At 50.0% G+C, this 70,826-nt stretch overlaps 4 protein-coding genes across 4 annotated transcripts; 1 reads left to right on the forward strand and 3 right to left on the reverse strand.

Annotated features, from left to right (window-relative positions):
• Nucleotides 1-4,061: 4,061 nt before the first annotated feature.
• LOC311202976 (tektin-3-like) lies at nt 4,062-8,677 on the reverse strand (the record flags this gene model as incomplete). Its single annotated transcript, XM_084277613.1, has 7 exons — nt 4,062-4,308; nt 4,486-4,640; nt 4,889-5,111; nt 6,239-6,382; nt 6,533-6,603; nt 7,534-7,617; nt 8,120-8,677. 7 exons carry the CDS (start codon nt 8,675-8,677, stop codon nt 4,062-4,064), a joined length of 1,482 nt encoding a protein of 493 aa, XP_084133739.1.
• A 15,169-nt stretch (nt 8,678-23,846) lies between these two features.
• Nucleotides 23,847-28,128, reverse strand: LOC311202977 (ATPase family AAA domain-containing protein 2-like; the record flags this gene model as incomplete). The annotated part of the gene is made up of 7 exons (XM_084277614.1): nt 23,847-24,205; nt 24,643-24,733; nt 25,212-25,371; nt 25,713-25,801; nt 26,071-26,245; nt 27,646-27,761; nt 28,000-28,128. 7 exons carry the CDS (start codon nt 28,126-28,128, stop codon nt 23,847-23,849), a joined length of 1,119 nt encoding a protein of 372 aa, XP_084133740.1.
• Nucleotides 28,129-34,524: 6,396 nt separating this feature from the next.
• On the forward strand, nt 34,525-35,192 carry LOC311202978 (dnaJ homolog subfamily C member 9-like; the record flags this gene model as incomplete). The annotated part of the gene is given in 2 exon segments (XM_084277615.1): nt 34,525-34,909; nt 34,912-35,192. Coding segments are annotated over 2 exon segments (666 nt in total).
• A 26,570-nt stretch (nt 35,193-61,762) lies between these two features.
• Nucleotides 61,763-62,671, reverse strand: LOC311202981 (olfactory receptor 14C36-like; the record flags this gene model as incomplete). Its single annotated transcript, XM_084277619.1, has 1 exon — nt 61,763-62,671. Exon 1 carries the CDS (start codon nt 62,516-62,518, stop codon nt 61,763-61,765), a length of 756 nt encoding a protein of 251 aa, XP_084133745.1. The 5' UTR covers nt 62,519-62,671.
• Between the last annotated feature and the right edge of the window lie 8,155 nt (nt 62,672-70,826).

Here is a 70,826-nt window from a genome sequence, read left to right on the forward strand (position 1 = left end):
CTGTGGATGTGGTCTACCTGGACTTCAGTGACACCTTCATCACTGTCTCCCACAGCATCCTGCTGGAAGAACTAGCTGCCCATGGATTAGATGTGTATACTCTGTGCTGGGTTAGAAACTGGCTGTACAGCCAGACCCAAACAGTTGTGGTGAAGGGAGTTAAATCCAGTTGGCAGCAGGTCACACATGGTGTTCCCCAGGGCTCAGTGCTGGGGCCAGTTCTCTTTAGTATCTTCATTAATGATCTGGCTGAGGGGATCAATTGGACCCTCAGTAAATTTGCAGATGGCATCAAAGTGTGTGAGTGTTGATCTGCTGGAAGGCAGGAAGGCTCTGCAGGGTGACTTGGACAGGCTGAAAAAAGGTCCTCCAGGGGAAATTCCTTTGAAATCTAAGGAACCACTAAGGACCCAACTAAAATCCAAGTAGTTGTAGAAGTCTTGAGTTTTATAATGAATGTTACTTGAAGAACCATGCTTGTAAGGGCTTTCTGGATGTTAATGAGCCCCATGGTGTCTTTTCTTCTGAGTCCACAGACCTCAGGCACCAAGAGGACAGTGAAGGAATGTCTCCAGAAGTTGAAGTCAGGAGTAATGCCCAAAGCACCTTGAAGCATTAACAGGCCCCACTGGGAGCCATTGCTGGCAGAACCTCTCCATGGGCTCAACAGAATAGACAACTATAGACAAACCCAGGCAAAGCACAGGCAGCTCTGATGCTGAGGACACCCTGGCTTGGTCTGATGAAACAGAAATGCGAAGTGCTGACCCCCAGCCCCTGGGCAGGGAGATCCTGACCCTCACCTGTGTCTCAGGGCTCTTCCATGGGATGTGGGGAGTGTGACACCAAGGGAAGCATAGGGTTATTACACATGGTGGCCTCTCTTTAGGTGGGTGCAAGGAGGCAATGATGCTTTATGGCCATGAGGACAATGTGTCTCCTCTGAAGCCTCTGTGGCAGGGACATCAGCTATAGCCAAGGGGTTAAGACCTCATTTCTATCAGACCATTTCAGCCTGCCCAGCACCCATGGCCATCTGCACCACAGCCCATCCCACACTTCCCCTTGCCTTGTCTAGTTCACCTACAGACTGCAGGCAACCACACCCCGTTCCCCACTTTGATTTCACTCCCTGATGTCCCTGCCTGTACTGCTGTCTTTCCCTCCTCACCAGCTGATGCTGGAAACACAAAGCTGCCAACTCATCCACACTTCCTCTGAGTGACTTCTAGCACCACAGCACTACCCTTAGAGTGACATTTCTTTATCCTCATGTCCACTCTGACCTTCAAAGTCACAGTTTTACATGGACTTTCTTATGTTCTTTCCACACAGAACGAAGTGGGCTTTCCCTCAGCCTCTATTCCCCAGGCTAAAGATGCCCTGGGTCTCTCAAAGCTGCAGATTTGCTGTTGTGCTGGAACCTGTTGTGGTTTCGCTCCAGCCAAGCACCACACAGGTGTTCCCTCTCTAAGAGGATGTGTTTGGAAATTGAGGAAGGGGAAAGGGAGGGAAAAGGAAACCAAAACAACCCAATCCTTTTGAATTGGGATAAGAACAGTTTACTGGGACAGCAGAGAGAGAGAAACAACAGTAGGACTTTGTAGCAAAATATACAAAACTGGTGATGCACAATGCAGCTTCTTGCTGAACCGCACAGCTCAGACCTCACAGCTCAGAGCTGTCCTGAAACTAGACAGTGCCCAAAGCCACGTGTCCTGGAGGGGTAGCCTCTTCCTCCCACCAGCCTCTCGTCATCTGCTGAGCATGATGTAATTGACATGGAAGACCCACTTTGACCATGTTGGATCACCTGTCCTGGCTGTGTTCCTTCCCAGCTCCCTGGGTGCCCACCACCCTTTCGTTAGCAGAGCAGCATGAACAACTGAAAGGTCCTTGAATGGTTGCACACAGTGAAATCATCCCTGTGTTATCAGCACTGTTGTCACCTGAACTCCCAAACACAGCATTCCACCCGCTGCTAGAAAGAAACCAGGCCACCTTTGTAGACACCAAGTGCAACACAACAGTGGGCTCACTCCTGTGGTCATACAGTAAGGATGATCCCATTGGTCAGTTATGTTCAACTGGGACTGCTCTGTCCTCTTCTAGGTACTTGTGCACTCCCAGTTGACTCATTTCTGGATCAGAATTAGAAAAAAGGCCTTGATGCTGTGCAAGCCCTGCTCAGCAGGGAACTGGCATGCTAATATAGAGTTTTTTGCTTATCAATCCAAACCACAGGATTATAGTGACACCAATATGAAAATTAATTCCATTCCAGCCAAAATCAGACCAGGAATAGAAGATCTGCAGAAGAGCTGGCAGGTGTGCTTGCCAAACCCCTTTCCATCATCTATCAGCAATCCTGGCAGACTGGGGAAGTTCCACTCAACTGGAGACTGACAGATGTTACACCCATAGACAAGAAGGGTCGAGGGGAGGATCCAGGGATCTACAGGCCTGTCAGTCTGACCTCAGTCCCAGGGAAGATCATGAAGAGGGTCATCCTGGGAGCTGTCATGCAGCTCATGCGTGATGGCCAGGGGATCAGGCCCAGTCAACATGGGGTTACAAAAGCTAAACCCTGTCAAACTAACCTGATCACCTTCCATGACATGGACGAGGGGAAGGCTGTGGATGTGTCTGCCTGGACTTCAGTAAAGCCTTTGACAGGGTTTCTCACAGCATTCTGACTGAGAAACTGGCTGCCACTGGCCTGGACAGGTGGCCCCTCAGCTGGGTTAAAAACTGGCTGGATGGCCGGGCCCAAAGGGTGAATGGAACCAAATCCAGCTGGAGGCCAGTCACGAGTGGCACCCCCAGGGCTCAGTCCTGGGTCCAGTCTTGTTCAACGTATTTATCACTGACCTGGATGAAGGGATTGAATGCTCCCTCAGTGAGTTTGTAGATGACACTAAGCTGGGAGGAAGTGTTGATCTGCCTGAGGGTAGGGAGGCTCTTCAGAGGGATCTGAACAGACTGGACCGATGGGCTGAGACCAACGGGATGAAGTTTAACAAGGCCAAGTGTAGAGTGCTGCACATGGGACAGAACAACCCCATGCAACGCTACAGGCTGGGGGAGGTTGGCTGGAGAGCTGTCAGGCAGAGAAGGACCTGGGGGTGTTGGGTGACACCAGGCTGAATATGAGCCAGCAGTGTGCCCGGGCGGCCAAGAAAGCCAATGGCATCTTGGCTTGTATCAAAAACAGTGTGGCCAGTAGGTCTGGGGAGGTGATTGTGCCCCTGTGCTCGGCATTGGTGAGGCCACACCTTGAGTACTGTGTGCAGTTCTGGGCTCCCCGCCATGAAAAGGACACTGAGGTCCTTGAGCAAGTGCAGAGAAGGGCAACCAGGCTGGGGAAGGGGCTGGAGGGCAAATCATATCAGGAACGGCTGAGGGAGCTGGGGATGTTTAGATTGGAGAAGAGGAGGCTGAGGGGAGACCTTATCACCACCTACAACTACCTGAAGGGAGGTGTCCCTTCAGCCAGGTGACAGAACATAGAACAAGGGGCAATGGCATGAAGCTGTGCCAGGGCAGGGTCAGATTGGATATTGGAACAGGCTGCCCAGGGAGGGGGTTGAGTCACCTTCCCTGGATGTGTTCAAAAAAAGGGTGGATGAGGTACTTAGGGATCTGGTTTAGCATAGGATGGGAATGGTTGGACTCAATGATCTTCAAAGGTCTCTTCCAACCTTGTGATTCTGGGATTCTGTGTTTCTTCTGCTGCAGCATTAAAATCCATTAGGGATGGCAACAGCTAAGTACTCTCACAACTAGCTTGACTTCCCTTGGTGGTTATTCCACATCAGACTTACCCCTAAAATCGCAGCCTGAAAGGGTAGGGATCAACACCTGTGGCTGCATTTGCTCTTAGTCACTGATGGGGTATTTTCAGCTCCTTTCTGGCCCACTGGGAAAGAGCAGTGGAAAGGGAAAAAATAAAGGGGAAAACAAATACTCCTGGTAGACTGTGTAACACAAAAAGTCTAATCATTTATTGTCAAACCATCTCCAGAAAACTGGGAAGGCATTTGAACCAAACTGGGAATATCTCAGGTGCTGTGAGTGCAGCTGAGCCCAGCCTGAACATACCCCAGCAGCCGCACGGTGCTGGGACAGGTCTTGCGCATCGCCAGGCACTTCTCCTGGTCAATGAAGAGGGAGTTGGATTTCACCACCAGGTCGTGCTCCAAGACAGACTTGTTATGAACCAGCCTTTGCAGCACGTCCTCGCTGTCTCTCAGCCGCTGCTGAAGGCTCTGGATTGTCTCATCAAGTTCACAGACCTCGTTGACAAGGCTGGAAAACAACAAAACACCCTGTTAACAGTCCCCTCAGAGGGATGAACAGGCCCAGGGGTTGGGAGTCAACTGTCTTTGAGCGCCTTCACATAGCCTCATGCCCATGTCAGGCTTCCAGGAGGTGTGAGGTTCAGGGTTGCCTCACAGGCTGCTGCTGGGCGCTCTGGGCACTTACCGGAGCTGGGCAGGGTCCCAGCACAGCTCCATCTTTGGTCTGCGGATGCGTTTGTCCAGCCGGGTCTGAGCCACTTTCAAGGGAAACCCTTTGTCCCGAATGGCTTTTTGAATGGCTTCGATGCTCCTCTCCAGGTGGAAGATTTCCTGCAGTGTCTGCCAGGAGAGAGACACGTGTGCATCAGTTAAAAACTATATTCTCAAGTGACCACATCATTTCCCTTTCCCTCTGTCTGCAATAAACCCCCAGTTGGATACATGGGCTCAGACTCCTGTCGCTCGGCCACAAACAGAGGCACAGATCCATCAGCTGTGTCTCTTGAGGGAAAAGCCTCTCTCTGCCCTTGCTGTCACAGCAGAGGTTTCCGAGCAGTGTCCCAGCCAAAGGGAGAGCTTCAGGCTACCTTGCTCAGCTGGGCCTGAATCTTCCTCTTGGCATCAGCCGTCTCTGCGATGCGGTGGGTGAAGGCGCAGTTCACGCAGTGGAACTGCTGTCGCATCTCATTGTCTGTCCCCACCAGCAGGTTCTCAATGCTGTCCCGCAGCTGGGCAGAGGCTGCCCGTTCGCTCTGGGAGCGCAGGATGTTCTTGTCTGTGAACTTGGCCCATGACTCCGGCACTGAGATCCTGGCAGACAGTGGAGAGGAAAGGAGAGGTCCCTGCTAAGCCCGTGCTGCTGAGGGCACAGACCCTGCCAGGGAGCAGCAGGGACTGAAAGTAGGGTAAATCATTTGGCCATGGGGAAGGGAGACATCTGGACACCACTGGATTGATAACGCTTATCAAACCATGACATAGTCATAGAGAAAACTGGGACACTTACAAAAGCTCGGACAAGCCAAATTCCCCCAGGAAAACAGAGATTTTCATCAGACCTCAGCTTGATACTAAACCAAGTGAGCACTAGATAATAGTCAATTCCCTGTCTGTATTCATGAGGAAGTTCACGCCTGTGCAGCAGCCCAGAACAAGGTCAGCAAAAGACTTCAGAGACCACAGAAGGTCCACTTCAAACATGCTGATCTGCCACACATTTTACCCCCCTCTGAATTTTAGCATCAATCCTTTGCAATTCATTTGCCTGGCTAAATATGTCCAAGCTCTACTACAAATATTCAAACATCAGAAAAATGGAATCAATCTCTGCCCCTCCACAAACCGCATGCGCCTGCATGAGCGGATTTACTCCTCAGCCCTTTGCCACTCTGGGCATTTCTCTGCAAGGGCTGGTTCAGGTCACCGTTCCTTTACTGCCACGCCCAAGCTGAATTCCTGGCCCCCAAAAGCAGCTGAACTCTATCCTAGGACCATGATCTCTTTATCTTCTGTGTCATTTTGGCTCCCTGCCAGGCCCTCTGCATGCAGGGGTGAACCCCCCAGACTCGACATCAATGACAAGCACTCAGGCAAGCACTGAGACATCTTGGAAACAGACATCATATGTGTGTTTGCATGAGCTGTGCAGAGGTGCTGGGCTGCATTCGTTTCCAGGCTGATCTCTGAGCCCTGACAGAATGCTGACCTGGGTGGGAGTCGGTTTTGCCCGCCCGATGTTCGGCGTCCCGCTCCAAGCCAGGAGTTGCTCTCCCTTTATGGGGAGCGGAGCCAAAGGTCCCCTCTGAGGCGGGGGTCTCCCAGCGGGATGGACGTGCCATGAGGAGACACACGTGCTTACAGCGAGCTGGGGAAGAGCAGCTCCCTGCCAGGGACAGGCACCGCGCATGCTGGGGACGGGAAGCCCGGCGGGCACTCACGTGGCATCCACGCGCTCGACCCCTCGGAAGTAGCTGATGCCGGTAGAGCTGTTCCTCAGCTGGTGGCACTGCTCGTCGATGCGGTGAGCTGCCTGCTTGTTGGCCAGGTCTCTCTCCACATCGTGCTGGGCCAGCCTGTTGGACCTTCAACACACAAACAGCCACCGTCACAGGGGATGGAGGGGTGCAACGCTTTCCTCCCCACGCTGCTTCCCTGCAGCACCCCTTGGGCAGCTCATAACAAAGGCAAGTGCCTTTCGGCCCCACAGCAGGGGATAAGGAGCTCCTCCTTACGCCAGCTGGGCTTCTGCCTGCTCCAGGTGTCGTCGCATCCTCTCTTGGCATGACCTGATGATGTCCAGTTCCTGGGCAGAGGCAAAACACCAGCCCATCAGCATCTGGGCTCAATTGCCCTGCGCACGCTCATCCCCATTCCCCATCAGCATTTGCCCTGTTGGCTTCCAAAATGCTTTCCTCCCCAGGAGAAACCTGATCCATGTGGGACAAGAGCAGGTGGCCTTGACTTTGGTGCCAGTCCCCACCATTTCTCACAACATTCAGCTCCACCAAAGGCAAGCATCTCTTGCTTTCAGCTCCCTTCAGCACACATCTCTCCCATTTCTGATGCCCCAGGTGGTTCGTACTCAAACCCAGTCATTTTCCAGCCCTCCTGCCTGCAGGAGCCAGCTGAAAAGGACACCCAGAATGGGTCCCAAATACTGAAAAGCCAAACAGCCGTTATGGACGTGGCAGCTCAGATCATTTTCCCAAAATACCTTTTCATCTTTTCATAGTTTAAAGCCCAACTGATAAGAAAAACTGTTCCAAGGGAGTGGTGGCTTCACACTCCCAGGGCTACAATTCCCTTCCCAGTTCCACAATGCCTTTGCAGTGACTGTATTTTGCCATTCCCTGCGTTAGGATCCCATCTGTCCTGCCAGCTCTTGCCCTGCTTGCAAGAGCTTACAGCAGGCTATACAAAGGCAGGCAGAGGGGGGCATGGTTTTAGGATTGCGGTTAAATACATTGCCTAAGCAAACAGAGCAGCAGTCCTGCTGCGGCCTCCTTGTCAATGGCATTGATGAAGATATTAATTAATGCTGGTCCCAGTACAGACCCCTGGGGGACACCACTTTTCACACATCTCCCTCTGGACATCCAGCCATTGACAACTCCTCTCTGGATGTGACCATCCCGCCTCACCAGGAGCCAGTGAGGGAACAGGGCTGCAAAAGCCTCTTAGAGCAGCTTAGGTACAAGTCCCTGGAACGCCTGATCTGCGTTGCCAGACTTACCACAAAGAGCTGTTTCTCCACATCATCACAGACCAGGTCGATGCCCATCCGCTTCTCCCGATGAAGCAGACACTCCTGCGTGACCTGTTGGGGACACACCGTCACTGCTGGCTGCAGGGACAGGCTTCCAGATAGGGATGGTCCCCACATCAATTAAAGGAAGAAAGGTGGGCACAGAGGTGACAGCAGGGGAGAAAAGGGCCCAGGGCATCAGCAGCGAGTTGCTGAGCTGCCATGGCAGCATTGCAGCACCACGAGGGAGCACATGTGGCCCTGGTGCCAGCCCAGCTCAGGGTCAGGCTCGACTCTGACCTCGCCAGGGCCTCATAGGAAGACCTGGGCTTTTGTCTTCTGACCTGGGGCTTTGGGTAGAGCGCTTCTGAAAACATTGGCTGCACCAAGTGCTGCTCTGATGTGCTCAGAGTGTGCTGACAGGGGATGCAGCAGGTATCAAGGCATTTCTTTGTTACCAGCTTTTGTAACTCAGCTGTTCCAGAGCTGCAGTGAAGCTTACTGAGACATTTGAACAGCTGCAGATGTGTCGGCAGCAGGCTACAGCTTGCAGCCCCCGGGACAGAACGCTTACCTGGAGAGGGGCCTCCGTGTTGGCCAAGGCTCTCTCCAGCCGGCCCTTCATGTCTGCCAGAGCGTTGGTCTCCTCGATCATCTTCTCCTGCTCGTGGCGCAGCTCTGACTTCCAAAATATGATGTCATTGACACGCTGTCCCAGTGTTTTGGTGGTTTCTCCCTGGGTTTTCCGTGTCTGCTGGTATTTATCTTGCATCAAGCGGGAGCTGTCAGCTGTCAGACACTCTGCAGCGTGCCGGACAGTCTCTGACCTGTTGTAGTTGGTCAGGTTGGACCTGTACCAATCACCAGGAGTGTATCTGGTGAAGAGGGCTGTTTGGTGGGAGATGGGAGGAAGTGCCTCTCGGGGGGTTAGCCTCTGAGAGCTTTTGGAAGAGGGACCCACAGTGGGTTTGGCCACTCTGGGCATCCAGGGGGAGCTGAAGCTGTTAGGCAAGGGGGAGGAAGGGAAGCGATTCTGAAGGCTGGAGGCTGTGCTGATAGGAGGCAGAAAGTTGCGGGGTGTTGATCTTGGGTGGGTGTATGTAGTCCTCAAGGGAGAGCCGAGCAGCTCCATTCTGGGGTTTTGGAGTGCTCGTGGAGATGCTGAACTCGCTGCTGCACTGCCGAGCTCTGTGGCAGCACTGCCAGGGGCCCGGTGCCCTCAGTGACACAGGAGCAGTGGGCCGTTGCCACGGGCGCAGGGTGCTCAGCAACCCGATTGTTCCCTGGAACACTCCCTGCAGCTGCCAGGGCAACAGGATGCAGCCATTGTGCAACCCAGGGCTCTCCACTGGCAACCCAGTGAGACCCCTGGGCAAGAAAATACCTTCCTGTGACATCCTAGTTCCTCTCCTGCACCACTTCTTGCCCTCGCTGGGCAAGCAGGTACAGCTGTTGGGCAGCTGTTAGTGATATGGTTTAGTCTTTGGTTGTCTTGTAAGGAGCAGGCAGTTGTACTCATGAAGCCTTATGGGGCCCTTCCGACTGCAGAGATTCTCTGATAGGAACCCAGTGCCCTCAATGGGCAACCCACTGCAGATTCCATGTAACCTAAAGCCTTTTCTGGGCCACTTCATCCTTTCCCTGGACAATCCCCAGTGCCCTTAATGGGCAACCCAGTACAGCATCCCAGTGCAAGCCCTGGGCAAACCAGGATCCTCACTGGGCAACCTGTTTGCCAGCACTGCTGGCCCTGGGCCAGCCCGTGGCCAAGCAGAGACCTCGCTGGGCACTACACCAGGGTGTTGGTGCCAGCACCACAGGTGAGGAGGTTCCCAGCATCCCCAAGAGCTCCACCATGGCACAGCCTTGTGCAGCACCATGGCATCATGCCCCAGTAACCCAGGGACATCAGGAATGGTTCCTGGGGAGGGCCCTTTCCCAGTTATTCTAGGCTTTACGTGGAGAAAAGGCACCCTGTCCCGCCACTCCTGCTTTCCATGGACACACACACACAGAGTTGCCCTGCTTAGGAAAGCCATGCCTCTGTTGCCAAAGCTCTGACATAAACTGTAACTCAATCTGTTTCATGTGTACAAAGTTTAACATGTTTTGATTTCACTTGAACCACGTCTTCTCCACATGCTGCAAGGGGATCGATCTCTCTCTCTCCAGTGCCTGGAGTACCTCCTGCCCCTGTCCTTCACTGGCCTTGGTGTCTGCACAGTTTCTCACATCTCACTCTCTTCTCTGTTGGCAAAAAGCAGCTGCTTGCGCTGTTTTCCCTCTTAAATATGATTTACAGAGGCTCGGGATATGACTCGTGTGCTGGGCCTTGATCAGCGTCAGGTCTGGCCCTCAGTCAGCTGGTGTTGACTCTGTCGGGCCTAGGGCAAGCTTCTAGCTGCTGCTTGCAGAAGCCACCCCTGCAGCCCTCCCTCCTCTGCCAGAAACTTGCCACACTAAACCAAAACACACAGTTTGTCCCCAAGCAGCGACCATTTGAGCTCAGACACAAAACAACCTGCAGGCAGAGGCATTTTGCCACCAGAGAAGGGACCGAGAAGAAGCAACCAGCTGCGCAGACACCAAGGCCAGGCCCGAAGTTCACTGGGTGTATTAGTTGTGGTAGTTGTAATAAACCTTGTATAAGCAATTTGTTAATCAAACCAGTAGGCAGTTAAACTATGTTAACCTCTGTAACTGAGCTGTTATGAATCACAGTTGATGTGAGGGTACAGGATCACGATATACAGGTAGTGTAGTTATGCAGTGTAGTTATGGGAAGCAGCTCTGGGAACTAACGGCTTGGGAAGGACAAGAGAGTCTGTGTCTTTTCCTTTCTTTTTCATAACAAAGGACTTACTTGTGACAGTCTCACACTATCTCTGGGAACAAGGATTCGAGGGCGGGATGGCATCCACCACCGATACATCGTTTATCTCCTTGTTACAGAAAAACTGACTCTCAAGGACATAAAGTAGCTGTGTCAGTTTGGTGAGGCTGTGCTGCTGAGACGGTTTCTTTAAGCAGCAGTTAGAGTTTTCTGCCAGACTAAACTATAAACAATGAGCAATTCAAGGCCAAAGTTGCTGCCTGAGAGACAGTCGAGCGCCTCTGAGAATCACATAGAGGAGAAAACAACCCAAAAGCAGCTGCATTTTGCCACTGGAGAAAGGAGTGAGAAGATGTAACGAGCTGTGCAGACACCAAGGCCGGGAAAGGGCAGGGGAGGAGGCAGCCCTGGTGCCGGAGAGAAAGATGCCCCTGCAGCCCCTGGAGAAACCCATGGAAAAGGCCGAGCCCCCACCTGCAGACTGTGGAGGGGCTCCATGCTGGATGGAGCAGGTGGAGACACAGAGATGCTGTGACCCTACATTGTAACAAGCCCCTGCCAGCACTTGCAGCCATGAGGAGAAACAGAGACACAGAGACAAGTGAGAGAGAGATTTGCACTGAACAGGTTTGCTGGGGGAGGCTGGTGACCCCACAGAGGACTGGGACTGAGAGACATTGTGATTGATGACTGCACCCATAGCAGTGACCCACGCCAGGGCAGCAGGTGAATAGGTAAAGCCCTGGGGAAAGGATTCACGTTGGAGGAGTTCACAGAGGACGATCTCCTGTGGGTGAGACCCCACGGTGCAGCAGGGGGAGGGTGTGGAATGAATGCCCTCCCCCCTGTCTGAGAAGGAAACCAACTTGCAAGGGACTGACTGAAGCCCCCATCTCCCAGTCCCTGCCCCCCTGTGCTGCAGTTGGGGGAAGAAGGGAGTGAAATGATGACTAGAGTGAAGTCTGCTAAGAATGCAGTGGTGGGGGGAAAGTGTTTTAAGATCTGGTTGCGTTTGTTTTAAGATCTGGTTGTGCTCCCAACGCTGGTTTCTTCACTGTTCTTTGTAGTGTAGTGTAATAAAGTAGGTAGTTTCTCTCTTCTTCACTTTGTGTTGAGTCTGTTTTGCCCATGTCATTGCTGACAGAATGATCTCTCCCTGTCCTTATTTTGTCTCCTGAACCTCTTAATATGTATTTTTTCCCCTGTCCAACTAAGAAGGGGAGTAACAGACTGACTTTGGAGGGCGTCTGGCCTCCAGCCAGGGCTAAACCACCACACTAATACACACCTGGAGGCATTCCCTGAGGACTAGTGCAGCTGCACTGCAGTTTTTGGGGGGGTAAAACGTGAGGTAGATTTGAGGTTATTCTGTCCCTACAGAGGTCTGGATTTGCAGCAGGTGGCTTTTTGTTGTTTGGGTTTTTTTTTTATCAAATACTTTCTGACTCAGAGAAAGTGGAAATCGCCTTCAGGCTAATAGAACCAGTTGTTTTTTCTTTGCACGCTGAGGTTTAGCTCCAACTGCACTTTATTAAATGCACTTTGTAGATAGAACCTCTTCATTTGTTATGTCACAGTTAACTGGGGTTAGTACCAGGCTGACATCTGGCAGACAGCTGATTTTTCATGCACAGAACTGGGAAATAGTGGAAACCAGCAGGTGCTTTTTATTTATTACTTTTTCATTTTAGCTCTTCTAAAGGCGTACAGGAGGAAAGAGAAACAAGGAACTTCTGCTGTTATTCAGTGTTAGCTGTGTTTTTGGTGCTTTGCCTCTAAAAAGAGCAGTCTCAGATTAGTATTATCCTAAAATAATTCAATTTAAAGGAGCAGCAGAATGCTGGATCTACTTTTACTGCATGACTAGCGTTTTTGAGAGTAGCTCATAGAAAATCATAAACATCAGGGGAATCAGGATAGATTATTTTGTCAGTCTGGCTGCCTGAACATCCAGCCTGGAGGTTTTTACACAGCCTGTAACTGGAAGTTCTTAAAGAGCTGTGGCATCCTGGGAGGGTCTGAAGAGGAGGAATGCTGACGTCCTTGTTTGGCAGAGTCTCTGGATCCCATAAGGCAACAGAGCCCAGAGTTCCAGAACTGAACCACAGGCAGAATGAGCTCCGTGCACTGAACTACAGGGACTGAGGGTGTTCCAGAAGCGAAAGGTGCTGAAGCTGGATGTGCAAGACTCTTTTGATGGAATGATAGGTGTATTTTGTAAAGGGAGCAGCAGAGACTTTTATGGAACATCCTGTATGGTTCTCTGTGGAACTCACAGTAGAAGCAGTGCCGTAGGATACTGGTGCATCACATGGAATTGAAATATATGCAAGCAGACTGATAGATCTTCACAAGTATTGTCTGTCAGTGAAGAATCATGGTGGAAGGGCAATTTTCCTACCAACCTTTTCCAGGTGACAGTGCTTGATTCAGCCCTTGTCACCAACTGCTTTATTTAGTGGGTGTAAAATCGCTGCTCTCAAGGTATGTGAACCATGAAACATAAAAGAGCATCAGAACCAAAAATGGAAACTAAAGCCATGCAAATTCAGATGTGTCCTGAAAGCAGTATTTGAAGAGTGAGGACACTGAGACTGGAATGAACTGGAACTGTTTAAAACTCCCTTTTGCCCGGAGCACACAGCACACATCTCAGGGGTTTGCTGCCTTCGGCCTGAGAGGCAGCAGAGCCAAAGGAGCCAGGCTGATGCCTGTCTCAGAAACACTTCCCATGCTGATGTCCATGGCCCTCAGAGCAAGGCCTGCAGTGAAGCGCTGGCTTCTGCCTGCCAGCCCTGGCTGGGCTGACTGGGCCTGAAAGCCCTGGCCCAGCCCTTGCAGAAGGAGTGTTCAGCTCTGCCCCTGCCCGGCAGCAGCCTGGATCTGTCAGGCAGCTCCTGACAGGAATCTCTCCCAGCTGCCTGGATCTTGCCCATGCAGGGAGCTCCAGCAGGCAGCAGAAGCCCCTGCGCTTGGCCAAGGGCCTTGCTGCCTCACGGGGACCCCAGCCTTCAGCTCAGCTTGGTCGCAGCTGGAGCAGAGACTGGGCCTGGCCAGACCCCCATGGCTGCCCAGTAGCCCCATGACCCAGGCCTACAGTTCCCACAATGCCCCGGGAACCACCATGGCCGCCCAGCAGCCTCTGCTCTCTGACTCCCACCATGCCCAGGAACTATTATGGCCGCCCAGCAGCCTCTGGTCCACAGCTCCCATCACGCAGCGGGGCCGCTGCTTCCTGCAGTGGGACCGTTAAGAGACACCGTCCCCCAGGCCGGCCCTGCCCCCGCAGGCCCCATGGCTGCCTCCCCAGGGCTGCCCCTGCCCAAGAGGGACAGCAGATGGACAGAGGGACGGGTTGAAAGATGGGCAGGAAGCTGAGGGAGGGAGGAGGAAGGAGGGAAAAGCTGGGAGAGATGGCAGCAGAGGCAGAGATCAGAAAGGAGATGGAGGGGCTGTGGAGAGCAGGTGCCTGAAGAAAACTGGTGCTGAGCAGCAGCCCAGAGGAGCAGCAGGGCCGGGAGGAGGGCAGAGGGACTGGGTGACACAGGCCACGCCAGAGAGCAGGACAGGGGGACACGGAGAGAGAAGAGGCAGAGGGGAGGAGAAAGGATTGACAGAAAACAGAGAAGGGCAGGGAGCAGGAGAGAGATGTGTGGAGAGAGGGAAACAGAGCAACAGGCTGCAGGACAGACAGGGAGGGACCGGGAGGGACAGACAGGCAGTCAGGGAAAGACAACATCAGCCAGTGTCTCTGGGCCAGAGAGGGGAGGAGTGAAAGAAGAAGACCAGACAGCAGAGAGAGACAGGGAAAGAGACAGTTCCTGGTGGGCTGCAGGCTGGGAGGGAAGAATCAAAAACTGGGGGTAAGGGTCTGGACAGAGCGCTGTTGGGGAGATGAAAACCAGCATTGATGGGCAACTGGCCCAATTCCTGAGCTCTGGTTTGATCTTTGAAATGTCCCGTGTGCTGGAGAGCTGCTGCAGGGAGTGACAGCGACTGCAGAGCGACGCTGAGACCCACCGAACAGAGGTGGTGACGGTGGCTGCAGAGCAGCCCAGGTGAACCAGTTCTCTTGACTGTCAAAGCTGAGACCCCTAAATGTGGTAATCCCAAGAAAGGGGCACATGCACATGTCGATTGTGTTCACCTCTCCAAATCATGTTACTTGTCACCCCTGGGAGGGAACACCTAAGCCTGGGCTATAAAGGACAGTGAGGAAGTTACGCCTGGGGTAACTGCTACCAAATTCCACAGCGTTCAAAATTCTGCTGTTTCAAGCAAATCCACAAGATGAGCTTGTCCAGCTGAGCCTTGTCTCTTTTGGGAAACTTGGGCTGGTGACCTGAGTTGAAAATGGCTGTGTGATCCCAGAAACCTCAAGGCTTGCCCCAGGGGAAGCCATGGTATCTATAAAGTAGAATCGTCCACTTAACAGGGACAGAAATGGGGGAAAGCAAGGCTTTTCAGGAGGCAGTGTGAGTTCTTCTTTGCTTAAGCTCTGTGTAAGTCGTGTCAGAGAGAGATCCAGCAGCAGCATGGCTTTGTTTCTACACGCTGTATTGGTAACGCAGGGAAGAGATCCCTGGGTTTCTATCTGAAGGTTTGGAATTCTGGCCTAAGAAACGTTGGTTTAGGAAACAATTTTTTGGTACCAAGGTGGGTTTCGCTTCTTCCAAGGAAGTTTTTCTCTGTTGTCCCTTTGGAAGCATCTTAAAGAACTGGAGTAAATCTGGAGGGATGCCCCTGCCTAGGGATAGATTAAAATGGTATTGTAATGTGTGGTGTCCCCAGTATCACTTGGTCAGTGGTGAAAATGGCCAGAAAATGGGACCTTGAAATATCCTACTCTATTTCAGGTGCTGTTGTTTTGTCACAGAAATGAGAACTGGACAGAGAGCGCATATGCGGGCTTGCTCTTGGCATTGCAGTGATTTGGATATTAGACAGAGATATGGTTGATGGATTTGGAACACCAGAAGAGAACCTACACTTGAAGTGAGGAAAAAAATAGAAGGAAAAGGTCTGTTTGTGTTGTGCTGCTCGTAAGCTCAGAAAGGAGGGGGTGTGTTGTGAGGATTCTAAGATGAAAACCGAGTGTGTTTGTTGTAGTGACTGCGAGATGAGAAACACTGAAGCATCAGAGTAAACTACTTTGGAAAAGAAGGATTATTGCAACTTCCAGTGTCTTTAGAGCTAGATTGGCTTTTTTTTTGGATATGGGGTATTTTACTCACATGAAAGCAGCTGATCTCAGTAAAAGAATATTCCTGTTTCTAAGAAGAGGATAAAGTAGGCAATATAACGGTTGTGTTTGGCTTCAGACTGTTCATTGTTCCAGAAAGGGTGATACTGAATACAGCTGTGTTCTTAGGCAGGATTGCTGTTAAGTACCAACCATACCAGCAACCAGGGCAATGAAAATCCTGCCCAGGAACTTCCAGTCTGGTTTGAAAATACCTGTGTGTGTGTATCTGCATGCTTGACTTTGTAGCTGTGAATAATCCTTCTGGGCTTAGGGCAACAGTTCATACCCATAAAATCATTTGCATGTAGAGCTCCAGCAGTGAGGCCAGAGTTGCAGACTGGGGCAGATGGAACGTACAGAGAGATTTAATATCGAGGACAAAATGAGCTCCTGCTGATGGGATTCAGTAGCTTTAGTCCATTAATGACTATTTGATTGTGCAGGACATTTTTCCCCCTGCTACCTACTTTCTACCCAGACTGGGAACTCACAGATGGGTTTTGTATATAGGAAAGGTTCTGTTGACTATCAGAATTAGTAATCCTTTTTTTTTCATATTACAATGAGGTGTTTTTTGGTAAATGACACCACTTTAGATTTAAATGTACAAAATTATGGACAAGTTGGTGTGTAAAAGTAATGAAAGGGAAAGCAGAATGGCAAAGGGCTCCAGAGATGCTGTTACCTGACAACTGACAAATTATGTGGCAGTGAAGTACTTTAAAATGCTTTTAAATCCTGGGTTTCTGGACACTGGAGTTGGTGTAACTTTCATCCCCACCAGTCAATCCTGAGGCCCACATCCCCTAGTAGGACTTTGCTTAAGAGTGCCCTTCCTTTCCTAGCAGTAGGAATATATTTCCCAGTCAGTCTTTGATCTCTGTTCTGCACTGGTGCCTGCTGGGCTTGCAGTGAGGATCAGTCACTCTGCTGCCCAGCATGGCAGCCGTCCTGCTTGTCATAAACTGCAGTTGGGATTCTGGGAGGCAAATCTGTTCCTGGTTTCCCAGACTGGGACTTCAGACAGCGCTTGTGTGTTTTGGTAGGAGAGTGTTTCCTGTGATCAAAAGCCCAGTCTTTCCCCTTGATTTACTAAGTGATGTTCCTGGACTTTGAGGTTAATTTCCCTGTGAAAACCAGGAGTGTCTCAGTGCAGAAAGATCAGGCAAAGATTTAGGATGGGCCTTCTAGATAATGATGAAAATATCAAAAGCAGCTAAAGGACTTTGAGTGTTCCTAATCAATTTTACAATATATTTGTTTAATAGATGTGGAAGTAACATTTATTGAAGAATGCACAAAGAACAGTGTGCAGCCAGAAGAGAACATCGGAGTGGAAGAATGCTGAAGTCAGTCATGAGGGAAGGCATGACTGAAGGCTTCAATTTCTTTCTTCATTTCCTAGGAAGAAGAAAAGACAAACCAGCAGTCAGCATGAACAAGAGCTTCAGGACCCTGCTTATTTATTCATCACAGGAATAAAGAATCTGTCCACACACACAACTGTTAGCAATATTTAGCAAATACATGTGCTGCTGCCACCACCACCAGGTCTTTCTTTACTTCCACGGATGTTAAACACGTGTATCTTTGGATCCTGTCAGCACGGACAAGAGAGACAGTGTGGATCTGTATCAGGGGACCATGGCTCTGTATCAACAGTGGTTCCAACAGGTAGAAAGAGGAGACAGTTCCAGAAAAGCCCCAACTAAATGCTGGAAATGCTCCCTTCTGCACCCTGAATCATTACTTGTTAAAGAATTCTCTCTTCATACACAGAGTTTGCTCCTGACTGACTTGCAGCATCACTCTGAATAGGAGGCTTGGGGTTTTTTTGGTTAAAGCTAAAGTAGGAAACTAAGAAATCAAGTCTCTCTTAATTTAAGCATTACAAGTGAAGTCGCAAAACCTCACAAGCCCCAGGCAACAGAAACACGTCCCTTCCCATGCTAAGCCACATCCCTAAGCTGGATGAGAGATGGGCCTGTTTGTCAGGAATGGCATCCCTGAATCCAAAGCATCCTCAGGGCTGCACAGGCAGAACAGAACGTCCGGTCTAACTCTTTGTCAGATGTGGAAGACAAGGGCCAAAGACCAGGTCTTCCTCTTTTGCAAGGCAGGCTGAGAAGTAGAAGGAATTTGCTCTCTTCTCAGGCACAAGCAGCTCAAAACCAAATGGATTCAGGGACTATTAAACCGTCAGAGGCAGAAATCTCCCCCTGTGTCAAAATAAAGATGCTCACGACAAAGGTTGTGGGGAAGGACTCTTGACAGACTGAGGTTAACTGCTTGGAGATGGCTGTGGGGGTGGACCCACTGTCTTCCAGATCAAGCCATTCCCTGCAGAAACTGCCAACGACTCTGCCAAGTACAACAAGGGGTTTGCAATACGGAGAAATGGCCTCAGAGTGAAATGGAAAAGTCTTCTAACACAGGCAGCAGTGAAGAGTAACGCCCTGCTAAGTGCCATGTCCAGAGCGCACACACACACAGGCGGGACTCACACACGCGTAACAGTGAGACAAAGTGCTGTAAGACACAGGAAAGAATCACCTGCACTAGTTGGGTTGTGTCGTAATCTTCCCGATGCCGGTAAATGCACTGAGCAAGACCATTATACAGTCTTTCCAAGTGAGAGACGGTGAAGTTCTTAGTTGCCACAGTGGCTAAAGTCAACAGTTGCTGAAGAGAAAATGGAAACAAGTTTAGAATAGCCCCTAAATCCATCATACAAACTGCTGCAACACAAAGAACCAACCTTACAAGCGGCTGGTCGGTGGGCTATTTTAAACAAGCCCTTTGAAATGAAGAATTAGGAAGAGAAGCCAGCCTCCTACATCTTAATTCCCCCAAAGATCCAACAGCAGCCTACACCACGTGTGGCAACACAACAGTCGTAGTCCGTTACAGGTGGAATGTTTCCACAAACTCTACATCCTTCCCATAAATTGTTTCCACTGGCACCTTTCAACAACGGGCTTAATTTACAGCCGTCCATGTAGCAAGAATATGTCCCACTTCCATATTAACAACATTGAAATTCGACTTACTCTGAGCTCACTGCCAGCCACAGTCCCTGGCCCTCTGTGAACTCCCGCTGCGTTACCGACACGAGAACTGCTCGCACCAGTCACAGGGTGTACCAAGGCACCTGGAACGGCACAAATTGCTTCAGTCGGGATTTCTGCTTCTCTGGGTGGGCTACAGGGTCAGTGAATTATCCTGGAATACAGTCTCTCTGCAGGGCCAGAGACAGAACTGTTACCAGTTATTTCTTCACTGAGAAGCACTTGACTTTTACTTTCTCTCTGGCCAAAGTCACTGCTCCATCAACAGAAGGCACTCGGGCATACAAGAAAAGCACTAGAGAGAAAGGCAGGCTACAGCCAGGGGCGAAATACACTGGCATTGTCGTGACAGTCTGGCAGGCTAACACTCACTCCCAAGTCATGTAGCTTAGGAAACACACCTTGCACTGCAAACAGGAGCATGTAAGCCTTCTGTTCAACAGGTGACGCTGGGGCCACACTGCCTGAAGTACAGCTTTTTAACTCACGCTGCTCATTACTGGGAAGATACTCATACAATAAAAGGAAGTCAAAGGCTGTTTTCCCATTAGGTACCACTTGAAAAACAACCTGCAGGAGCAAAACACCAGCATCTGCAGAAAGACACGACTTGGGCTTTCAGTAACTACAGGGGCAGCATCTTTACGCAAGAAACACTGTGTGCCGACTGCAGAGAGGTGTTACAGGAAGAATGGAACCAAAGAAGGCTCATCAATAGTGTAATCCAAAAGCAGCTTAAATGAGCTGCTTGACCTTTCACTTAGCATTTGAATTTGAGTCTTCAGAACCTTGTGCTCGTTGGCACCCCAGCATTTCACTCTTTCTCAAGCCTGAATGTTCAGGAAGCACCACACTCTCCTTCTCAGAAGCAGATGTTGCCCACCAGAACTTTTTTTTTAGTTTCATGACCATTTTTATGTTGTTCCACCACATCAGAAACTCTCATTCAATCCATGTTACCCCAAGACAAGCCTGTGAAAAGTTACTGATAGAAAAATACCACAAAGCAAAAACTCTACAACTACTAACTTACAGGTACCCACGTTTTGTATGTAGAGTATCCTCACCTGCATTGCTTACGGACTCAGGACGTGCAGGAGCTTGATTTAGAAGTAGGTCTTCAAAAAACCTTCTTCTTTCTCCCTCATCAGGACACTGGACATTGAAAACTTCGTCTCGATAAACAAACAGCTGTTTTATCTATAGCCCAAAGAGAAAAGGTATTTCAGATACAAGACGACACATGCTCAGACTCTATTCCCAGAAGATGAGTACCTGTCTAAATTCTAAAGTGTCACCTGAGTAAGACACACTGTGAGGAGTTGTCTTCCTGCCCTTTGCAAGCATCTGATGACAGTCACCTCTAGGTAAGCTGACCCCATATTTGAGACAAAATATGTCTAGGATGCTCAGCATGGACTCTTGCTGAATTTTGTGAAGGAATACGACTACAGATCGATTTACAAGTGACTAAACAGGAGCTGGAATTCAGCTATCGACTCTGTAAAGCTTTCACTTCTATGAAAAATACAAAGTTACAGTCCATTGTTACAGCGTGACCACCTTACTTTCTCAGTAAAAACATCCCTTTTCAGTAAAAATGTTTTCAGTTTAAATAGGTTTCCCAGTGCCATTGCCAGCACTGCATATTCTTCACTAATGTTCAGACCCAACCACCTTAAACTCATATGAGTTCTTGTCTGAAGATAACGGACAGATCTGCCGAATAAGCAGGAGTGTGTGAGAAGGGGGGAAAAGTTGGGTCAAAGTCAATCCCTTTAGTCAGAAAACACTTGAGACAAATGCTTTTGGCATTGCTTTGTCTAAGCAGATTTGAGGAGACCTGGCTAGGGTGCCCGAGTAATAACAGGATGCATTTGTTTCGTACCCCAATGCTTCAAGGAGCTCCAGATGAACAGGAAATTGAATAAAAAGAGAAGGAAAGTATTGATGGCAATACCTCTCTTGGGAGATCTGTGTAACTCACATCCGATGTTGCAAGCAGCAGAACTGGGGCAAATGATGGGATGTCCTGCAGTAGTCGTATAAAGGTTGCTTTCAGTGGCTCTCCAGCAGCTTTCCACCACGAGTTGATAAGTGGAATATAAATGATACTTGGTGTCTTTCTTTGAGCTTCCTGCATCACCTGGTAAAATGAAAGCTTGGATAAGAAGACTGAGCCATTTGGAACAGGCTCCTAAGTAACCAGGGATCAGTCAAACGCTCTTACCAAATAGGAGTACATGAAAGCCAAAACACAAAACCAAACCACCCCCAGAACAACTCTCCAACCCAAAGATAGAATTTTCACCTTGACTCAAAGATAGACATTGTTACACAGACAGGAACAGAGCTGGTGTAAGGAACCTCACAATGTACATGCTGTATGTGGAGGTGTGCCTGAAAAGACAAGACTAACCCTGTCTTCTTCAAGACAGCTTAGTTTGGGTAAATGGTTACATGATGGAGACCAGACCATTTTCAGTTTGGAGCAGGAACACATCTGAGTCAGTTGAGTCTGGAGCAGTCTGAACAGGCAAATACCAACGTGAAAAGATGAGGGCTGATGCTGATGAAGCGGATTTCCAGGCAGAAGTAAACCAAACAGCACACCCAAACCAGGCCACCTCCATTAACAATGAATGTCACTTCCTTTACTAGTTTAGAGACAGTTTGTGAATCCCATGAGCATAAAAAGAGGAGATACCTGTGCACACGTTTGTTCCCATGATGTGTTGCCAGCAAACAAATCAGGCATGTCCAGAGTATAGACAGGAAACTTTTCCAGGGCATGTATTACTGCAGGTGCCAAATGAGAAGTTTGCCCACACCCTGGCTCTCCAACTAGTAAGAACCGTGGCCTCACACACATTGGCTGGTAACGAGCAGTTCTAGAACAAGGAGGAGGAAAGAACTTTCAGAGTGAAGTGATGAATAGACACACAGCTGTCAAAGGCTTTTCCCTAACCTCCTTTGTTGGTAAAGACTCTCTCTGTTCCAGCAAATAAGAAGCTGCTCTGTGATCAGAAAGACTTTCAAAACCCTTTTTCTTACCAACTCATCCCCTAGCTCCCCTACAAAATCCCACCAATCCTGCTATTTGCTTGTCTGGGTGAAGCAACAGCTCTTGAATCACACAGGGGGACTGTCCAGCTCAAATACACACACACCAGCTGGTCAGTAACCTGATATGGGGCAGAACAACTGTCACTCAGGACACACGTCTCTAGATCTCTTCACCACCCGTCCACCCCAATTTTCAGCACATCTGAAGTGTAAGTAGCTAGGAGACCTCTGTATCTCTCAAGTGTAGCTGAAATTTGCCTATTCTTACTGGAGGTAAAAGGAAGGAAGGAAGGAAGGAAGGAGGGAAGGAGGGAAGGAGGGAAGGAGGGAAGGAGGGAAGGAGGGAAGGAGGGAAGGAGGGAAGGAGGGAAGGAGGGAAGGAGGGAAGGAGGGAAGGAGGGAAGGAGGGAAGGAGGGAAGGAGGGAAGGAGGGAAGGAGGGAAGGAAGGAAGGAAGGAAGGAAGGAAGGAAGGAAGGAAGGAAGGAAGGAAGGAAGGAAGGAAGGAAGGAAGGAAGGAAGGAAGGAAGGAAGGAAGGAAGGAAGGAAGGAAGGAAGGAAGGAAGGAAGGAAGGAAGGAAGGAAGGAAGGAAGGAAGGAAGGAAGGAAGGAAGGAAGGAAGGAAGGAAGGAAGGAAGGAAGGAAGGAAGGAAGGAAGGAAGGAAGGAAGGAAGGAAGGAAGGAAGGAAGGAAGGAAGGAAGGAAGGAAGGAAGGAAGGAAGGAAGGAAGGAAGGAAGGAAGGAAGGAAGGAAGGAAGGAAGGAAGGAAGGAAGGAAGGAAGGAAGGAAGGAAGGAAGGAAGGAAGGAAGGAAGGAAGGAAGGAAGGAAGAAAGGAAGAAAGGAAGGAAGGAAGGAGGGAAGGAGGGAAGGAGGGAAGGAGGGAAGGAGGGAGGGAGGGAGGGAGGGAGGGAAGGAGGGAAGGAGGGAAGGAGGGAGGGAGGGAGGAAGGGAGAACAGTATTAGTAAAAAAACAATTGAGGTGGGCACTGAAACACGTTCCCCGTATCTGAAGTGCACAATTGATTGGTTAAATTACAGCTGTACCCAAAGTATGTGTAAGATTTACTCAGTCCTTCTCATTGTTTGAATTGTGTTTGGCTTTCCTAGTAATCACTCTGCACTAGCACGAAATACATTTGTCAAGAGCCCTTGTTGTGTGCTACACTGTTGTGCCTTTGCTGGCTGAAGTCCAAGATCCCAGAGACATAACCAAGCTCAGCAGGTCAGGTTTCTCTGGACAGCACAGCGACAGAGATAGAGAAAAATAACTGACCCAACAGTAGCGACAACAGTAAATCTTTTCAGCTGTTAGCTTATACAAGCTGCACATTAAAATGTCTGAAGATCAGCATAAACAGTTACCCTCTAGGATGGAGGAACTGCCTCTCTTCTCTTCTGGGCTTTTTACGTGGTGGCATTTCTTCAAAGGCTGATGGTGATCCTGGTAGGATATTTTCCAGAGATTAGCATAATAGCTGTTAACAAACCTCCATTTGTCTGGGGTGGAGCAAGTTTATCACTTTACAGACTCTCACCAATGGACAGACTAAACCGGCTCAGGCCTGAGGCTGTCATAGGCAGGACCTCACATCTGCTGGGCAAGCCGAGCCCCAGCGTATATAGTGCTAAACCACTCTGATCTCATGTACAAGTGTGCACTGCAATCCACAGGCAGTCAGGTTAAAACCCTAGGGTTAGAAATCATGGTAGCTAAAGCAGTATTTAGCTTAAACCACTTATACGTGACTTGTGGGCCTGACATTCCTCAGACAGGCATTAGAAGCCTTCCCTTCTGCCCCTAGTTAAATGTTTTGAAAGAGCTACCTTGTACATTCAATCTTAGATCCATATTTACAACTGAGAAATAGGATGTTAGCTACTGCCACAAACAGGATGCTGAAGTAGAGAAGGCTGTTGTCGACTGCATATTGCAAGTCATTCACAGCTCCCCTCCCTCACTTCAGTTTAGAATCCGGAACACAAGCTGTGTGTGGTATTCCTGCAATGAAGGTGTGCCCCTGCCTGTTATACAGTGCTGCTGCCATTCCGCTGGAGAGGCTGGTGGATGGTGATGGCACAAATGAGCAGCTTTAGCTTTGGCAGAATGTTAAAGGAGTGAATGCTACTGTTGTACCTTGTTGGTGGTCCTTCCGTAGCGCAGACTCTGTGTGGGGAAATACTCCCTGCAAGGCCTGTAAAATCCTTGCGAGGGAGTTTTCAAGCAGCGGTTTGGCAATAGGGCATAGCGCTCGCCCAGGGGAAGCCAAAGCCCTCTGTGAAGCTGGAGTAATCTTCTGCATAGCCACAAAAAAATCCTCTGCTGTTATTTCAAGAGAAGCAACATCGATTGGCAGCTTCTCGTTACTTTCATAGATCTGAGGATAGTGGCGGCGCAAAGCACAGAGAGCAGCTTCAGCACATAAGGCTCGAATGTCAGCACCGCAATACCCTAAGAAACAAGACAAAAGCCAAATGGGACATCAGTCTCAGGCAGCACACCACTCAAAGCCCAGGTTTCTGAAGTGCAGTGCTGAAAGACTTTGCCCGCAGCCAACAATTCACAGGTTAGCAGAGCACTTCAAGAGGCACCGCGCTGCAGACAAGTTTTGTTACGTCGCTCGCAGCCTGGTCTCCCACCCTTAGGAAGCAGTCTCCTCATCAGAACTTTGCTCCTGAGGAAGATGCCCCAAACCCATTCAACGTTCTCAGAGACACAAAAAGAATATTCACGAAAAGAAAAGAATCTCTTCACTTCTCCCACACCGCGCCAGGTGCCTCACTGCCACGCTGTGCAGCAAGGTGCAAGAGCCTGGGGACTGCCTGGTAGAAGCTCAGATTCCTTCGGACTCAGCCACATGCAGAAGCTCACTTTGTTTTCAAACTTACCAACACATCTGTCAGCGAGCTCTTGCAGGAACGTGCCTGGTGGCTGAGGCCTCCAATGTTGTGTGTGAATCTCAAAAATCTCCTTTCTAGCCTGGAAAGAAAATGGTTGTGGTTTGTCCTACGTTTTCTCTTAAAAAAAGCCAACCAAACCAACCAACACAAAAAGCCCCAGATCCTCACATGAAGACAAATAGAGAGCAGTGTCTAGGTGGATACAGTACATAAACAAACAGGAACATCTTTGGGAATGAAAACAAGTTCATTCACTCTGGCACCAGCCTTGGTAAAAGTTTTTCCTAGCAAAAAAGGAATGCTTGTGTGCACAACATTTCTTTCCTTTTCAAGATGTGAAAGCAGTAATTTATAGTTAATTGAGACATTTACTGCCAGAGTCACATACAATCACAGAGACCCAGTACCCGACCTTACTGCCAATGCAGCGTGGCTTTGTCCAAGTTGTCAATACTGATTTTCACCTGAACTGCTCTGCAATACCGCACTGTGACCCTGGTTCTGTTCTCAAGAAGGACTTTGTCACACCAACATGAAGGCTGAATTTCAATTCTGACCTTTGTATCTGGCAAGCTGAAGAAGAACTCGCGGTCAAAGCGTCCAGGTCTTCGTAAAGCAGGATCTACAGAATCCAGCCTGTTGGTGGCTCCGATTACCACCACCTCTCCTCTGCTGTCAAAGCCATCCATAAGGGCCAGAAGAGTTGTTACGATAGAGCTAAGGGAAAAAACAGAATTTCCAGTCACTGGTTTACAACATTTTCTGATATTCTACACAGTCTTCTCCAATGATGACTCAAAAAGAACAAGCTTTTATCAGTGAGACACTGGTTAGCTAAAGACCCATTGGAAGACATAAAGAAACTGATAAGCTAATACAGGCTGTGTGCTCCTATCAAGCTTAGTGAATTGATTTCAATTCTTGTTGAAAAATACTCTGTAATTTAGCAGCAATTACTGGTTTGCAGGATCAATTCCCGTGACACAGCGTTAAACAGGTTCTGGTCTTCTTTTCACAGAGGTCGAGAAGCTTCTATGTAGCTGCAAAAAAGGCACTACCTATGAATCTGGTCTTGTTTGTCGGACCGCACAGGAGCAAGGCCGTCTATCTCATCAAAGAAAATGATTGAAGGTCGCATCTGGTAGGCCTAGAATGGAAACACAGGATCCTGACATCATAATGCAAGCACTATTTTAAGGAGAAAAAATCCTTAAACAGGGTTTTTTTTCGCATGGTTTTCCCATTTGCTCTATTTCTCTTTCCCAATACAGGTCAAGACCTCATGCCCCTCAATAACCCAGTGCAAAAGGAAACACTGACAAAACACGAAAGAGCAGGGAGTTCTTCCTAAAAATACTGACCACAGAAGTTTACAGTTACCCCTCGGACAGAACACAGGGCACATTCCAACCTTACCTGATCAAACAATTCACGGAGCCGTCGTTCAGTTTCCCCTGCCCATTGACTCAGGCAGTCGGCACCTTTTCTCATAAAAAAGGCAATTCTCCTGCCACCTCGGCTATATTCGTTAGCCAGCGCACGAGCAACCAGTGTCTTCCCAGTTCCTGGTGGACCGTAGAACAGACAGCCTCTGCAATGAAAACAAAACACAACCCCACAAAACCCCCATTAAATTCACACATGATAACCCCCGTAATGGAAAAATACCTATTACAACCCCCATCCCTAAACTACACGCCTCTTCTCTCCTAACCAGAACTAGCGGCAACAGCTGAAGAGGGAGAAGGCAAAAAGAGATGGAAGTTCCGGGTTCCAACGCAATTTAACAAGGCAGGAAGTGCAACTGATAGAGAGGAGAACGGAGATGTACAAACCTTGAGAGCACATCATAGCATCCCAGAAGGACACTTCCAAAACTGCCCACAAACTAGCAGGGCAGGTTACAGCACAGCACAGCCAAGCAAGAATAAACCTTAGCACAAAATCCCAGACTGGCCTAACTTGGAAATCACCAGTTCATTCTTCAGTGATATGCTAGAGAGACTGGCATAACTTGGGAATCACCAGTTCATTCTTCAGTGATACGATAGAGAGACCAGCATAACTTGGGAATCACCAGTTCATTCTTCAGTGATACGATAGAGAGACCAGCATAACTTGGGAATCACCAGTTCATTCTTCAGTGATACGCTGCATTGAAATGCTTGTCTTTGCAGAAGGCAAGATTTGACAGTGAAGCATTGCACTGTCCCCTCAAAAGCTCTAAGTTACTGGATTTGCTCTCCCAGACCATGCATTGCTGATGCTAAAAAAGGTGCAGGTCTAAGGCTGGGAGAGAAAACTGCATTTCCAGATAAATACAGTCATCAGTGAGAACAGCTGAAACGTTGCTGTTTCAAAAAGAATTTCAGTGCATAAAGAAGCCAAACCCTGGAAGACTTTCCTTCCGTTATTTGTAATACTTTCAAACCGACTGAAAGCAAAGAATTTGAAGTCCTATTTCACTGTAGCACAACTGAACTTTGCTGACCAAACACATACAAAGCTAACAATTACATCTCTACTTATTTCCTGACACAGAACTAATTTAGCAGCATAATAAGTGGACAGACTCTTATTTTACCCCAACCACAACCACCACTGCAACGCTGTGGCTGCAATTCTCAAAGTCATGCTTGATCACTTGCAACAAAAGACTCTTGAGAGAGAACACTGGACTTGCAAGCAATGAATTACAGTTGACTACTGGTATAGTATTCCTTCCTGCTTGTAAACTAATCAAGTTGGCTTGTACCTCGAACTCAAAACAAGAACACCCCAAGCCCGCCTTTTAAAGGCAAGGCAGTGACAAAGGACGCCCTTGCTGCACCTGGATTCTAGATTCTACCCATTTTAAATAAATTCTTTTTTACTACTGCTAAGAAAACCCACCAACAAGGCTGAAGAGTTTGAAGCATGGAAACATATTGATAGCTCAGTTGAATACTCTCAGGAAAATGGGTTAATTAGAATGTACACAGTATGTGTTACCTTGGAGGCTGAATTTGGAATCTCTCAAAGACTTCAGGGTAAAGCAGCGGTAAAATGACCATCTCTTTCAAAGCTGAAATGTGGTCAGAAAGACCACCCACACCATCAAATCGTACCTAAAGAGAAAGTCAACAGAGCACATCTCATACATCACAGAAAGCTACCACCTTGACAAGGTTCCATCAGAAAGTCTGTGTCAGCACAAAGAAGAGCTCTGGGCAGTTTTCAAATTGCTTGAGAGCAGAACTGTAAACCCCCTTTCCATTAGGGGGGTTACCCATAGGCAGCATGTGACTGGAAGCTTTCAGAAACACTGCAAACACTTCGCTGGCACGCTGATCTAGCATTACTTACTGAATGGCCTGTTTGCATTGGATCAACATCAGCCTGACTTGCTCCCCTTTTCCTTCGATCTTTCTTGAGGTTTAGTGGAAGACACCTGAGTTGAACGAAGGAGAGGAAGAGGAAGGCATTTGTTAGCATGCAGCTAGAAGATTTTTACATTTATAATGACAGCAGGTGAACCCAGAAGACCACCTAAGTGAGATGAACCTCAAAAAGAGGTAAATATTTGTTCAAATTGGTTTACATTTAATGTCCAAGAGTAAACAAAGGAAAATGGTCACTCCAGACATGAAGCCAGGCTAACTGACAACTCTTAGCGCTTACGAATATCCATGGCAGGCCACACAACACACAGATGAATGCAAGCTGTGAACAAGGAGTTCCACAGATGCAGACTGTGAACTGACCATGACTTGGGTGATAGAAGAACCCCCCAAAGCACACTTCCAAGTACACACTAAGTAATATCAACATTTAAATGAATTCCATCTCAGAATTTCCTTTGAGATCTATTAGTTTCAGACGACTGTTCTCATGATGAATCTCACTTCAAAGCCCTTACACGATTTCCCTTGTGACAGGGAAATTTCATGTTTCTTAGGAAGGTAAAATGTTTAACTGTTTTGCAAAGAAATGGCATAAACAAATGATTCATGGTGTCCTCTCTCTCTCACACACATAGAAATGGAGTTTCACCTCATGTCATATATCCACTCTGTGGAAAGTCAAACCTTCTAAACCGGTTTAAAAAGACAGTTTCCTGAACCCGTCCTTCTCTGTCTGCTCTTGAGGATGCTGAGCAAAGTGCTCCTCATATCTAGCAAGAGACAGCGTGCTCCATGCTCTCGCTGCTTGCAGGATCCAAACCCCCTCTGTCATGACTGTGGTCATTTAGAATTTCTAATTTTATTTTGCCTTTTTCTTGGTGAAGGACAGTTTCCTACTCAAACATGAACTGATTCCAAAGAGAAGCCAAAATCAGTACTTGAGTGATTAAGTAAATCCACACAGGGTCTCCCTCTTCCTAAATTAGTTTTAAGAAAGTAACTGGTATCCTCCAAGCTTAAAAAGTCTGAGAGCAAAATGTTTTTTCAGAGGGACATTCTGGCTTCAAGTCAAGAAGGAGAGAATTTCAGTTACATCATCTCAGCCCCACCCTCCATAATCACCTCATCGAGGACAACAAATGCTGCATTTCAAATAATTAATGGCTAAGAAAAAGTATGGCCTCCCCCCTCAATACTTGCTTTCCTTCTACCCTTGGACTACCACAGCAGTAATCCTAACGTTCATCTGTAATTCCCACCAATCCAAAACCTCTGGAAGCATTAGTCAGCAGTGTCACTGACAGCACTACTGAGAAATAAGGACCATCACCAAACATTCACGAACCTGTCAGTTCTTTGGCTGCAGGAGTCTTCTAGTCTTTGAGGACTTCCAAATGGGGACCTCTGTCTGGCATCTGAAGAGCAGTCTGAAACTTTGCTCTTACTTTGCCTTGGTTCTGTTGAAAGCAAAGAGAAGTTGAGTGCCTGTATGCATTTTCATTCCAAAACCATCTCACTGAAAGAAATCAGCTCTGAAGAGAAACCCTGCAGAGAGCCTACTTTTCAGTGGTGGTTGATAGTCCTCAACAGGTTTCCTCCTCTCTCGAAGGTGATAACTCTTCTGAGTATCTTCTTCATCCTTCTCAACACTTTCTTCTGGCAGAACAACTGTACATTGAGATAAGACTGAACTTCTTCAGTACTCTTGTAAATTAAATTCAGAATGCACTACACAGAGGTTCTGTCCTTGCTGAGATGACTGGGTGGCTTCTCATCGGTCTTAGTAACAACAGTTCTGTCATCTTCTTTAGCTGAGGCTTGAGGCACAAAGGCTTCAGTTTCTCTGCTGTTCTGCTCCCCGTGTCCTTCCCCTTGCTCTGCTGGGAGAGCCCTGGGAGGGGCCCAGGTGGCTGTTCCTCCTCCATTTGATTTGGGTGCCTGCCATTGCGTACCCATGCGCTCGTCTGGGCCTGTGCAGGTGGGGCTTGGATGGGCTGACGGCCCTGGGAGCAGCCCACTGGGGTCTTCTTTGGGCTCCCCCTCCTGCCACTGTGTCTCTGAGCTCCGCTGTGGGGGTGCAGGGTTGGTCCATCACAAAACCTAACACTGGTTGGCTCAGCAACCACCACATCCTTTCCTGTCCTTAAGCACCCTCTTGCCTCGTTCTGTCCCATCCAGAAATCTCCTACAAGGATCGCTGGGCCGACTGCCCTCATCACAACCATCATTCCCACTAAACCTTCACATTTCCCCCCTCGCTCCAAGTATAAAGTCAATATGGCCTTTTACATTTTTACCAAATAAACTCACTGCTCATTTAATTGCCCACTGAGCTCTGGGGTGACAGCTCCTAATTACAGGCCTGGGCAGCAGCTTCCTCCAATCACCAGCTAAACACAGAAAGGAACACCACTCTCTTCTCCCCTGCCGATCTTCACACTCTGCAGGAGCTTTCCATACACATCTGGCAACCTGCCTTACTTCCTGAGAAGTCTCTCCCTTCTGCTCACAAGCAGGAAAACTGGCACGCTCCTGTTGTAGTGAGATTGCTCTTCCTCATTCTGAGGAATAACTTCTCTTTGTATTCCCACCTGTGCACAGCCATCTGCTGCCTTTTATCTTGGAAGCATTTTGGAGAAGCCTGATGATTATTTTCCTCTCTGAATACCTGTTCTGAGCTCACTGCAGTACAGCCCTGAAGTACAGCCCTGACTATAGCTTGTAATGCCAATAGCAAGACGGATCATTGTTTTAAAGAGACTAAAAATGCCCCACAGTTCAGCTTGTGTCAAGTGTTTAGGACAAGGCTTTTGGCTCGAGCATGGGAAAGAAAACTTAAACCAGAACTAAGCCACAATCCCACCTTGCTCATCCGTTATTTCTTTGCCAGCTCTTGGCACTTCTTTCTTTCCCTTGGAGGTCCCATTGAGGTTCTCCTAAATAAGAAAAAAACCAACCCCCAAACCAGAAAGATCAGTCACAGGCATGTAGAAAACCTGACGTGTGTATTTTATCGGGTGCCCCTGTAGTAACATCATCACCGTGCTCCTTATAGACAAGCGACTGAAGTAAGGTACAGGAGGAGAGAACAGGTACATCACTGGCACCCAGGAGCAGTGACAAGAACTCCTCCTCTAAAATGGGGCTTTGTACATGTGACACTTAAATACAAAGCCCAGTCTATCAATTAATCACAGATCAATAATCCAAGAACCCAGGCAAAACCTAGGAAAAACAATGTCTAGCAGATAAAACATGCATCTGGGCACTTGAGGGACGATGTACTCGCTGATCCTTAGGGGTCTCTCCCACCTCAGGATCTTGTATCATTCTGTGAAACTACCTGCAATTCTGCTTTGATTAAAAACAAAAAGGTAACTCAGATCTAAACTAAAACCTGTGAAAGCAGCCTATGAGGATGTTTCTAAAACAAAGTTCCCCTCATTCAAAAGGACAGCAGAACCTAAATTCATAGAGCAAAACTAAGATGTGAAGTGAAAACCCAAGCCCTGAAACAGCTGTATGCAAAGAGCATGCATTCAAACTCACAAGGCAGTTCAGAAAGCGTAGTAGAAGACATGGATTTCAGCATAACACTGCTATTTCATATCTCTTGAAGAAGAGTCTTCCACCACCCACCCTTACGACTCTCTCTGTAGCCCAGCCGTAAGAGGAAGATGTTACATTCCAATTAGGGAGCAAAACCTCACGTTCTTTTAGAGTAGAGCGGGTTTTGGAACCGCTAAATTAAAATCACAACTAATTCATTTCCCTATCTGGACTACACCAGTTATACAAAAAGAACAGAACAGATTAGCAGCGCCCACGCTGTGGAATACCCCAGGGTCTTCTCCCATTTGTCCTCTGCGCCTCTTCCCCATGTCGTCCACTTTCTGCTGAACTGCTTCTGCAGTACTAAGACAAAAAGTTGATGTAAGAGCAAGGACAGGAAAATACAAACCAAAACACTGAAAACAGTACACAAAATCAACATCTGAACATAGCATGCACAAGCCAAGAGTCACTGGCAGAATGAAAGACAGGCAGAAACACTAAGACCACTCTGGCTGCCTCCAACTTTCCTCAGTATCTCAACTCAACTGAGCATTATAAAAATACTCTTAAGTATGGAAGAAAAGTTGAAATGAAGGCACTTCCAATGCTAAGAACACTGATTTGGAGGGCAACTTAAATCTACCAAAAGTCACAAGGTGAAGTGGTCCTTTTGATTCACAAGGCAACACAGAAACCCACCCAGCACATACACAGAAGACCCTCTCAGATGAGGATCTTTCCACAACTGGCAATCCAAAAGGAAGATGCCAGGGGCCAGTGTGAAGACTGTCTGTACCCAAATTCTCTACACATGAAGCATCTTTCCAAATACGTCCTCCTTAAACAGCCACCAGAACCTATTCCCAAAAAACTCCTTTTAAACACAGAATCACAGAATTGTAGGGGGTTGGAAGGGACCTCCAGAGATCATCGTGTCCAACCCCCCCTGCTAAAGCAGCCTACCTAGGACAGGTTGCACAGGTCGGTGTCCGGACAGGTCTGGAGTATCTCCAGAGAAGGAGAGATCCCCCTCGCAGGGGATATGCTCCAGGCCCTTAGTCGGTGTAGCTGTGAAGAATAAAAGGCCAGCCCTCAACCAACTCAGGGTATATTAAGACTGAGTGATTACAAGACCTACTGGAGGACACCCTACCTGCTCAGCAGTTACAGAATGCTAATGAGCACCTCCAGGTCCAATCCCAATCAGGCTCTATTATGACATGTACCTACATGTCACGCTGACCATTGTGACTTACCACAGAAGAAGAGAATGATGGGAGTTGGAAGGGCCCTCTTCACAGCATCTAGTCCAACCCTCCTGCCAGAGCCACATCTCCTACAGCAGGCTGCCCAGGACAGCATCCAGGTGGGCTTTGAGTAGCGCCAGAGATGGAGACTCCGCAACTTCTGGGCAGCCTGTCCCAGTGCTCTACCACCCTCACAGGAAAGATGTTCCTCCTGATGTTTAGGTGGAACTTCCTATATATAAGTTTATGCCAATTGGCAAGGTTATTCCAGCCCCTTCTGCTCCAGCTAAACTCCCAAATGCCAAAAAGCTCCATCGCTTGCTGCTTCAACAAAAGATCAGCCCAGTATTTACCACACAGCATCCTCTCTCACTGCTTCCCTCCTTGAACTGTGTATGGGATTTGCACGGCAAAGTTTTGGTAGGGGGGCAGGGGGGAGCTACACGGGAACTCACTCTTGAGCAGCCTGCTCCTCAAGGTCTGCACCCTTCAGAGGCACATTACAGGATTTCCTTCAGGGGACAGCATTTCTCTACAAAACCAAAGGGAATTCCAGCTAAACTTTTTTATGACTGTTGAACTTTTGGCATTTCTGCAAGGAGAACCTATCACCCTGACTACACGAGGAAAGCTGTGATGACAACGAGGGGGCTCTTGTTCAGTTCACAAGCTAAAGTTTCTTTGGGAGTGCCCCAAGCTAAGCTGCGTTCTGAAAAGGGCAGAAAACTTGGTGACATATCTTCATGAGACAGGCCTTTTGACGAGGACGACTTCAACCACCTGTCTCTTTACTGGGACACCCCAGGAGCGCAGTGCCAGGGGAGCAGCCCAGCCCTGCTCCAAGCGAGCCCATTGCTCAGCCCAAGGCCTGGCTCCAGGGTGAGGGACCCCACAGGGCCACAAGTATCACCTAACAGTCCAAGCAAGTGCCTCTGCCTGGAATAGGACTCACTGGGGGAGGCTGATCACTAGTCTGTCCTGGCTTATTTATGTAATGGTGGTTCTGAGTCCTGGTCCAAGTGGCAGCAGCAGGAGAAGGGGCTGCAGTTCCTCGCAGCCAGTGCCATCGCTAAGACACCAGGCCAGTACAGATGACAAGTAACTTCACTTGAGGGAACCAGGAAAGGCCACGAGTCTGGGCCACATACAGGAGAGTCTGGGGAGGTCTGAGCCAAGGGCTGGGCTGGTGGGCAGAAGGCACAGCTACTGGAGAGGCCATAGGCCTGGGGCCCATCTGTGTCTGCACATGATGTAACTGAGAGGACAGGTCATTCAGGGCCAGTTAGTGGCTTGACTGAGCATCTAAGGAGAGGGAGAGGGCTATACAGAACACACGCACGCACACGTGCACACACATGGGATCAAAATGCCAACAACCAGAGCAGGGCTGTTGTGTACCTCTGGGGAAAGCAGAGCAAACTACAGGCAAACCGGTGCCCAAGAACAAAAAATACAGACATGCATGTTGCACATACGCATCTCTGTGTGCATTTTCCCTCTAATGGTTTTTCACCCCCCTAGCCAGAGAGGCAACAAACATCAGGCCCTTTGTACTGTCCACAAGGTTCAGCCAGACCGAACATGCAGCACTTGGAAATGAGGATATTTTAACTAAGAGACTTTCTAACAGCAGCGGCTGTTGGTGCGCTCTTAGCGGGCGGGGGCGGTGCCGGCGCCGCAGCGGGATGGGGCTGCTGGAGCAGAGCGAGGCCGCCTTCGGCTCCTTGGACCTTTACCGCGTCCTCGGCGTCCGCCGGGAGGCCTCAGCCCAGGAGATCCACCGCGGTTCCCACCGCGCCTCGCTCCGCGTCCACCCTGATCGCGCTGAGCCCGATGCGAAGGAGGAGGTGACGCGGCGGTTCCAGATCCTGGGTGAGGCGGACGCCGTCCTGAGCGACGCGGAGCAGCGCGCGGTGTACGATGAGCAGGGCACGGGGGATGAGGAGGGCGAGGCCCTTCGCGGCGAGCGGGACTGGCAGGAGGACTGGCGGCTGCTCTTCAAGAAGGTCTCTCTGAAAGACACTGAAGACTTTGAAAAGAGCTATAAAAATTCTCAAGAAGAGCTGAAGCAGCGTACGTGGATTTTGAGGGGGACATGGACAGCGTAATGGAGTCTGGGCTGTGCCTGGACTATACAGACGAACCCAGAATACAGAAAATCATAGAAAACGCCATCGATTTCGGAGAAGTCCCATCCCACCGAGGCTTTGTAGAAGAGTCGAAGCAGAAAAGGGTCTCAAGAAAACGCTGGGCAGAAAAAGAAGCGAGAGAGGCAGAAAAGATGAGGAACGAAGCGGGCCTCAGTGGAGAAGATGATGTGAAAGCGCTGATTCAAAGCAGAAATCAACATTGAAAAATGGAAACGGAGGGCTTGTTGGCACAACTGGAAGCAAAATACAGCAACAATGCTAGAAAAGGAGGAAAGAAGAAAAAATAATTAAATTTTTGTGGAGCTGGCTGTGTTGTGTGCTGTCTCCTCCACTTGTCAGTAAGAGAGTTCCCTGAAGTGTCTCCTTCCCTTGTTATTCCTCAAATTCTTCCCTGAAATTCTGTTTTCACTGCCATGCCTGGGAAGCCAGTGCTTATCCTGATTTCCTTAGACAACTAATGCCTTGTGCTCTCTATCCACAGTACCTCATGTGATCCCATGGTGCAAAAAGCCCCGTGACATCTGCAGTGCTTCCTGATGTTCATTATCAGTTATTTAACATTATTTGAATTGCTTGTTGTATGCTATATAACAAAATATTGTCGATTCCCCATTGTTTTTCAGTCTTTATCTATTCTTGCTTGTAATGTTTTGGTTGGTTGCTGATGTTCTCTTTTTGTATTTATGTTGGGGAAAAAAAATGTCTCTTGAGAAATGGGATGTTTATGCTGTGACCTTCTGTCTCTGGAATTTGGAATGGCATTAAAAGGATGCTGTTAATACAGCAAATGTTTCATTGCCACCTCTGTTACATTCATTCAAATGCAGCTTGTCCGGTGTGAAAATCAGAGTTTCATTGAATTGTGGATTTGACCTTTGGAGTTGCAGCAGGTACTTTGCATCTGCTAACTAACAGTCCTTTTGTTTTGATGCAATGTTGCTTTATCCACTGTTGCCTGTTTTTTCACTCTTACTCCAAAGGATACAGTTTTAGTAGATAAATGCTAAATTCAGGAATGGGTTATCATTTAAGCCCACTCCCACATTTTGAGGATTTGAACATATTATTGCTGTTAAACATGGTGGGGGGGAAGTGTTGCAGCAAGGAGGGATGCAAGCGAGCTGGGGTTTTGCTGTGATCTTATTTGAGATTTGCAGGCACTCTTTTGTTTCCAATGAATCGTGCTTCCACTTCCATGTCCCTCCTCCTCTTTGCAAAAATAAGGTGTTACATTCTTCTGCTAAAAGCATGAAGAAGACTTCCATCTTCTTTCTTTTCAGCCCTTCAAGTACCTGAGAGGAACATACAAACAGAAGGGGAATCAACTTTTTAAAAGGGTAGGAAATGGCAAGACAAGGGGGAATAGATTAAAACTAAAGGAAGGAAGGTTTAGATTAGATATTAGAGGGAAGTTTTTTTACAGAGAGAGTAGTGAGGTGCCGGAACAGGCTGACGAGAGGTGGTGGATTGATCAGCTCCCGTGGCAGTAAGGACAGCTACGGCTGACCACGGCCACACACTACACCAACACACTGCTCTATCCCTGCTGTGTTCAGTTCTGACTTACAGCTGCCACTGCTCAGCCAAACCCACCCCCTTTTCAGACCTGTCAAGTGCTTTGATGTCAGACAGCATATCCTTGGGAACCAAATCCTTCAGCCCTTCTGCAGAGAGGAGGATATTTGCATCATTCACCGCCACACCAACCACCTGGTCTGGTTTCACAGTCCCCAGCTTAAAGCCCTCTCTGTCCCCATCAAATTGCCCAACACGACTGCACAGCTCCGACCAGAAAGACACTGGAAAGATGTCCCTGACAGACACAGAGAACAGTCACTCTGCTCAACGTAAGCAAAGACACAGCACGGAAAAGCAAACTGTTAGTTCTCATCCAGGCTTTTCCCTCATCTGATGTTTTAACAGCAGTCCAAGCCCAGACACATTCTGCAGCACAGCTGGGTCACTTGGGGCCACACCAGTATGACCACACGAGACCCAGCAGTCGCAGCAGAGCAGAGATGCTGGAGGAAAAACACCAGGTACTGACACACTTGTAAGAAAATTGAAAAAAACCTCAAGAAGGACCCCCTGAAATAGAGAGACAGAGAGAGAGAGAGAGAGTGTGTGTGTGTCTGTGTCTCTGTGTCTGTGTGTGTGTGGGGGGGTGTCTGTGTGTGTTTGTGTGTGTGTGTGTGTGTGTGTGTGTGTCTGTGTGTGTGTGTCTGTGTGTGTGTGTGTGTCTGTGTGTGTGTGTGTGTGTGTGTGTCTGTGTGTGTGTATGTGTGTCTGTGTGTGTGTGTCTGTGTGTGTGTATGCACAAAGACTCAGTAACAGAAAGGGGTCAGCCCTTCCTAGAGTCCTTCCAGTTAGAAATGGCCTTATCCCCACTCAGCTCCTTGGGGGCATAAAACCACCTTGCCAGGCAGCGGTTACATCCTGCTGTGTCAGCTGTCAAGTATTCCTGCTGAACGAGACAGCCAGCAGACTGGGGTACAAAAGACAACGCTCCCAGGGACAGACAGCTTCACAGACAGATGCACAAGACAGCTGGATGCACCACGACCTTGCCCAGACACGTGGCTCTCTTGGAGGAAGAACCCCGCCGAGAGGCACCTTCATGGCTGGCAACAGAAAGGGGGTCAGCTCATGTGTACCTCAGCTTTGTTCTTTCCTTCCAAGCAAGAACCAAAAAGCCACAGAGCAGGAGAAATGACCCTGGCTCTGGAAGCGCACGGACATTCCCAGCTACACTGAGTCCTCTGGCAATTGCCACCCATGGGCCAGAAGCCCTCTCACCCCTCCCGGACCCGGCTCTGGCTCACCTGGCACTCATTCTCCATGGACCACAAGTGCACCAGACCTGCTGACTGCCCAGAAAGGAGTCACACTGTGCCACAAGGGACACTGCCCAGCCTGCAGCAGACATATTAGACTCTGGGGGGGAGGCCTTTGTTCATGCATCTCCTCAAGTGTCACGGTACCTTTGTGTCAATGTTTTCTGCCTCCAGGCTGCGAACAACTTCAGCAACGGAACCAGCTACACCAAAAGGCTACAGAGAAATTCAGAAGCATCTGCAGCAGCTTGTTTTAGTCACCCTGAAAAAATTTTTGGTTGTAGCTTAGAAGATGATTTTGATGTTAAAGGAGTTACAGCAGCTCTGAGAGTATAAAGCACCTTCAGGCCATTAGCAATAGGTAACTAGGACGGTGTGTGCCTTGATCTCTGGGGGAAGCTTTATGGGCTCTGTATTAAAACAGTGGCTACTGGCTATGGACCTGGACTCAAAAAACCATGATAAGGACTTTCAGGAAAGAACATAAATACGCTGAGCATTACCCTCCCTTCTTTATATTCAAAGGAATCAATGAAGTTAACCAATGATTTCTGTACAATAAGGATATAGGTAAGGTGAGACGACTGAAAACCAATCAGTACTTCAAGAAACAAAGCCTGAGCCACACAGTAAACCCCTACACCGCTGTCAATTTGGTCCCATTATCTCCCCCCCAAATGACCTTCATCACCTGAGGAGGAAGTTGTGGTCCCATAAATGCAGCCAGCTCACTAGTAGCCACCCGCTGACCAAGGAAGGAACAGGGATCAGATGGTGCTGGGAACTAAGGAGCACGTTCTCCAGGTCTCCAATCACAGCACCTTGGGAAAAGGGCTGTGATCTTGTTTTGGAGTTTTCCCTTCAGCCAACTCTTGGATTAAAACCCATCCTACAGTTCTCTGGGAACAGGTGACATGGCACAAAGACACAGGTGGAGACTTCACCAAGACTACTGACCGGACACCAGGCAAGGGTCTTCCTACAGCGACTGTCCTCTTCACAGCAGGAACTCATCCTCCCACCATCGATGGCTCCTCTCAGGTTCTCACACAGCCAGACACAGAGAGCAGACAACCAGCAGCAGCTGAAGGCCAAGCACTGAAAGGGAATAAATGACACTGAGACTGTCAGGTTTCACAGCACTGAATCACCCCAACAGGAACCTGCTCCTAGGACAAAAGGAGAACACTTGGCAAGAAGGGAGATGTGAAGACTGGAAAGGAAATATATTCTAAACACATCTGGTATTTGTTCTTCCCTGATCAAATACAGTACCTGAGCTCGCTGACTGGGAGCTGTTTGGGTATCAGAGAAGTGAACTGAGGCATCGTTCATGTTATAGCAAAGTTCATTAGTGCCTGTTGTAGTTTTGTGTGGCTGGGTTCAGGTGGAGCAGGGGGGCTGCAGGGGGGGCTGCTGCAAGAAGCAGCCAGAAGCTCTCTGCAGGCTCCACAGAGCAAACACCACCCAGCTCAAGGCTGGAGTCAATGCTGACGGAGGCTGAGCCCATCAGTGATGATCAGGGTTCCTCTGGGAATCACACTTAGGAGGGAAAAACCCACAAGCAGCTGCTTTGTGCCCCCAGAAAAAGGGAGTGAGAAGATGTAAGAAACTGTGCAGACACCAAAGCCAGTGAGGGGGGTGGAAGGAGGCACCCCAGGTGCTGGAGAGAATGATGCCCCTGCAGCCCCTGCAGAAACCCCTGGTGAGCAGGTGACCCCCACAGCCCAGGGAAAAGGCCCAGACCCCACCTGCAGCCCGTGGAGAGGCCCCACGCTGGAGCAGGGGCAGACAGACAGGAGCTGCTGTGACCTGCATTGGATCCAGCCCCTGGCAGCACTTGCAGCCTGTGGGGAGAGACAGAGACACAGAGATGAGTGAGGGACAGAGAGATCCAAGCTGGAGCAGGTTTGCTGAGCGGGGGGGCTTCTGACCCTGTGGAGGACAGGATGGAGTAGTCTGAGCCTGATAAATATTCTGTGATTTTATGACTGCACCCATAGCAGTGACCCACGCTGGGGAAGCTGGGGAAGAGCTGAAGCCCTGTGGGGAAGGACTCATGTTGGAGAAGTTGGGGAACTCCAAACAAAAATAGAAAAAAGAGATGGAGGAAGGGACAGGGAAAGGGGAAATGGGGAAAAAAATCCCAAACAGAAAAAAAACACAACCCAAGGGAAGACAAGGAGAAAGGGGCGGGTAGGGAAAAGAGAAATAAAAGAAATAACCCAAGAAAAAGAGAAGAAGGAAGAGCCAGAGGAAGGGGCTGGAGGCAGGTAAGTAAAAAGAAACCAACCAAAGAGAAACAGAAAGAGCAAGATGAAGAGGTGGGTGGGTGGAGGGTGTAAAGAGAAAAAGACAAAAGGAACGATCAGGAGAGATCAGGTTGCTTATGGGTGGGTCAAAGGGCTTTGTGGGGGCCCCTCGAGCAGCTCTGGGTGGCCAGGCCTCTTTGGCTGCACAGCAAGGAGAAGCTCTGTGTCGGGGAGCCTTGGGAGCCCCTCAATGAGTCTGCCTGAGACTCCTGGAGAGAACCCAGAGCGCCCAGAACACGCCAGCCAGCTGCTCGAGTGGCTCCAGAAAAGCTGTATGGCTGCTGGGAGCCCCACAGGGGTTTTGGAGCCCCCCGAGAAGCTCCTCACTGCTGGGGATATTCTGATGCCCCTCGAGCAGTCTGCCCCAAGACCTGGAGAGACCCCAGAGTTCCCCAACTGGTCTGGCCATCTGCTCAAGGGGCTCCCAAAAAGCCACAGGGATGGGATTTTTGGGATCCTGGTGAGGGACACCGGTACATCGTGACATTTTTGGCCATCTGAGCAGTCCCTGCACTTTTTAAAGGCTGCAGTGACAAGGGCTTTGGTCTGATCTTCAGGCACCTCGCCTGTCTGCCAGGACCCTTCTTTCCCCTCACAGCCCCCAAGAGCTGCTGGGGGGGCTGAGGGCACCCCCAAGCCCCTTCCCTGCCCGGGAGGGGCTGGGAGGCAGATGGGGTGGGGCAGAGCACAGGCAGCCCCTACGTCACTTCCTGGAGACTCCAGAGAGTCCTTAGCAACCAACCATCCCCAGGGACCACGGTGCTGCCACAGCCCGGCCCAGGGGCCCCCCGGCCCCTGCAGACTTCTGTCCTTCCCCACAGCGTCTACCCCCAGGGAAGGACCCAGCCCGAGCCTTCAGCCCAGGGACACTGCGCTCCTGGGGGCTGAAGCAGAGCTGCCCACCGCCCAGCGCTCCTGTCTCTCTCTCAGGCTCAGCCAACCTGTGCCCACCGCCTGCCCAGCAGCAGCAGCCCTTCCCTGCAGCCCAGGCACCCTGTGTGGGGGGCACCCCAGGGCCCCCAGGCACCACCAGCAGCTACAGCAGTCGCCGCTTGTGCCATAGGGACCCATAAGGACCCATAGAAACAGATAGAGAACCACAGAGACGCATACAGACCCATAGGGACCCACTGGGACTAATAGCGACCCATAAAGAGCCAGAGGGACCCTTAGGGACCCATAGAGACCTGTAGAGATTCATAGAGACACAGAATGACACATAGAGACACATTCATAGGGATCTTTAGAGGCCCATAGACACCCAGAGGGACACATAGAAACCCCTAGAAACACATAGGGACACGCAGAGACCCATGGAGACCCATTAGGACCCATGGGGACACATAGAGACCCCTAAAACCACATATAGACACATATGGACCCATAGATACCCACAGGGACTGACAGATATCCACAGGGACTCATAGGGACCTACAGACACCCATAGAGACCCATAAAGAACCACAGGGACCCAGAGAGACCCAGAGAGACCCACAGAGACACATAGAGACCAATAGAAACCCTTAAGGACACACAGGGACCCACAGGGACACATAGATACTCATAGAGACTCATAGAAACCCATAGGGAACTATAGAGACCAACAGGGATATATGGAGACCCATAGAAACCCCTAGATACCCATAGGGAGCCATAGAGAGCCATAGAGACACATAGGAACCCACAGAGACCCATATGGACACATATATGAGATAAATGGGAAACCACAGACACACACAGGGACACGTAGAGACCCATAGAGACCCATAGAGACCCACAGGAACTCTTAGGGACCCATAGAGACCCACAGAGATTCCCTGAAACCCATGAAGATTCATAGAGACCCATAACAACCCACACAGCCCCATAGAGACCTACAGAGAACCACAGAGACCCAGACAGACTCACTAACACCCATAGGGAGCCACAGAGACACACAGAGGCTCATAGAGACCCATAGGGATCCACAAAGAACCACAGAGAACTACAGGGAACCACAGAGACCCATAGAGACACATAGGGACCCATAGGGACACACAGAGAGCCATAAAGAGCCATAGAGATCCATAGAGTCCCATAGACAGCCACAGGAACACACACAGACATATAAGAACCTATAGAAATCTATAGAGACTCACAGGGCCCCCTCAGAGACCCATAGAGACCCACAAGGACCCACAGAAACCCATAGAGACCCATAGGGACCTATAGAGAAACATAGTAACCCATAGAGTCCCAGAGGGACCCACAGAGAGCCACAGGGACTCACAGAGAGCCATAGAGACCTATAGGCACCATAGAGACCAAAAGAGACCCATATGGACCCGTAGAGACAATAGAGACTCATAGAGCACCATAGAGCCCCATAGGGACCCACAGAGATGCACAGAAAACAATGGGGACACACAGGGACCCACAGAGACCAATAGAGACCCACAGGGAATCATAAAGACCCTTAAAGACCCATAGAGACCCAGGGGGACTCATAGAGACCCATAGCGACTCAGAGGGACCCATAGGGACCCATAGAGACCCGTAGGGACACAAAGAGACCAATAGAGACTTAAAGAGACACACACAGATACACAGGGAACCTTAGGGAACCATAGAGACACACAGGGAGACACAGGGAACGATAGAGACCCATAGAGACCAACAGGGACATATAGACACCCATAGAGACTCATAGAGACCTACAGCAGCCCATAGGGACACCTGGGGACCCACAGAGACCCACAGAGACACATAGGGACAAATTTGGGAAAAAGGGCTGGGCGAGGGGTCGGGAAGCACAAACAAAGGGAAGGGCAAAAGGCACGGGGGGAATCGAATAAAAAGCAAAACAAGAGAAAGGAAACAGCAAGTGGAAGGGGCAGGAAAGAGGGAAGGAAAAACCCAAAACCAAGAAAAAGGGAAAAGGAGAGGACAGGAGGTGGGGACAGGGACGGGAAGAGAAAAAGTCCCAACTACAACAGAAGAAAAAGCAGGAAGCGGGGGGGGGGGACGACATGGAAACACCCCCAACAACCACCACCACCAAAGAAGGAAAGAGCATGAAGAAGGGTGTGGAGGTGGGGGTGAAGAAAGGAAAATAAAAGAGGAGAAAGGGGGGAGGAAGCAAAGGAACCCCCTGCCAAAAGAGTAACTAAAGAGCACGATCAAGTTTTGTGCAGGGGGAGGGGGGTTATGGGGGGGGAGAAGTAGGGAAAAAACCACCAAAGAGAAATGAAAAGGAGTGAGTGGAAGGGAGGGATTCTGGGGTGGGGGGGAGAATCTGGAAGCAGTTGGAACACCTCAGTGCTGTGCCCACCGCCTGCCCAGCAGCAGCAGCCCTTCCCTGCAGCCCAGGCACCCTTAGTGGGGGGCACCCCAGGGCCCCCAGCCACCACCAGCAGCTATGGCACCCCGCTCTGCTCTGGCCCCCAGGCACCTTTGGCATCGCCCACCCCGGGCGCTGCCAGAATCCCCCTCACCCCTGTCCCCAGGGCGCTTTTGGCACAGGGCTTCAGCAAGCCCGGGCAGCGTGCCGGCTCTCGCCTGGCTGACGCCTGCCCAGGGAATCCACAGCATTTCCCAGCTCCTTGTGCCCAGCTCTCCCGGGTCACCTCACACAAACAAGGCTCCTCCCTGCTTTTCAAGCCCCTCCTGCTGTGGCAGCAGCTCAGTGGGTACCCAGAGCCAAGACACAAATTCCCAGCGTGCTCAGGAAAGAGCTGGGGGCCTTTGGCCATCGGGACCCGCTTGCTGGTGGGGGCCTTGCGAGTCTCCCCAGCCAGTCACCGCTCCCTCTCCCTCACACAGGTCTGGAGAAGGCTCCAGGCAGCTGCTTCTTCCATCCCACGGGGGAGTGGACAACCAAAAACCTGCCTCCACCGGGCAGCTCCACCTTTGGCCACGGCACCACCCAAGTTCTGTCATCACCGGAAAGGTACCAGGGGAAAACCAAAGAGAGAACAGAAACAGCAGGAAACAGGGGGGGTTTGGCAGGGAAAAAATGAACATGAACCAGCAATTCAAAAGAAAAAGAAAAGAGCAGGAAGCATCAGGCAAAGAAACATGAAAACAAATCCAAAATCAAACAAGACAAGAAAAGTAGGAGGGGGCGGGCAGGGGAGGAAGTGAAAAATGAACCACACAAAACCAGAAATGAGAAGGAAACTCCTGGAAAGGGGGTTGGATGGGAAGTAAAACAATAGGAATAAACAGAAGGAAGGAAGTAAAAAGTAAAAGGCAAAAGAAAGTGGGTGGGTGGAAAGCAAAAGTAAGAAGTGGAGGTGTGAGCAGGGAGCTGCCAGCAGAAAATAAAGGAGATGGAAGAGGCGGCAAAAAGGAAAAATCATTGGAGGTGGAAGCGGTGGGAGGGAAACCCAAAGAAACAGCAGATGGAAACAGCAGGCTGGAAGAAAAATAGAAGGGTTTAAAGAAGCACAGGGCAGGAAGCAATAAAAGAGGCAGGTGGAAGGGGCAAGCTGGAATCTAAAAACCAGCAGATTAAAAGAAACAACTGAAAACTGGCAAAACAAAACCTGAGGAGACAGCAGAAGGCATCGATGACAGGCGGGTGGCGTGTACCACTGGGCCCAAATATGTGTTGCTGTCTAATTGCCTGATGCTTCATGGTTTTATATATATATTTATATCATTCTTTAAATGCATATAGAGACATCTTTTTATATTTATGTTATTGTCAGGTAGGCACGGTATAGGCAGCAGGGCCTGTATTGCCCTGGACAGTGTGCACTGTCCTGTCTGCACTGTGCTGTGTCTCACGGTGTTCACTTCTCCATCCTATTGCTCAGTGTATTTTGTGTTGCTCCCCAGGGGACTTTCTGTTGTAGTTTCCATCATTCTGTTGCCTGTATTTTTTAGTGCTCTGTACAGTCTCTTCTGGGCACTGTCTGGTGTGATGTGTCTGACACGTGTGGTCCCGCAGTGGGGGTGTTTTGTTGTTTCCTTTCACTGTCAGGGAGAAAAAATTCCCGAACCAAAACAGTCCTAAAAGCCCAAGGAAAGACAAGGAGAAAGGGGCAGGTAGGGAGGGAAAAAGAAATAACCCAAGAAAAAAAGATGAAGGAAGAGCCAGAGGAAGGGGCTGGAAGGGGGGTGGCGGAAGGAAGAAAAAATCAGAAATAAGAGAAACAGAAAGAGCAAGAGGAAGAGGTGGGTGGGTGGAGGGTGTGAAGAGAAAAAGACAAAAGGAACGATCAGGAGAGAAGGTGGATGTGGGGAGTCGATTGCTTCTGGGTGTGTCAAAGGGCTTTGTGGGGGCCCCTCGAGCAGCTCTGGGTGGCCAGGCCTCTTTGGTTGCACAGCGAGGAGAAGCTCTGTGTCGGGGAGCTTTGGGAGCCCCTCAAGCAGTCTGCCTGAGACTCCTGGAGAGACCCCAGAGTTCCCCAACAGCTCCGGTGATCTGCTCCAGGGGGTCCCAAAAAGCCACAGGGATGGGATTTTTGGGATCCAGGTGAGGGACAGTAATGTGTCCAGACATTTCTGGGCCATCTGAGCAGCCCCTGCACTTTTTAAAGGCTGGAGCGACAAGGGCTTTGGCCTGATCTTCAGGCCCCTCGCCTGTTTGCCAGGACCTTTCCCCTCACAGCCCCCAAGAGCTGCTGGTGGGGGCTGAGGGCACCCCCAAGCCCCTTCCCTGCCCGGGAGGGGCTGGGAGGCAGATGGGGTGGGGCAGAGCACAGGCAGCCCCTACGTCACTTCCTGGAGACTCCAGAGAGTCCTTAGCAACCAACCATCCCCAGGGACCATGGTGCTGCCAAGCCCGGCCCAGGGGCCCCCCGGCCCCTGCAGACTTCTGTCCTTCCCCACAGCGTCTACCCCCAGGGAAGGACCCAGCCCGAGCCTTCAGCCCAGGGACACTGCGCTCCTGGGGGCTGAAGCAGAGCTGCCCACCGCCCAGCGCTCCTGTCTCTCTCTCAGGCTCAGCCAACCTGTGCCCACCGCCTGCCCAGCAGCAGCAGCCCTTCCCTGCAGCCCAGGCACCCTCAGTGGGGGGGCACCCCAGGGCCCCCAGGCACCACTGGGAGCTACGGCACCCCGCTCTGCTCTGGCATATATACACATATACACACACAGCTTGAGAGTATTGGAAGGTTGATGCCCGGCACTGTGTGCACTGTACACATCACCTTGTCTGTGTTTTGGGGCTTTACTGTATTTCCCATTGGGTGTAGCCTTGCCCTGTCTGTATGTTACGGGGTGGGACTGCACTGTAAGTCCCGTGCTGTCCTCTTGCTCTCTGCAGTGCACTTTGTGTTGTATTCCAGGCGCTGCACTGCACTGGATGGTGTTGCACTGTACAATGTACAGCGCGGGTACGTCCGGAAGCGCACTGTGCACTGCACGCTGGGTGCTCTCCTGCACGCTGCAGGGCTGCCTGTCACACAGCTTGTGCCTATTTGATCCCAATGTTGGAAAGAGCAGGTTGGAATCCAAACAGAAAACTAAAAAAAGCACGGGCTGGAAGGGACAGACAAAGAAGAGGCTGAGAAAGAGGAAGAAGCGGACGAAAAGAAAGAAGATTCCAGAAAGGAATACAGAGAAGAGTAAGAGGAGGAGGAGGGGGAGTAGGAGGAGGACGATGAGACAAAGAAGAGGACGAGGAGAAAGAAGAATCCAAAAATGAACACAGGGAGGAATATGAGGAAGAGCAGGATTAGGAGGTGGATTTGGAGGAGGACCGACAATGAACAGTATGAGGAGGAGGAGAAAGACAGACAGTGAACAGTGTGAGGAGGAATACTAAGGAAGAATACAGGTAAGTGGAGGAAAAATCCAAAGAGCAGAATGAGACAGAGGAAGAAGAGGTTGAGAAAGAGAAAGAAGACGACGAGGAGAAAGAAGAATCCAAGAAGGAATACAAGGAGGAGGAGGAGGAGGAGGTGGAGGTGGAGGAGGAGGTGGAGGACAAGGAAGACAGACTATGAAGAATAAGAGGTGAAATACTAAGGAGGAAGCCAGGTAAGAGAAAGAAGAAATAGGACGAGGAGGAGGAGTATGAAGCAGAGGAAGAAGAAGTGGAGCAGCAGGAAGAAAAGGACGATGAGGAAGAAGATTCCAAAAAGGAATACAGTGAAGAATATGGGGATGAGGAGGAAGAGGAGGTGGAGGAGCACAGACAATGAACAGTATGAGGAGCAATACTAAGGAAGAACACAGGTAAGTGGAGGAGAATGAAGAGCAGGATGAGACAGAGGAAGAAGAGGACGAGGAGAAAGAAGAATCCAAGAATGATCACAGGGAGGAATATGAGGAAGAGCAGCATCAGGAAGCAGATTTGGAGGAGGACTGACAAAGAACAGTATGAAAAGGAGGAGGTGGATGGACAATGAACACTATGAGGAGGAATACGAAGGAAGAATACAGGTAAGTGGAGGAGGAGGATGAGGAGGAGGATGAGATGGAGGAAAATGAGGAAAAGGAGGAAGAAGAATCCAAGAAGGAATACGAAAAGGAGGAGGTGGAGCTGGAGGAGAAGGAGGAGGCGAGGAGGATGGAAGCAAACCATGAACAGTATGAGGAGGAATTTTAAGGACGAAAACAGGTAAAGTGGAGGAAGAAAACGTGGATGAGGATGAGACAGACAAAGAAGAGGCTGAGAAAGAGGAAGAAGAGGACGAAAAGAAAGAAGATTCCAGAAAGGAATACAGAGAAGAGTAAGAGGAGGAGGAGGGGGAGTAGGAGGAGGACGATGAGAGAAAGAAGACGACGAGGAGAAAGAAGAATCCAAGAATGAACACAGGGAGGAACATGAAGAAGAGGAGGAGGATGAGGATGAAGTTGTGGACGACGGAGAATGAAGAGTATGAGGAAGAATACTAAGGAAGAAAACAGGTAAGTAGAGGACGACGAGGAAGAGGATGAGATGGAGGAAGATGAGATCAAGGAGGAAGAAGAATCCAAGAAGGAATACGAAAAGGAGGAGGAGGTGCAACTGGAGGTGAAGGAGAAGGTGGAGAAGGAGAAAGACGGACAATGAACTGTAGGAGGAGGAATATTAAGGAAGAATACAGGTAAGTGGAGGAAGAATTCGAGGATGAGACTAACGAAGAAGAGGTTGGGAAAGAGGAAGAAGAGGACGAGGAGAAAGAAGATTCCTAAAGGAATACATAAAATATTATGAGGAGGAAGAGGTGGTGGAGGAGCACAGACAATGAACAGTATTAGGAGGAATAATAAGGACGAATAGAGGTAAGTGGAGGAGGCCGAAGAGCAGGAGGAGGATGAGATGGAGGAAGAAGAGGAAGAAAAATCCAAGACGGAATACAAGGAGGAGGAGGAGGAAGTGTAGAAGGTAGACAGACTATGAAGAATAAGAGGATGAATACGAATAAGGAACTAAATCCAAGAGGAGGAATGATATGATGATGAAAATAGTACAGAGGAAGAAGAGTTTGGGAATGAGGAAGAAGAGGACGAGGAGCAGGAATTATCCAGTTATACAGGGAGGAATATGAGGAAGAGTAGGAGGAGGAATACAAGGAGTTACATAGGAAGGAATACAGGAAGTAATACGAGGAGAAGGAGGAATGCAAGGAGGAACTGAGAAGGAATATGAGGAGGAATACTTGGAGGTGGAAGAGGAGGTGCAGGATGGAGAACGAACAGTATGAGGAGGTATAGGCTGAGGAAGAAGATGATGAGGAGAAATTAGAAGAATCCAAGAAGCAATACAGAGTAAGAGGAGTTGGAGGAATATGAGGAGGAACAGAAGCGGCAACAGAAGATGGAATAGGAGGAGGAATAGGAGGAGGAGTATGAGGAGGATGAGGCGCTGGAGGAGGAGGAGGAGAAATTGAAGGAGAAATAGTAGAAGAATACAAAAAGGAAGATGAGGAAGAAGAGGAGAAGGAATACAAGATGGAATTAGAGAAGGAATACAGGAAGGAATACGAGGGGGAGCAATATCAGGTGGAGGAATATGAGGAATAGGAACTGGAGGAAGAAGTGAGAACACTCAAGTAGCCACAGAAACTGTACTTGGAGAAAGAAATCTCCGAGCTGTACCTTGTCTTGGTTCCCAAAGTTGAGCTGGCTCTGGCAGGTGTCTGTAGGCATCAGCACGTCCCTGGCCTCAGGCAGAACAGTCTGGGTCATGTTCAGCAGCTTTTAAGGCTCTGTCAGAGCTCAGCTCAGAGCTGCAGGGGAGGGAAACAAACTCAGCATCGGGTGGGAGCAGGGAAATACTCTGCTCACACCCTCCAGACCGGTGGCACACTGCCAAATCTGCACAAGAATTTGCCAGCACAAAGAAAAGGGGGTGGAAAAGAGGGGTGAACTTACTGAGGGGCTGAAGCTCTGGGGCTGCCGACTCCACACGAGGCCCAGATGGCTCCGGCAGGGACTTGCTGCCCAGGCTGTGGCAGATACCAAAAGCCCCGGCTGGGCGGGGGAGCGGAGCTGCAGGGAGAGGGGGTGCCGGGGGTGGGGAGAGGCTGGAAGGGGAGAAACTCCCCCTCCTGTGGGGAATGGAACAGCCGCCCGGGAAAGGAGACACCTTGTGCTGGGGGGAGGGGAGCCGTGAGAGCCCGAGGAGCAGCAGCACAGCCCGAGACAGGGGGTGTGGCAGCCATGTCAGTGGGGGTGCTGCCTGGCAGCCCTGTCAGTGGGGGTGCTGCCTGGCAGCCATGTTAGTGGGTGCTGCCTGGCAGCCGTGTCAGTGTGGGTGCTGTCTGGCAGCCCTGTCAGTGGGGGTGCTGCCTGGCAGCCGTGTCAGTGTGGGTGCTGTCTGGCAGCCGTGTCAGTGGGGGTGCTGCCTGGCAGCCGTGTCAGTGTGGGTGCTGCCTGGCAGCCGTGTCAGTGGGGGTGCTGTCTGGCAGCCATGTTAGTTGGTGCTGTCTGGCAGCCGTGTCAGTGTGGGTGCTGCCTGGCAGCCATGTCAGTGGGGGTGCTGTCTGGCAGCCGTGTCAGTGTGGGTGCTGCCTGGCAGCCAGGTCAGTGTGGGTGCTGCCTGGCAGCCGTGTCAGTGTGGGTGCTCTCTGGCAGCCATGTCAGTGGGGGTGCTGTCTGGCAGCCATGTCAGTGGGGGTGCTGTCTGGCAGCCGTGTCAGTGTGGGTGCTGTCTGGCAGCCATGTCAGTGTGGGTGCTGCCTGGCAGCCGTGTCAGTGTGGGTGCTGTCTGGCAGCCATGTCAGTGTGGGTGCTGCCTGGCAGCCCTGTCAGTGGGGGTGCTGCCTGGCAGCCGTGTCAGTGGGGGTGCTGCCTGGCAGCCGTGTCAGTGTGGGTGCTGTCTGGCAGCCATGTCAGTGGGGGTGCTGCCTGGCAGCCGTGTCAGTGGGGGTGCTGTCTGGCAGCACGGTTTCAGCCACGCAGGCACTGTTACAAGCTCTGCATCTCTTCAAGGCTGCCAATTGCCAGTGATTACTATTTCCAGCCTTGAAGAGGTGCACAGCTCTCCCCATGTCCTGGTTTAGATCACACTGTACTTCAGGTCACTGGAAACACAGACTGTGGTGGCAAGGTTCAAGCATCACTTTCCTGACAGGGAGAGAAGCAGGAAGCAGGATCACTGTGAACAGTCTGGGCTCATGTAAAGCCATCCAACACTTGGCTGCAATTTCTATCTTAATTTGGTGGGTATGACAGAAAATACAGAAAGCCACAGAATGATCAAATTGCAGCAAATCTGTATTTACACAACCCACTTAATACATGCCATTCATTGGAGTCCTGTTTTATAACACAGAGAATAAATGTGCACTAGATGTTCAAAGTTCCTGCTCCTTCTCTTCTACAGAAAATCCCCCATGAAGATTTAAAATGTCTAGAGTCCCTTTTCCTGAGGGACATGGTAATTGCAGAAGCCCGGGCACTGTCCCTGCCAATACAGGCTCTGCTCCTGTCCTGCGCTGTGACACACACCTTCCCTCTTGGCTCCTCTGGCCAGAAAAGCCCAGCACCTACGCACAGCAGCACACGCAGCGAGGGAGTTTTGATCCAAAAGCCCTGAGGAACTAAGAGTACAGGATTGCTCACCCCTACCCACATTAATAACCATCTCAGCTGGGAGTTTTGCAGCTCAGGGGACCCGGCACAGCCCCAGCAAGGCAGCATCACCTCTCCCACACCGAGAGGCTCAAAAGCCAGTGAAGGGGAAACCACCACAGTGTCAGCACCCCAAATATAGAACCCTGCAGGCCTGTCTGACTGGGCAAAAGGGGTTTGGCCCACTGGTTTCTACCCAATACACACTGAACAAAGCATCACCCACAGATGCTGCTGGCTCCTGTGCCCCAGTACGCCCAGGCACAGACAGGGCCAGTTGTCCCCAGGTGCCACGCACAGCTGGTGGTGCTGGGGAAGCCCCGGTACCTTCTCCAGCACTGCTGAGAATCCCATTTTGTCATCAACTGAGTCAAACTTGCACATAGAGTCAAGGCTGGGTCACCCATCACTGGGAGAAAGTAGGAGGATTAATTAGGTCATAAAACCCCACTTTTGACCAGAGGAGAGCATGTTGCAGAGCAGCCACAAATTCCCTCCCGGCAAGGACTCCCCTCATCCCTTGCAGGGGGGGCACAGATCCATGAGAGCAGCAGAACCACATACCTGGGTCTCGCTCAGGGCACGGCAGGTCCGGGGCTCTCACCGTGCCCCTTTGGCTCTTTCACTGCCTGTGGGCAGGAGCAGAAGAGACAGTGCAGGGAGGGAATCTGCCCTGATGAGATGTCAGCGCTGCTGCTGAACAAAGTTTGGTTTGTGTGACATGAAAATACTCCAAAGCAACCTACAGGAGTTTCCCCAGCAGAACTTCTTGTTGGGAGAAATCTTGCAGTTCCCAAAATTTATGTCCCTTTGAATCGAGATGATCAGGAACCCAAATACCTTTTATAGTTCCCAAATGCATTTATAAAGCATTTCTCTTGGCTATGAAAGCCCTGAGCTGCAGCGCCAGAGGGGCTGCTTGTGGGCTCCCTGGGGAGGTTTCAGGCCAGGTATGTCTCTGTGTCCTCGCTCTTTTGTTTTGGGAGCTGCTGCTGGACGTTTGGCATGTTTGAATGTGAAGGAAGGTAGAGCTGAGAAATGACATAGGGCACTGTTAGGACTGTTCCCTGAGGTATTAAAGCCTGGTAGGTGATTTCTCCCTCGGGTTCTTACTGACAGGATGAGAAGAAGGGACTCGGGCAAAGCTCTGGCTGAGAGGGGGTGACAGGGAAGGAAGTGGTTGGTCAAAATGCCAGGGGTTTTTGGTGAACTCTCGGCTGCCCGTGCGATTGGAGAGGGATCCTCCAGCTCTTACACAGTCATTGAACAAGAACTGGGGCTGGGGAGCGATCGGGGTGAAGCTGCCCCCGTCCCCTCACTCTAGAAATGATAAACAGCAGCTGAAGGAGCAGCACAGTTGGGTCACGAACTGGCAGCGATGGGGATTTTAGCTTCCCAACGGAAACAGCGTCACAGCGCAGACCTCGGCCTGGCCTGAGGGACGTCCCTCAGCACCCTAGCAGCCTCGCCGTATCCCCCCCCTCTTCCCTGGTACGGCACAGGCAGCTCCCAGGGGTCCCAGAGACACCAGCAGCAGCACCAGCAGCAGCAGCACCAGCACCAGCAGCACTAGCATTAGCACCAGCAGCAGCACCAGCAGCAGCACCAGCACCAGCACCAGCAGCACCAGCATTAGCACCAGCAGCAGCAGCACCAGCGCCAAAATCCTGTTTGAGAGCGTGACTTGGGGATGGGGCTGCACTCGGTATCGAGTCCCGCTGTGCCTGAACTGGGGGGCAGGATAAAAGACAACCCCGAAAGCTTCCCGCTCCCTGCCTCAGTTTCCCTTTGGTCAGCAGCTCTTCCACCGGTTCAGCTGCTGCTCTTCAGATTCATGGAGAAAAGATGTTACGCGGAGGCGACGGCACATCGAGGCATCCAGAGCTCCAGAAATGGGAGGGATATACGGAAGGGAAGGGAGGGAGGGAAGGAAAAAGCCTCTGAAAGGAATAACTGGCGCGTTGTATTTAAATACCAAGGAGGGATTTGAGGTCTCATCCTTACCAACACCAGCCAGTTTCTGCTGCTCCAGTGCTGCTTCACCTGACAGTGCTTTCGGAGATGCGCATGTGCAGTTTTCCCGCCCCACGTCCCCACAGAAAGTACTAGAAAAGGAATCCAGTGAAACCAGTAGTTCTGCCATGATGATGGCTCATGACAAAAAAGAAGACTCCAGCCAGTTTTGACCAGGCCTGGGGACCCACCTTAAGCTTAATGTGCTGAGCAATGGGTGACGGGGTGGGAAAGCTGTGCACTGCCTGCATTGCATATTCCAAAGCTGATCGGTTTTGCATTTCCAAAATCACAACAAAGAAGGGAATGTATTAATTTGATGGTACCAATTTGTGATGCATTTTTCATTTTGTTAACTTTTGCTTCATGTGTCCTTGTGATCCTCACACATATTCACCTTGTAAATGTTCATGTAAAGTATCATTGTTTTGTTTTCCTCCAGCCCCTGAACTACAAGGGGCAGCAATAGGACGTGATTGGGATTTTTGCAATTGGACAAATTCAAATTGTTAATTAATGTCTATAGAATGTTCACAGTTCTTATTGACGATTGCAAATGCAATTTGTAAACTGTTAATTGATTGAATGTTTTGATTGTCACTATTGAGCTATTGTGCACACACTTTTCTTTCTCTTCCTCCTTACTCTATCTCTATCCTCTATCCATCACGGAGTACCATCTCGGAGATGGCAATGTTGAGCCACGGGGTGGACTCACGCAAGCAGAATCAAGGGACCCATTCAGACTCCCCATTGGGAGACGGCCGGAAACCCTGACAACCTAAAGGTTCTCTGCCGAAGAATAGGCAGTTAAACTCTGTTAACCTTTGTAACTACGCTGCTATTGATCGCAGTCGATGTGAGGGTATAGGATCACGATATATAGGTAGTGTAGTAGTAATAAATCACTTTTCTTTCTTTTACTCATTGGAGAGTGATCCCTCTGTCCTTCTCTCAACTCCTAAGTATCCCAATGTATATTTTCTCCCCTTTTAGGCTGAAAGGGGGAGTGAGCGAGCGGCTTGGTGGGCGTTTGGCCTCTATCAGGGCCAAACCCACCACAGTCCTTTTTGATGCCCAACGTGGGGCTCGAGGAATTTGAGATACAAACACTAATTGGATGAGGGAATGGGCAGAACAGACTGAACACAGCTGGGTGGTGGAAGAATTCTAGAGAATTTCTGTTGGGATGAGGATTGTGAGGACAATTCTCATAGATGTGATTCGCAAAGGCGAGGGGTGGAATGTTGCAGTTTTGTGTAGCTGTGCTGCTGAGATGGCCAAGAAAAGGGGATTGTCCTGCCCAGCTCTGGTTTGATCAGCAGAAAGGACTCTGCTGGACAGAAGGATTTCTCCCTAGCCAAGGGAGGGAAAGTCAGAGAGGACTTCAGTATCTCTCCAAGTTTGTTCCTTGGAGCTCCAGGGACACCTTGCAGGAGCCTGTGGGGCATGGAGTATGTGATGTATTCACCTGCTCCTCTGCTGTGAGCTGGGCTGGGCTCCTGGGACAGTGGGAGCTCATGAAACATTGCAGAGCTGCAGAGAGACAGCTCTGCCCAGGAGCAGCTCCTCTGCCAAGCACACAGGGCTGGGGACACTGCCTGTAGGCAACAAGGGGAGACCTGTGAGGCTGAGAGAGCTGATGGATGCTGAGAGCTCACTGGAGGAGAAATCTCCACAGCCTCTCCCTGGTATGTCTGTGGGTGCAGGGCAATGCAGGTTCTGTTCCTGGAGGGACCTCCTAAGCCTGGGACATGGGGCAGTGTGTGGGGTCTGTCAGGAGGACAGGTTCTCTATAGGACCAGAAGGTGCTGCATGGAAGGGATGCCCTTCTGCCCCATCAGAGGGACAGGGCAGGACAGCTGTCTTCTCCTGGGCATGGTTGCAGAGTTGTGAAGCAGATTGTGCACCCAGGGTTTCCCAGGGCTGTCCTTACCAGCAGGGTCCCTGCGCCCCAGGGTCTGTGTGCTGGGGCAGGGACTCTGCTGCTTCCAGGGTCAGCACTCAGCCTGCCTGCTGGGCTTCCAGCAGCACTGCAGAAAGAAGCTGTGGGTGGAAAGTGTGACCTATGGAAGGACAGTGTAGGGTCCTTCTGCTGGCTCTGCACACATCCATTAGTGGGGCTGACACTGAGCTGGCCTTCACTTGAAGACTCCCATCCATAGGACTTGGACTTCCCTTCTCCCAGCAGTGGCACGCTGAAGCCAGCACAAAACAGACCTCCCAAAAGGGACCTGCAAGAGTTTTCCTGAACTAAATTAGAAGCATGGAATTTTCTTTTTCCCTCAAAGAAAAGTTCCCTAACTTCTCATTGTGCCTTTTCTTCCTTGGACAGGTCTCCACAGTTGATGGCAACAGATGTCCAACAGCAGCTCCATCAGCCAGTTCCTCCTCCTGGCCTTTGCAGACAGACGGGAGCTGCAGCTCCTGCACTTCTGGCCAAGACTGCTGGGACAGTGGCTTGGGGATCACTTCTGCCAGCTGCCCCAGTGCCCTCAGGTGTATCCCATCCAGACCCATAGACTTGTGCAGATCTAAGCAGCTGAGCAGGTCAGTAACCAATTCCCCTTGGATGATGGGTGCTTCAGTCTACTTCCTTCCCATCCCCATCTTTCCACTCAGGGGTCTGACTATCAGGAGACAATTGTCATGCTGCTAGGGACTGAAGCAAAAAAGCATTAAGTACCTAAGCATTTTCTTCAACCTCCGTCACAGTGGTTCCCCCCAGATCCAATAAAGGTGGGAGATTCTATTGTTAATACTTTAAAATTTTTAATAGACTTTATTTTTTTTCAATTCTTTAAGTACAGTAAGAAAAGGAGGGACAGAGAGAATCTCCCACCTTTATTGTAGGTCGCAAACAAAAGTTGCAAGTGCTGAAAAAACTTCCTGGCCTGAAATCTCCCCAGGTAGCCCACTAGCAGCCCCAGTAACCATGGGGGTCAGGGCTTTCCTAGCCAAGAGAATTGTCCTAGGAATGGCTCACGTCATTTTTGGACTTTACTAGGTTCCCCCTTCGATATTTCTAAACATACAGCAATAGCTCCCAAATAAATCTATGGAGGCTGAATGGTGTTCCTGGGCTGAAACCTCCCCAGGTAGCCCACATGCAGCCCCGTGAACCTTGTGGGGAAGGGCATTCCCAGCCAAGGGAATGGTCCTGTAACACCAGACATCATTTTCCAGCTCTACCAGTGTCCACGTTCAAGAAGTGGAAAACGTCCATCAATCTCTTCCAAACAAAAGGTTTGAGAGCTACAGTATCTTGTGAGCCTGAAAATCTTCCCTGGTAGGCAGAGCAAAAGCAGCCCCAGTAAATTTGGGATTCAGATTTTTCGTAGCTGCGGAAATGGTCCGAAGAGTGTGTGATGTCATTTCCGGGCTCAGCCAGCGTCCAACTTCGAAAATACCAAATGTCCAGTAAGAGCCCCAAACAAAAGGTGTGAGGGAGGAAAGAATTTTCTGGCAGGAAATCTCCCCAGGGAGCCAGCAGGCAGCACCAGTAACCTTGGGGCTCAGGCCCCCCTTCATAGGTGGAGGAACAGTCCTAAGATTGCCTGACTTCATTGTCAGGCTCTACAAGCGTCCACCTGTGAAGCTGATAAATGTCCAGTAACAGCTCCCAAACAAATTGATGTGAGGTCTGGAAAAGGTTTTGTGGCCTGAAACCTCCCCAGGTAGTAGAGTAGCAGTACAAGAAACCTTGAGGCTCAGGGCATTCCTAGCCAAGGCAACGGTCCTAAGAGTGCCTGACGTCATTTTTCAATCTACCAGCAACAACCTCTAAAACTGCTAAACCTCCAGCAACAGGTGCCAAAGAGGAGCGAGGGCTTGAAGATATTCCTGGCCTGAAACGTCCCCAGCTATCCCACTAACTGTGCTTGAGGTAGTTTTCCAGCTCTACCAGAAAAAGGTTCAAAAATTCTAACTACCCAGCAAGGGCACCCAAGCACAAGTTGCAAGAGATGAAGGATCTCCCTGGCCTGAAACCTCCCCAGGTTGTGCACTGGGAGCACCAGTAAAGCTGACCCCTTCACACGCTGCTTGGCTGTAGCAGCAGCTGAGGAGAGAGATTTCATGGTTATTAAACTGGATCATGTTGAACTGCTGTTTGTGTTCAGAGAAATCTGTCTGTGCCTGTGAGCACAGATGATGCCAGGAAAAGTGTTGGGAGTCCCAGGAGGCCAGTGAGGGAACTGCTGGGCTTGGGGAAGAGCAAGGATATCCAGACAGGGTTGGATTTCAAGAGACTGCTTTTCCTGCCTATCTAGATCTCCTTAGCAGACCCAGAGCACTGGAATAGGCTGCCCAGGGAGGTGGTGGAGTCTCCTTCTCTGGAGATATTCAAGACCCGCCTGACGCCTATCTGAGTGATATGTCCTGGGGAGCTGCTTTGGCAGGGGGGGTTGGACCTGATGATCTCTCGAGGTCCCTTCCAACCCCTACAATTCTATGATTCTGTATCCATCACAGAATGCTGCTGTCACTTCTTCTGTCAACTGAGCCATGACAGAAAATACCTGTGACTGGTAAAAGGTCCTCCATGGGAAATCTCTTTGAAAACTGTATCACTAAAGACCCAACTAAAATCCAAGTAGTTGTAGAAGTCTTGAGTTTTTGGAATGAAATAGACTTGAAGAGCCATGGTTGTAAGGGCTTTCTGGATGTTAATGAGCCCCATGGTGTCATTGTCTGACTGAACTTACATCAGATATGAAGTGGAGAATGATGAAACCTCTCAGGAAGTTTGAGTCAGGAGTAATGCCCAAAGTACCTTGAAGCACTAACAGGCCCCACTGGGAGCCATTCCTGACCAAGCCTCCCCAGGGGCTCGTTAGAGCAGACAACTGGAGGCCATGAGGACAAACCCAGGCAAAGCACAGGCAGCTCTGATGCTGAGGACACCCTGTCTTGGTCTGATGAAGCAGAAATGTCAGTGCTGACCCCCAGCCCCTGGGCAGGGAGATCCTGACCCTCACTTGTGTCTGAGGGCTCTTCCTTGGAATGTGGGGAGTGTGACACCAAGGGAAGGACAGGGGAAGGACACATGGTGGCCTCCCCTGGGGTAGATGCAAGAAGGCAACCATGCTCCATGGCCATGAGGACAATGTGTCTTCCCTGAGGCCTCTGTGGCAGGGACATCAGCCACAGCCAAGGTGGCAAAGATCTCATTTCTATCAGGCCCTTTCATCCTGGCTGGCACCCTTGGCCATCTGCACTACAGCCCATCCCACACGGCCTCACCCCTGTACCTGGTTCTTTGTAGGCTGCAGGGATGCAACACGCTTTCCCACCTCATTGTCACCTAACAATGTCCCTGCCTGTACTGCTGTCTTTGTGTCCTCGCCAGCTGTTCCCACAAGCACAAAGCCACCAGCTCATCCACACTTCCTCCCAGTGACTGCTTGCACCACAGCACTACCCTCAGAATGACATTTCTTTATCCTCATGTCCACCCTGGCCTTCAGAGCCCTCAGTTCACATGGACTTCCTTTCTTATGTTCTTTTCACATAGCACAAAGAGGGCTTCACCCAGCCTCCCCTTCCCCAGGCCAAAGAAGCCCAGGTGTCTTGGCAGACTTTCTCAGACAACATACGTGTTCCTCCTCATTCCTCCAGATCAGGGAGCCCCACACTGGGACTGACTGCTCCAGAGGTGGCATCACCAGTGCTGAGGCCAGATGGACCAGAAGGGCCCTTGTCTGTGCAGCCACACTCCTCCCAGAGGAGCCCAATGTGCTCATTGCCACATCCCTGTTCAGCACCTCTGACTGCTATGGCAGCCCCTGCAATGCCCAAATTCTTCTCATGGTGTCCGGTTCTCCACCCATCATGTCTGAGCTGCCTTGATGTGTGGGTGTTGTGCTGGAACCTTTTCTCATGGTTTCACCCCAGCAGAGAGTCGAGCACCACGCAGCCGCGGAGTGAAAAGGAAACCAAAAACCCCTAAACCTCATGGGCTGGGATAAGGACAGTTTACTGGGACAGCAGAGAGAGAGAAACAACAACAACAGGATTTTGTAGCAAAATACACACAACTGATGATGCACCATGCAGTTTGTCACAGAACCCCACAGTTCTGGCCACACAGCTCACAGCCGTCCCAATAACACGTGTGTCCTGGAGCTGAGTTCTCCTGCCTGCACCACACTTCTTTATGCTGATCATGGTGTAATTTGAATGGAATATGCTTTTTTGGACAGTTTGGGTCACCTGTCCTGGCTGTGTCCCCTCCCAGCTCCCTGGGTTCCCCCCACCTTCTGTTGTATGAACAACAGAAAAGACTGATTGCTTGGACACATCTAAAGCCTCCCTGTTACCAGCACTGCTCTCATCCTAACACCCAAACGTGGCACCACATGGGCTGCTAGAAAGAAAGTCTAATGTATTCCTCCCAAAATTAGGTCACCTTTGTTGACAACAAGTGCACCACAATGGTGGGCTCACTCCTGTGCCCTTCCAGGCACTTGTGCACTCCCAGTTGACTCATTTCAGGAGCAGAACTAGAAAAAAGGCCTTGATGCTGTGCAAGCACTGCTCAGCAAGGAACACACATATTTATTTAGACTTTATGGCTTACAAATCCAAACACCAGAACTATGGGTCCACCAACATGAGAATTAATTCCAGAAGCAGAGAAAATATGGGCAGGAGGAGAAGATCTCTTCTGCTTGGAAATCTTCCTGATGTTCCTGTTCATCCAGGTCCATTTGAAGGGAAGCTCCATTTCACTAATGGTTCACATGTGCTTGCTGATGGCTCCTTAACTTACGGTGCTTTTAACAAAATGACATCAATAGGTGCTAAAGAACCTGGGACTCTATTGCTGATTGTTCAGCATGTTTGAAAGTGAACGATGTTATAGCCTGAAAATGACATTTTTAGGGCTGTTCCCATGGCTGGGAATACCCTGAACCCCAAGGTTAATGGGGCTGTTAGTGGGCTACCTGGGGAGGTTTCTGGCCAGAAACCTTTTTCCGCCCTTGCACCTTTTGCCATGGAGCTGGTGCTGGACTTTGAGCAGTGTCGAAGGTGGACACTGTTGAAGCTGGAAAATTATGTTGGGCAGAGTTACATCCACTCCCATGGCTACAAAAGCCCTGACCCCCATGTTCCTGGAGCTGTTAGTGGGATACCTGGGGATATGTTTGGCCATGAACATCTTTCATCCCTCACACCTTTAGTTTGGGATGTATTGCTGTGCATTTAGCAGGTTCAAAGGTGGACGCTGGTATAGCCAGAAATGACATCGAGCAATGTTAAGACCCTTCTTTTCTCTCTGAACACTCCCTAAGGTACTGGAGCTGCCAGTGGTCTACCTAGGCAGGTTTCAGGCCAGGAGAATCTTTCATCCCTGACATGTTTGTTAGGGATCTCTTGCTGCTTGTTTAGCAGTTTGAAGGTGTATGTGGATATAGCCCCAAAATGACATCAGACTGTGCCCTTTCTAAAGAAAACCTTGAGCCCCAGGGTTATGGGGGCTACTAGTGGGATACCCAGGAAGTTGAAGGTCAGAAACATCTTTCACACCTGAAATTTTGTCTTTGGGATTTATAGCTGGACATTTAATGTTTTTGAAGGTGGACACTGTTAGAGCTGGAAAAAGACATCAGGCAAATTTCATACCATTGCATTGTCTATGAAAACCCTGTGCCCCATGGTTACTGGGGCTGCTAGTGGGCTACAAGGGGAGTTTTCAGGCCAATAAGAATTTTATGCCCTTGCATGTTATGTTTGAGGTTTCAGCTTTACATTTAGTGTGTCAGTGTTGGATGCTGGGAGATCCCGTAAATGTCCACAGGCATGTTAGGATTATTCCCTAGGAAAGGAAAGCCCTGAGCCCTAAGCCAACTTGGGCTGCTAGTGAGCTACCTAGATAGGTTTCAGTCCAGGAACAACTTTCAGCACCTGGGCAAGGGAGAGAAAGGCTTCTCTTGACCTACTGAACACACCCCTTCAAATACACCCCAGGATGCCATTGCCCTTCTTAGCCAGGAGGGCATATTGCTGGCTCATGTTCATCCTGCAGCCTATGAATGGGGTCAGCTTTCAGAGGAGATTCTCTCCAAAACAAGTTTTGTTCAGATACATAGAAAGGTCACTTATCAACACACTGAACTTCTGAGAGAACTGTTTATTAGGCATCTGAAAGACGGGAAGTTTCCAAGTCTCTGAAGACACTGGAGATCTGAGCAGCATTGAAATGACCAAAGAGCAAGCAGAGGTGGAAACCTGCTTAGAAAGGTGAAGTGCATACATGTATCTAGGGTACTGAGAAGACAAAACAACCAGCAAAATTCATACTAAATACAGACTGGTCCTAATGTGAGTTCCATGGCCAGTGATATGCCAAAGATGAGCTCCTTAGAAACATCCAATCCTCAGTTTCCACATGGCATCCACATGGCAGACGTGATGCAAAGAGAGTTCAGCCCATCGTTACCCAGCGTGTGGGTCACACTGTATCAGCAATGGGATGAACGTGGGCCATCATATTCCAGTTTAAATAAACTAGAGGGAAACAAAGACACAGGAACTAAAACCCATACTAAATAGAGACTGGTCCTAATGTGAGTTACACGGTCAGTGATAAGCAGAAGAAGATGAGCAGTTCGTTGTTGCTTAGAAACATCCAGTCATCAGTTTCCACATGGCATCCTTGAGCTCCTGGTTCCTCATGCTGTAGATGAGGGGGTTCACTGCTGGTGGAAACACCAAGTAAAGAAATGCCAATACCAGGTCCAAAAATAGGGAGGAGATGGAGGGGGGCTTCAGGTGGGCAAAGAAGGCAGTGCTGACAAACAAGGAGACCACAGCCAGGTGAGGGAGGCAGGTGGAAAAGGCTTTGTGCCGTCCCTGCTGCGAGGGGATCCTCAGCACAGCCCTGAAGATCTGCACATAGGACACCACAATGAACACAAAACACCAAAAACCAGAACAAGCACCGACCACAATGAGTCCAGTTTCCCTGAGGTAGACATCTGAGCAGGAGAGCTTGAGGATCTGGGGGATTTCACAGAAGAACTGGTCAACAGCATTGCCATGGCACAGGGGGAGTGAAAATGTGTTGGCTGTGTGCAGCAGAGAATAGAGAAACCCACTGCCCCAGGCAGCTGCTGCCATGTGGACACAAGCTCTGCTGCCCAGGAGGGTCCCGTAGTGCAGGGGGTGACAGATGGCAACGTAGCGGTCATAGGCCATGACAGTGAGAAGACAGTACTCTGTGGAGATAAAAAAGGAAAAGAAAAAGATTTGAGCCACACATCCTGTGTAGGAAATGGCCCTGGTGTCCCACAAGGAATTGGCCATGGATTTGGGAACAGTGGTGGAGATGCAGCCAAGGTCAGTAACAGCGAGGTTGAGGAGGAAGAAGTACATGGGGGTGTGGAGGTGGTGGTCACAGGCTATGGTGATGATGATGAGGCAGTTGCCCAGGAGAGCAGCCAGGTAGATGCCCAGGAAGATGCAGAAGTGCAGGAGCTGCAGCTCCCATGTATCTGCAAAGGCCAGGAGGAGGAACCGGCTGATGGAGCTGCTGCTGTTGAACATCTGCTGCTGTCAAGTGGGGAGACCTGTCCAAGGAGGAAAAAGGTAGTGAGAAGTTAGGGAACTCTACTTTGATCAAAACAGTTTCCAATTCTCACTGATTCTCTGTATTCAGGAAGACATTTGACTGGTCCATTTTGGGAGGACTGCTTTGTGCTGGCTTGAGTGTGCCACTGCTGGGAGGAGGGTTGGCTGTGGGCTCTGGAGAACCCAGTCCTGCCTGGCAGCAGTCAGTAAATAGAAGGATGGGGTGATCTCAGACTAAAGCTCCTGTGGATAGGAAGGAGCTGAGGAGTGTTTCTCCTGTCAGAACTCCCTGACATTGCTGCTGCAGTGCCAGTGAAACCTTCCCCTGAGTGCAGAGTGGGGAGAGCTGCTCTGTCCATCAGTTCTGCTCTCAGCTGCCCTGTGCTGGATGCTCTATGGTCACACCCTGCTGTTCCCCATAGAAGAAACTGGACCCCACAGAGAGCTGAGGAATCCAGTCTCGCAGGGCAGAGCTCCAAAGCCCTCCTGCAGTCTCATCCTACCCAAGGAGGATCTCAACTCCCCACTCCCAGCCAGGGACACACAGGGCTCAGTGCAGCTGCCCACACACATGTGATGAGTGGCATTGCCACGGCCTCTGTGCCGAGATGTCTCCCGCATGGGGCTCCTCTCTGGGGCACATGAGTCCCTGGGAGAGCGGTGCTGTTGTGGGAGGCAGCTGCAGCCCAGCAGGAGCTGCATGGAAAACCTCAGTCCTAAAGATGGGGGTCCTGAAGTGAGGGTCAGCTCAGTGCCAGCCCCACCAATGGATGTGCTCAAAGCCCCAGGTAATGGTGGGACAAAGGCAGCAAGGACAGGAGGGGATACAGCAGGAAATGCTGCAGCAAAAGCTTTAGGCTCAGGAACAGACAGACAGGCACTCAGGGGTTTCTCCTCACTGCTGGTTTGGCTGCCAAGGAGAAGACTCAGCCTGAAACCCTGGAACTCTGGGTGCAGAGTCTGTGCTGGGTGGCAGAAACCAGGGGGTGGGTGTCGGGAAGTGTCAGAGAGGTCCCAAATCCCCACTGCCAGGGCATTTCTGGGAGCAGGTCCTCCCTCCCTGACAGTGTCACTGCTGCCTGGAGCTCTCCCTGCAGATCCTTCTTTTTGCCCATCTCACCTCCTGCTCTGTGCTCACAGACCTCATCCAACCTGCCCTGTGCTCAGCTCTGCTCTGCAGACCCCTCCTGGCATCAGGGCACTGCCCCAGGGAACCTCTGTGTGTGCAGGGCTCAGCCCAGGCTCCAACATCTTCATGAGAATCAAGTTTTCACTGCATATTCTCAAGGGGAGAAATAAGTTCTCATCTACCACACTCAGCACAGCCCCCAGGAGAGGAAAAGTCAAAGCAAAGACTCTGCCTTTGGAGAAATATTCTCTTTGGCATTTCTCAAGGATCAGCTCTGGCTGGGAGCAAAGCTGACCCATGCAGCACTTTCTTAAAGCAGCAGAAGGACCTTACGTTGCCCTTCCCTGGGTCACTGCTTCAACCCAGAGGTGCTGTCTATATCCCTGTGGAAAGCCCAGCAGGCAGGGTGAGTGCTGACCCTGGCAGCAGCAGAGTCCCTGCCCCAGCACACAAACTCCAGGTCACAAGGACCCTGCTCGCAAGAACAGCCCTGGGCACCCCTCAACCATGCCCAGGAGAAGACAGCTGTCCTGCCCTGTCCCTCTGATGGGGCACAAGGGCATCCCTTCCATGCAGCACTTTCTTGTCATATAGAGAATCTATCTTCCTGACAGACCCCACACACTGTCCCATGTCCCAGGTTTAGGAGATCCCTCCAGGAACAGAACCTGCAGTGCCCTGCACCCACAGACATACCAGGGACATTCTCACAGGTAGAGTGCTGGGGATATTTCTCCTCCAGTGAGCTCTCAGCATCTGTCAGTACTCTCAACCTCTCAGGTCTCCCCTTGATGCCTACAGGCAGTGTCCACAGCCCTGTGTGCTTGGCAGAGGAGCTACTCTGTGGCAGAGCTGTCCCTCATCAGTGCTGTAATGTTTCATCAGCTCCCACTGTCCCAGGAGTCCAGCCCAACTACAGCAGAGGAGCAGGTGAAGGCGTCACGTACTCCTCGGCTCCTCTGAGGTATTCCCGAAGCTCCAGGGAACCAACTTGGAAAGACACTGAAGTCCTCCATGCCATCTGCTCTCTAGGCTGGGGAGAAATCCTTCTGTCCAGCAGAGTCCTTTCTCCTGATCAAACACCAGCTGGTCAGAACAATCACTTTTTCTTGTCTCCACATGAGGCAGGACCCCCAGACAGGGACAGAAAGGGGACTTTTTCCCCTTGGGGAGGGTAAAAAGTATGACAAGTGACTAGAGGCACCTCATCCTTGCTTTGCAATGAAACTGGTCATCAAAAAGAATTTGATATCTGTTGGTCTAATACAAATCTTATGGGAGTTGAGATATTGAGGGAATCCAACCCTTTGTCTTGTGGCAGAACCTGGTTGCAATAACCAACCAGGACGTTACCATTCAGTGTAACTACACAATCGGGTAGGAGCACGGAGATGCAATTTTTGAACAATAATTAATATCAAATAATGAAATTAAGCATCCTTTGGGTTTAAAAATCATGATTTATTTTGAAACTCCCTGTAGTTCCGATTTAAGACTCAAAGTGTAAGGCCCATTGGGCTTTAAATGTCATTACTGGATTGGTGGCCACCACGCTTATCGAAAATGACCAAATAATTGGAGCAGAACATGTTACGTGGGTTATATACACCCTTTCTGGTTTTGGGTTGTTTTTTCGTGTCCAGACCAGAGTGGAAACAGTTTGGGAATTAAGGTCTATAACGACCTCAGTTGGTATCGGGGGTCCATTGATGTTTCTATAGCAGGTGTGAGTAGCCAGTCCTGGGGAAAAGACAGGTGGACCCTCCAATGTGTCGTACAACATTTTGGACCTGCAGCCTAGAATCCTAACGAATGGATTAGGGCTGCTCGGGACCCAATCTATAATCTAAATCTCATTATTCGTCTACAAGCCATCGTAGGAATTATTACTAATGACACAGCTCATGCCCTCCTTCTATTGGCCAATCAGGGGGCACAAATGTGAAGAGCAATATTAACACATCACATGGTTCTCAATTACCTGCCAGCCAAAGGAGGAGGCATTGGTGGTCACAAATGATTCTAATTGTGGTTTGAAAATAGATGACAACAGCAAGGTTGTTAAACAAACCCCAGCCAGAATACAGAAGTTAGCCCATGTTCCCGTTCAAACATGGGAAGGCTGGGTCCTGACTCCCCATTAGGCCATGGGTTAAGCGAATCCTATTTTATTTGACATGTGGATTCACCACATTGTTGTTTTTACCACGTATTATTCCATGTTTTATACAATTGATTCAACATGTCGTAGCCAACAGGCAATTTGTAACTCCTGCTTCACCTGAGGGCGTTAAAGAAATGCCCAACAACACTGTCAGCAGTATGGATCATATTAAATAGGGTGTTTTTACTTGCCTTTGCTTAAATCTAGAACAGAAGTTTTGAGACCCCGACAAAACATGTGCTAAGGGGGTGTGGAAATCGATTTTCCTACTGTGTATGCCGACCCCAACCAGAACAGACCAGGGCAGCAGACCACATGAACCACAAAGGCCACAATCACTCTGCTTTGCAACAACAAAACCACACAGGTACCAGAATGCATAGATGTTCTGAATTGATAATAATAGAATCCCAGACTGGTCTGGGCTGGAAGGGACCCCAAGGATCATACAGTTCAAACCCCCCTGCCACAGGCAGGGCCACCAACCTCCAGGCCTGGAGCTACACAAGGCTGCCCAGGGCCCCATCCAGCCTGGCCTTGAACACCTCCAGGGATCAGGCATCCACCACCTCTCTGTGCAGCCTGTTCCAGCAGGAAGAGATTTACATTTTAAGAAGTAAAAATGCAATAGTTAATTGGATGTTGCTAGCTATTGTGACCATGCTGTCTCTTTTCCTTCTTCCTCTCTTTACCTCCTATCATTCATGCCACCGTGGCATAACATGAAGGAATCAGCCATGTGGAGCCATAGGGTGGTCTAGGGGACTGTGTCAAACAATGAAGAGACTGTGTCAGGTGTTTGTCTCAACACTGCTGGAACATTACACCACCAGCTCTCACCACTGTCAGCAGTAGAGCAACGGTCAGACTGCAAGACCAGATGCATCCTGCCTTCCTGTGGACCTGAATGCAGAGCTGATTAAATTTAACCCAACCACTGTGCATGTGCCCAGACCCGGGGTCTGGGAGAGACAGGGGCCAGAGACCCCTGAAGACCACCTAAAACCTCCCAGTGATGGCATTGGGCAGACACACCACCACTGAGTGGAGGGTGCAGCTAAATAAAGTAGCTCTTGGAATATGCTAATTGATTCCTGGAAGGAGTGAATACAACACAATAAAAGAACAGAGGTGACCGACATGGAGGGAACGTTGCCCCACCAGACCTGAAGACATTGGCCTGACAGGACACTGCAGCTCCATGGTGGTAGATATCGCATTTCTTTCCCCCCCCTTCTCTTGCACACTTGTTGTTGGCCAAATAAAGTGACTTGACCCTTGACTTGGTTTTGAGTCTTAATTCTGTTCCTGAAAATTGTGAAGACCTGGTCATGGCAAAATTCCTAGTTGGGAATTACTCAGGAGTTAAGCCCAGGTGCCCCCAGCCACCCAGAGGAACCTGAGGTCTTTTGGAACACAATGGTGTGTAACCTCTGCCAAATTAGTCTGGTTTTGGATCCTGACAACTACTTGGGGAGGTTTCGGACCAGAAACATCTTTCAGCCCTCACACCTTATCTTTGGGAGCTATTGCTGGACGTGTTGCATTTTTGAATGTGGATGCCTGTAGAGCCTGAAAATGACATCTGGCTTTATTAGGACCATTCCCTTGACTAGGAATGACCTTAGCCCCAAGGATACCAGGGTTGCTTGTGGACTACCTGGGGAGGTTTCTGACCAGGAAACTTGCTCAGCCTTCAAACCTTTTGTTTGCCACCTCCAATAAAGGAGGGATATTCTCCCTGGCCCTACTTATGTTATTAACTCTATAATAACAAATAGCAAATTAATTAAATCTATAATTACTTAATTGTGACAGAGGATGAAGAAAAGGCTGAGGCCTTTTTTCCTCAGTCTTTAGTAGTAATACCATTTGTCTACTGATACCCAGACCCCTGAGTGAAAAGATGGGGACAGAAAGTGGATGGAATCCCCCAGGACAACCTGGACGACTGGCCCGCTGTCATGGATGGCTATGTGCTGTTTAGGAAAGACAGGCTAGGGAGGCGAGGTGGAGGAGTTGCTCTTTATGTGAGAGAGCAGCTGGAATGTATTGAGCTCCACCTGGCTGTTGCCTCTCTAGGCGTGGCGACCTGGTTCAGGAACGGCACGGCGGCCACACTCTGGCCGCTCGGGCCATCAGCTCACAGACACCAACGTGGGGGACGGCAAATGGCGTTTATTAGTGAGTGGCACAGTGTTATATAGCCGAGGTTTACGATGTCATTTCCGCCCGCTTACATCACCGGCTGCCTCCTATTGGTTACCTGAGGAGGGGGTGTCCTACCTTTCCGTACAGCCCGACATCTCCCGACCGCCAGGCCCTGACTACCAACACCTGGGGAAGGATGAAACATCCATCGAGTGCTTGTGAGTTAAAATCAAGGGGCAAACTGGCACGGGTGACATTGTTGTGAGAGTGTCTATAGGCCACCTGATCAAGAGGAGCAGGTTGATAGCGCATTCTATAAGCAGTTAGAAGTAGCCTCAAGATCCTGGGCACTGATCCTTATGGGGGACTTCAACTATCCAGATATTTGCTGGGCAAGCAACACGGCCAGTCGTATGCAGTCCAGACAATTTCCGCACTATGTTGAAGACAATTTCCTGCTCCAGATGGTGCAGGATCCTACAAGGGGAGGGCGGGTGCTTGACCTTGTTTTGACTAAAAAGGACGGGCTCGTTAGGGAAGTGAAGGTCGGGGGCAGCTTAGGACAAAGCTACCATGAAATGGTTGAGTTCAAGATCCTGGGTGGAAGAAGCAAGCCAAAAAGTAGGATAGCTACCCTGAATTTTGGAAGAGCTAACTTTGATCTCCTCCGCTACTTAATAGGGGCTATCCCGTGGGAGAGTCCAGAGAAGGGCGAAGAAGATGATGAAGGGCCTGGAGCATCTCCGCTATGAGGAAAGGCTGAGTAAGATAGGATTGTTCAGCTTTGAGAATACTAAGGGGGAATCTAATTAAAGTTTATAATTATCTTAAGTAGGGGATGCAGGGGGAATCAGCCAGCCCCTTTTCAGTGCTCTGTGGGGATAGGACAAGGGGCAATGGCTGCAAGTTGGGAGCACAAGAAGTTCCGCAGCAACATGCGGAAAAACTTTTTCCCAGTGAGGGTGAGGGAGCCCTGGGACAGGCTGCCAGGGAGGTGGTGGAGTCTCCTTCTCTGGAGATATTCAAGACCCACCTGGACGCCTATCTGAGTGATATGTCCTAGGGAGCTGCTTTGGCAGAGGGTTGGACCCGATGATCTCTCGAGGTCCCTTCCAACCCCTACAATTCTATGATTCTATGATTCTGTCCCTTGTAGTTCAGGGGCTGGAGCAAAACAAAACAATGATACTTTACATGAACATTTACAAGATGAATATGTGTGAGGATCACAAGGACACATGAAGCAAAAGTTAACAAAATTAAAAATGCATCATAAATTGGTACCATCAAATTAATACATTCCCTTGTTTGTTGTGATTTTGGAAATGCAAAACCGATCAGCTTTGGAATATGCAATGCAGGCAGTGCACAGCTTTCCCACCCCGTCACCCATTGCTCAGCAAATTAAGCTTTAGGTGGGTCCCCAGGCCTGGTCAAAACTGGCTGGAGTCTTCTTTTTTGTCGTGCACCGTCATCATGGCAGAACTACTGGTTTCACTGGATTCCTTTTCTAGTACTTTCTGTGGGGAGGTGGGGCGGGAAAACTGCACATGCGCATCTCCGAAAGCACTGTCAGGTGAAGCAGCACTGGAGAAGCAGAAACTGGCTGGCGTTGGTGAGGATGAGACCCCAAATCCCTCCTTGATATTTAAATACAACGCGCCAGTTACTCCTTTCAGAGGCTTTTTCCTTCCTTCCCTCCCTCCCTTCCCTTCCGTATATCCCTCCCGTTTCTGGAGCTCTGGATGCCTCGATGTGCCGTCGCCTCCGCGTAACATCTTTTCTCCATGAATCTGAAGAGCAGCAGCTGAACCGGTGTAAGAGCTGCTGACCAAAGGGAAACTGAGGCAGGGAGCGGGAAGATTTTGGGGTTGTCTTTTATCCTGCCCCCAGTTCAGGCACAGCGGGACTCGATACCGAGTGCAGCCTCATCCCCAAGTCGCGCTCTCAAGCAGGATTTTGGTGCTGGTGCTGCTGCTGTTGGTGCTGCTGGTGCTGCTGGTGCTTGTGCTGCTGCTGTTGCTGCTGCTTCTGCTGCTGGTGCTGCTGTTTGCAGCTGCTGCTGCTGTTGCTGGTGCTGGTGCTGCTGCTGGTGCTGCTGGTGGTGCTGGTGCTGCTGCTGGTGCTGGTGCTGCTGCTGGTGCTGGTGGTGCTACTGGTGCTGGTGCTGTTGCTGCTGCTGCTGATGGTGCTGGTGCTGCTGGTGCTGGTGCTGCTGGTGCTGCTGCTGCTGCTGGTGTCTCTGGCACCCCTGGGAGCTGCCTGTGCCCTGCCAGGGAAGAGGGGGGATACGAGGAGGCTGCTGGGGCGCAGAGGGACGCCCCTCAGGCCAGGCCGAGGTCTGCGCTGTGACGCTGTTTCCGTTGGGAAGCTAAAATCCCCATCGCTGCCAGTTCGTGACCCAACGGTGCTGCTCCTTCAGCTGCTGTTTATCATTTCTAGAGTGAGGGGACGGGGGCAGCTTCACCCCGATCGCTCCCCAGCCCCAGTTCTTGTTCAATGACTGTGTAAGAGCTGGAGGATCCCTCTCCAATCGCACGGGCAGCCGAGAGTTCACAAAACCCCCTGGCATTTTTACCAACCACTTCCTTCCCTGTCACGCCCTCACAGCCATAGCTTTGCCCGAGTCCCTTCTTCTCATCCTGTCAGTAAGAACCCGAGGGAGAAAT

Source organism: Gallinula chloropus, assembly GCF_964237585.1.
Source record: "Gallinula chloropus genome assembly, chromosome: 33".
Taxonomy (NCBI): Eukaryota; Metazoa; Chordata; class Aves; order Gruiformes; family Rallidae; genus Gallinula; species Gallinula chloropus.